General features: G+C 37.6%; 2 protein-coding genes and 1 long non-coding RNA gene across 3 annotated transcripts; 1 reads left to right on the forward strand and 2 right to left on the reverse strand.

Annotated features, from left to right (window-relative positions):
* The first annotated feature begins 4745 nt into the window (after window positions 1-4745).
* Window positions 4746-40817, forward strand: LOC584559. The gene is made up of 5 exons (XM_795198.5): window positions 4746-5808; window positions 37073-37233; window positions 38550-38651; window positions 39147-39332; window positions 39885-40817. Exons 1-5 carry the CDS (start codon window positions 5772-5774, stop codon window positions 40083-40085), a joined length of 687 nt encoding a protein of 228 aa, XP_800291.2. The 5' UTR covers window positions 4746-5771; the 3' UTR covers window positions 40086-40817.
* Window positions 40818-56670: 15853 nt separating this feature from the next.
* Window positions 56671-61348, reverse strand: LOC105437806. The gene is made up of 3 exons (XR_004064223.1): window positions 61309-61348; window positions 57559-57684; window positions 56671-57038 (listed from the first exon to the last, which is right to left on the reverse strand). It is a non-coding gene; the product is annotated as an uncharacterized LOC105437806 (long non-coding RNA).
* Window positions 61349-66788: 5440 nt separating this feature from the next.
* LOC115924224 (small integral membrane protein 19-like) lies at window positions 66789-70872 on the reverse strand. Its single transcript, XM_030986150.1, has 3 exons — window positions 70682-70872; window positions 67888-68021; window positions 66789-67426 (listed from the first exon to the last, which is right to left on the reverse strand). The coding sequence occupies exons 1-3, from the start codon at window positions 70798-70800 to the stop codon at window positions 67362-67364; spliced, it is 318 nt and encodes a 105-aa protein (XP_030842010.1). The 5' UTR covers window positions 70801-70872; the 3' UTR covers window positions 66789-67361.
* Between the last annotated feature and the right edge of the window lie 1217 nt (window positions 70873-72089).

Below are 72089 nucleotides of genomic sequence, written 5' to 3' on the forward strand. Positions count from 1 at the left end.
CTGGATAGGGGTTCGTTTCTGCCTTGCAATTTGTTTTCTCTCCTGAATGTGTGGTCTATTAACTGAAACACGTAGTAAACTTCCGTTCACTCTGAGAGCGGTTCTGTTTATAAAGGTTGCTTAAACTCGAGATATGTACAGGTGCTGTCGAACATGTGTTGCGATTACTTCCTATTGAGTCACTTGTCAGTACTATCCGTTTCCTTCGAAATGATGTGTGAAGAACATAAGCACCAGCGTTTTGCCCATTACAAAACGGTACCCGCAGAAACCAAACAGAGCTTTGCTCAACCCTTGAAATTTGCTGGAAGTTCCAGTCAATGGGTGTATGAGATGGGTCGTCCTTTCCCTATTATGGACTTTCCGATGAAATAAACAAGGATGTGGAGTTGAAAACCTGAACACAAGAGGAAAATGAAAGAAAGAATTCGTGGATGAAATTTACAAAGAATTGTACAAATCAGAATCATGTTAAGATGCTGTTATATGCCATATTTAGAATATTAAGGCGATTGAAGAGCCATTCTTTTCAGGGAACATTTTATTTCTGGTGTTCTGTCACACTCGCATAATAACAATGATACCGCTCACAAGTTATTGTTTACATTTTCCCAGAACTCAACCTTCTCTTTAAATATATCTGCAAACGGTAAAAGAAATATTTCAGTAATAATTTTTTTTTAAAGGGCAAAGATATATTTGCAATAAACCGTTTAAAAAAGGTTCGACTGACGCCCCCCCGCACACACATACGCACACACAAAAACAGACCATATCGCACGGTGTTCATGAAAAGGCATTTTGATAACTACTTGATTCAAAAATACTTCCTAGTATACACTCATTATAGGCCTGTAATAGTTAGAAACATCGATTTTTTTAAATTTCCTTCTTCAGTCTGGTGACGGGGACCCACAAAAATGTGATGTTTTACAAGGGGAAGAACGAATGGCTTGAAAAAACCACAGCAATCACGTCCGGCATTTTGATACCCCGACCCTCTTGTTAACTGGCATATTATGAATAATTTTTAAATGGTTTTGTAAATATGTTCATATATACCTTGTTATAACTTGACTGGCTTTTTACTGCATTCCACAATAGTTGTGGTGCATGCGAAAACTTTAACTGCTCAATCTGAAATTAAATGCGATTGGTATTACTAAATGGTTTTAGGTTCAAACGAATCACTTTTCATCATTGCACGTATTCGACAAACCTGATTCAGACATAAGGCCATAAACCTCCCCCCCCCCCCCAAACATAATTTTAAAAATTATTAGATGATTTTCTTACTATCATTGCCATTCATTTAAGGCTCGTTCAAATATATGTTTAAACATGTGCATGTGTAGCAACTCTATGTGTCGTTTAAGTGACGACTAAAGGTGAAATGGAAAAAGACGATATCCACACTTTGCTAGTAACTAAACTGATATTCCCTTACAATTATTTTTTAAATCTATGCAGGCGCTGAAAATGTAAATTGTATTCGGTTAAACTTTGTGAAAAGGGCAAAACCCTTTCCATTGATGAGATCCGTATACATCTAGAGTAGACTTTCGCACGAAAGAATAGATGCAGTCAGTAGAGATCGGTATCTCGAACAATACTGACTGTTTGCGAGCTCCATTGCAGTCTTTTTCTGATCTGATACCTCTACATGTCCAGCGATGCTGATTGGTTAAGAGTGTCTGCGTAGTCGTTTTTCTAATACTCTATCTTAAAGGGATATATATATATATATATATGTCGTTGATCTATCAGATAGTTTTTTGCTACATACAATCAAAAGTTGGCCTGTTATGTCACACTTGGAGGGCTCTGAGGCATAATACATTGTAGTTCATGGACACCAAGATGGCAGATTAATACATATCTTTAGCAAATTACATATTCAGAGTTACAATTTGTAGACAATTATTTCCCTTTTGTACGAGCGTGTATTTGACGATACGACGTAGAGAAGAAAAAAGTGTGTAAGACATAACTAGACTTACCATTTATCATTACATGAAACTTTGCAATATTCTTCTTCTTTTTGTAATCTTCCAGGGCTATACAGCCGATCAAGAAGATGAACTAAATCGGTGACCATTGGTCCCCCATGATCCTCGTTTTCTTATGTCAATTGAGAGCTGAGCTGATGAGATAGCCACCTGTCAGTGACCACTCTGGGTGGTCTATTCCCTTCTTCCCAAACTGGTACAGACGGCCTTTAAGTTCTCTGGACTGTCAGCGTGCACTACATTTGTTGGAAGGCTGTTCGATTAGGGTATACATCGCTGGGTAAATGCCAACTTGTCTATGGCGCTTCCGGCTTGGTGCATCTGGAAGGTCATGTCATGGTTCTTCCATGTTAGCGGTTTATTGAAGGAAAATAATGCTTCCAAGGGAATGGCAGATAGACCATTAGCTATCTTGTGCATCACTGTAATGGCCACTGTAATGTGTAGATTAGCTCGGTCGCACTACTGGTTCTCTTGTAGTCTAAAATTCGCTAAAGGACTGCAGAAGATGCCTGGCATTTCTCAACAATTCCTAATCGTTGGTTGGCCTTCTTAGAAGTGGCTGAGATGTGGGAAGACCACTTGAAGTCATCTGAGGTCAGGACACCAAGTGTGAGATCTACTTTGATGTAGGGTGGTGGTGTGGAAGGTGTATTCTGAGTCACTCCCGGTAAGGGTAGAGCTAAATGCTGAAAGACATCAGCCATGGTAGTGCCCTCCTATGGTAGATCTTTGCACAATTCAAAGTTGAGTACTGAAGCAATTTGGGAAGGGTGCTTATGATAGTACATGGGAAATTATGTATACTGTGAGGTTTTCGAATCATCAAATTGAAATGACTTTGACAAAGTCATGATGAAAGCACATGAAAGCACAATAACTTGGTATAGACGTATGCTGAGAACCTTAAGAAAATGAGTAAAGTGCTTATTAAACCCTCACTAGTGTGATGAATAGATTAAACGCAATTTTGATACCCTCTCCGAAACCCACTCATATATATTTTTAACGTTGTTTGTATACTTACCACCAGTGATGATATCGAGGGACATTTTACATGCTGACCTAACGACTCTTCTGGAGCAAAATAGGCAACAAATTTACATAAAATTGTTCAGATATTCATTACGAAAATGTATGATTGGGCCGACTAATTTATACTTTTTGATAAATTAAGTCGTAGCACCAGATAAATGGCGAAGGGGAAATCGAGAGAAAACCGAGATCAGTCAGGTTCCCGATTTACGGCTAGTTTGATCGCCCACCGGGCTGGCTATGACTATATGGCAAGCCAGCTATCGTGCATAACTTGCAGGCAGGTTATATAGTACCGCAAAATTGGTAAAATCTGCTAGTTCTACTTCTAGGTCAAGATCTCCCAAATCTCCATTGTCGTTGTTATTGTCCGAGGTACTTCCTTCTTCTATCTCCTCAAAACTCAAATCAAGAAATTTTCGTCCATATCCATATTTCCTGGGGATTTTAATGAAGGTAAACTACGTCGGCTATGAATGAGTACAGCACTCAATGCAATACAAGTGATTTGCATACACACGAGCGGCCCATTGTTCATTCATTGACGTCACTGAAAATTCAGCTGTATACGATCGTTTTGGGGGTCTTGAGTGGGTTAATTTTCCGTAAATTTTAATCAACTTTTATAATGTTCGTGGTTTCTTGCCTGTCAATGACCATGCAGGGAGGTTTAATCCTTCCTGGCCAACTAGTGCACATGGGATTTAAGTAGATTAATTTTAATTTAAGGTGTTAAATACTACCTTTAAAACCAACTGTCATAGTTCTTTGACTGATTTACATGGCTAGGAAATTCGCAAGCAGCTGTGGACACGGATTACAAAAATCGCTCGAATTCACTCCGTAATGTTATTACTGTAATGTAATTTTGTTTAATTTAAATGGTAGGTATACAGTGGTGTTTTTAGAAATGGATATAGGCTACAGGAAGGGGGCAAAATGATGTTAATAGAGATGTAGCTCTAGGTAGTTTGGGAGTAAGCTCTCTATGTCGAAAAGAATTCCAGCAATTCCCCTCCCCCCCCCCCCGGGACAATTACCATCTGGAAAAGAAAAAAAAAGATTTACTTAACACCAACTTATTATCAGGGTGGACTTCCCCTTTAATGAACAGGGGTAATTTTTAGGAGGAAGGGGGGTAATTGTCCTACGGGGTAATTGTTCTTTGGGAGATATTTTTCCGGGGTTAATTGTCCGGGGGTAATAGTCCTGATACGAGAAAAACACAAACACACAAGAAATACTGATTCTTCGTGTAAGATCATTTTTTCTTGTAAGTGTATATATATATATATATATACATAATATAAACATACATATCAGGGTTAGGGTAAGGGTTAGGGTTAGGGTTTTTATGATGTCCACTTAATGTACCATGTAGGGTTATATATATATGTTTATGTATATATAAATATATATGGAAGTGTCGTGGTCCAGTGGATTCACCATCGGATTTGGGACTTTAGGAAATAATTTGATTCCTAACTTATCTTGTACATAGTGATATGTACATATGTACTTATGTACACTAAATGTGTGTAATGGGAACCTGGTTAATGCGTTGACACTACGTGAAGAACATCTGAAGAGTGACAGCAGGATGTATATAAGATCACTTTTGACACCATGCGCTGTTTCCATTTTCGAGCCCCGTATATAAGGTCTGCTTTGCTTCATAATTTTTTCATATTGTTCATAGAATACCCGATTCGTTGATCCGTGCCCCCATCTACTTTCTGCGTCCTCTATGCTCGCTGGGTTATATTTTTAGAGTCAATTGTGCGATGTATCTTTTATCCGTGCTACGCGCGACTGACTCGACCGCACAGGATCGTCATCATATTTAAAGTAGAAGTGGTTCATTTGGCAGATCATACCCATGGGTTAAGTCCAGTCCCAAGGTTTTTCTTTACACATTAGGTGAGGTACAAAATGGATCGTTGCGACAGAAAGGAACATCTTCACGCATGTTTCATGTTCGTCCGTGTTTTAGAGTGATGAAGTGGTGATGCTTTGCGACAAATCTTCGAGCGAATTTTCCTGAAACTTACCGGTGGTTTATAAGACGATGTCTCGAATGTCGAGAAGAAGGCGTGGATACGACTAGTCCACTGACTTGACTGTTCTCTAGTTGTACGTCTTAGCGACACAATAATTGTACTAAAGCATTACGCACGTTTATGGACCTTGGGAGCTTCTAAGGGTAGAAGTAGGAGTTCACTGATAACACCATCTTCGGCGGCTTGAGGCAAGAGTAGAGAAAATTAAACAGACGAAATATTTAAGAACATGACAGATTCTGGACTACGCTCACACCAGCGCAGTCCGTTATTCAGCAACACTGTCCGTGCCTTTTACACGACATTGAATTTTTATTTTCACAAATTCATCATTATTAAAATTGGCACCGTTAAATCAGCCTCTTTCGTAAACCGAGATTTTACGTGATTCCGGCCGGGATCGACACACGGGTGTTATCTCATGGACCTCACGGAAAGAGATGCGTCAGTGTATTCACTTTCATGTGACAGGAAACATATATTACGGAATAATACCAGATTGACTGTGTCTCTCGTAAGATGAATCCCGAGTGGTGTAATATTGGTGCTTGTTATTTAGAAGGAAGAATATGATTTGATCCAGATCGTGAAATATGTAGACTATATCCCCCTGGAGCAACAGTCTACCTTGGCTGACGTTCGTGCATTCCAACAATTTTAGGATGTGATGAAGAGTTTGACCCTCATTATTGGAATAATCAGAGGTAAGCTTATAATTGGGGGCAGTCTAGAATTTAATGCCTCTTTTGTGTCTCATGTTTTTTTTTACCGTCGGGGAGATATATCTGTGAATGAATTGTCTATATTAAAAGCACATGAACATCATTTTCCAAATATTATTTTCCTTAAACCCTTTTTAATCGTTTTCAGTGATTATTAAATCAACCACTGAAAGCATTTCATATTGATAAGGTTTGCACGGGGATAATGGTACCCAAACAATGAGAAACAATGCCAATGTTTGAATTATAACTCTACCTGGTCTGTGATTAATTTCATCTCACTAAAAAAAGTATCGGTTCGCTCGTTTCATTCGCTTGCGGACCTTCCTCTTGATCAGTCAATTGCCCATAATATATAGACATGTATTTGTGTGCATCCCACTGCAAAGTGTGTGTTGTAAACCTAACAGTCAGACTTACCAGCCGATGTCTTGCAAAGGGCTCTCACACCAGATTGAGAAAAAAACATCCTGCCAAGTACCAGTCTCTCACCGCGTACTCCATCAAAGACATATACTCAAACTCCTTCGTGCTAACAACAGTAAGGCTTCGGAAAGCACTCACTGCAGGCGCCAGCACGCTCGATCAGTGGGCGTCTTCTTGCATAAAAGTCAAGTTGCGATGAAAACGCAAATATCATACCAACTTGCAATCAAACGCAACTGCGCATTGCCAAAAGAGAGTTGCGATCGAAATCGATTATATCTATCATAAAGTTGCGTTTGATCTGGAAAAGTTGGGCTTGAAAGTTGCGTTTGATTTTTATGACTTGCATTTGATTTTCAGAGTTGCATTTAAGGCCTTGGGTACACATCTTTGCTCTCTAGTTCCATGCTGGAGGCAGTTTTTACTTGGATTTTGTTCATACTTTGCACAAACGCCCACCAGCTTTACACGCACATGTTTCTTCACCTCAGCGTCATATCCAGAAGTAGACTTTGCTGAGTACCAGAGTAGATGTAGATGTAGATCATATATTTGGGGATAAGGCCCTTCATAAATGGCACAAGTTTGCTGACGGTCTCGAACACATGTTATACCGCTGTCAGTCCCTTCGCTCTAAACCACTGTGATATTGCATATTCCCTTACAATCCAAAACCCAAATGACCAGACACCATTGTGTTCCGGCAACCCATTATTCGAAACAGCGCAATGTTCAGAAGCACAATGTTCAGAAAAACCTACGTTCCGTCTCCTGTATGTCCCGACACCCCTCTGTTTACCTATGGTCGACACCCATGTGCTCTCCACCTGTTCCGATATCCCTATATGTGTTCTAACACCCGACTTCAGACACCTCTGTGCTCTCACTCTCCGAAGATCCGACTCAGTATGTTCCAGTACCTATATGTTGTCCAATACCCAACATCATTGCAGGCATGCATCATTGTGTTCTAACGAACATCCCTCTTCTTGGTTAATCCCTCTACTGAACATAGGCTACATGAGGGCGAAGATAAGACTGCCAACAAGGAAAATTCCTCTCTAGGGCCATGCATTATGGTTCAAGGCATGCCCACATAGAAGATTTCTTTATTTTGGGGGTCGGGGAAAAATGCAATGAATTATTGAAAAATTATTGCATTTTCTTTGCTTTTTTGTTTTTGTGGGGGCGTCGACGTACCCTATCGCCCGCTGCGTACAGTCATGATTCATTGGCTAAACAGTGGCCTCGTTACTGTGAGCCACCAGGATCAAAACCGTGTCGATGTGCTATATTAGTGCCCTTTTATGACGTATTAATCCCCATTACTGTCAGTTATGACTTAAGGACGTAGGTTCCCTAGTTGATTAGCATTGTAGCACACATATGCTTTAGCAGTCACGCAAAACAAACACTCCCCAAATGTCATTCAATAAAATCTGAGAATATATACTATTATCTAGATCTATAAGAAATAAATCGTTGTCAAAATCATTCAATAATTGGGGGTAAAAATAATTTTCCACCATTATGACCAACAGTGTAGAATCCTCTAATGATTCTAATGGTCCTTAGGCAATAAAAGGTTGTGTTAACGCTCCTACTTCGGATTAAAAAAAATCTAAAACTAAAATTATGGTCCAATGATACAGTGGATAAGACTGAATTGGAATTATATAACAAAAAACAGTTAGAGAGAGAAGTGATAGTACGACGTACCAAACGAATATCAAGGATTGCCTATAAATTATGACAAACATATTAATTATTATTCAAAGGGCTTCAGCTAAACATCTTGACCATGTGATAATGCTGTCTTTCAATGAGCCCTTGTCATTTTATATACGTCTTAGAGTTGTCTCTTAGCTCTGTTGCACATATGATAAAGAAATTATATTTTCTTTCTCGTGAATACACTAATGAAGTTAACGTAAGGTCACCTCGTGATGAAGTAAATAGGCTAACTGCACAAAAGAGATTTCTTCGGTTGTTCTTTTTCCAGCGATTTCTGAATATTATCATTAATTAGAAACAGAACATCGAATTAATACACAATGATAGGGAATATACCATCACGTAGAAATTAGATGTGGGGAAACGACGCTAGATCGTTATAGTTCATTCTACGATGTTGTTAACCATTATCTATATGTCTGTGGACCGATAAAACCCATAAATATATTAAAGTAAATAAGTTTAATGATCTGAAAATCGACTTCATTGCTCTCCGCGTGGCTGGTATTGATTATTTTGCATATTATTCAAATATTCTTGTTTGTCACATTTTTTAAATGAGAGTGCCATTTTCATCCATTGCCATTTTTTCGAATGCGAATTCTTTTACTGTGATTTACATTAATTTCTCCCACTACCTATAACGATTTTTCTTAAATTTTACCACCCTGTGGGGCCTATAACTCATGCACAATTACAAATTTCACAGTAGGCTCCTCTATAGTTATTTCACTCTTCTTTTATTCTTTTCAAATTACTCTATACAAACAAATTGATAATATATAATTACTCTCTGTTCTAGTCTCTGTCAATAAAATTGGGTTTGTTCGTACTATGCTGTGAACTCATTGTAAAATCAAACTGAATATAAACGATCGACTACTGACCAGAACAATGACGTGAATATACTGGCCGGGGGGAAGTAACAGGAATACCCAGTCAAGCCATTAGAGAGTAGTTCCACTGGGCCGCCAAAGCATGACAATAGCTAGTGTAATGGTTTACCTTGTGCTTTTGTCCTGGTCTATTCAACTGAAAATAGCTATCCTGGCCATCACGAAAATCATTATTACTGTAAAGCCGGATTACGTCCCTGTATCGAATTTGTAGTTTTGCTTTTGTATCTTTCGAGAGGCTATATATCTTTCAAACGAAACGATGCTCTACTACACTCATACAATTTGTCGGCCCATGTCGCGGTATCTGGTGATTAATAACGATAGTAATAATGGATTAGAAACTGAATCGCATGGGATACTAAGAATTTCATAAAAAGGGTCAGATGGATCTTTATTACCATCGCGATTGTAGTAAGCACGATCAGACAAAGGTTAATTGTAGCATAAAATTCAACGAGTTTTAAAATTCCTGGGCGTTCGTAGGAGCTATTAACCATGTGTCAGACTTTATACCCGAAATACTTGATACTCCAGTCACATCGATGAGGCAGACATGGACCGCCATCGCACGGAACAAGAGTGATTTACATTCCGAGATCACGAACAATTTAGTTTTGTAGCATTTTTTATTGCATTCATTCAGTACAAATGAGAAATCATACATCTTCATTTTAATTGATATACATAACATACCAATGGCGAATTATGGGTCGGTTTGGTGTCGATCTGTCGGTGTGGCTGAGCATGGACCTATTACGGGCTGAGGTATAATCATGATGATAAGTCATCGTCACTTACTATATAAAGAAAATCAAACGTAACTTTAACTACCACCTACCAGAGTTGACATTGGGGGGGGGGGGTCGTGTGTAATTGTAACTTCACATGCAAGAGCATTGAAGAAACGTAACATGCAAATTGGTCTATTAGTAGGGTCATTATGAAACTGCCAATCACATTGTGTGATATTGGTTAATCTCCCTTGATTCGATACTCTCTCGGGGCGAATATCCTTAGACAAGTTGTTTCGCCTAATTCTGTCCCTCTGATAATGAGGCTGCCGAGGGTAAAATATGATATTAGTATTAGTATTAGTAGTAGTAGTAGTTGTTGTAGTTGTAGTAGGAGTAGTAGTAGAAGTAGAAGTAGTAGTAGTAGTAGTAGTAGTAAAAGTAGTAGAAGTAAAAGTAGTATCGTAGTAGTAGAAGAAGAAGTAGTAGTAGTAGCTGTATATTTGTTATTATTATTTGTTATTATCATTAGTATAATTATCATTAGTATAATTATCATTATTATTATATTATTATTTCATTACCATTATAATCTTTATTTATTATTACTACTTTTATTATTATTATCATATTGTTATTGATATTATTATTATCATCATTGTTGTTGTTGTCAATTGTAGGGCCTATTGTTATTATTATAATCCTTATAATTATGACAATATAATCGCTTTATTATGAAATAAAGGATCAAGGAAGAAAGATGTATATCATATTATACCTGGTCATGTCCTTTAATACGGTCCTGATTGTTTTATTTGTTTATTATATGATTTTTTTTTTTTAGAAATCTCTTTTCCAGAGAATTCTTGAAAAAGAAGACACATTCACTCAGAGTGAATCATCAAATGACCGGTCTTATCTCAATTGTAACGATAAAGATAGCTATAAGTATAATTGTAACGACGATTTAATACAGGCACTGGATACCGTCCGGTGATGCTCACCGATTTATTGGGGTGAGGCTCCAGTATGAAGCGCAATCAAATACATTTCGGTTACATACCGCTGTGATAAACCCTTTAGCCGTGTAGTGTCCTCAATGAAACAGATTATACAAAGTCAAAGAACAACGGGACATGGTAGAGGGTTGCTGTGCTTGTGAAGAAGACGCAATGCCGAAAAACTAGTAAAATACTGGTTAAAATGCATTATCCTAGTCTTGGACTATCATTGTCGTCTTCCCCTGGCCAAATGCGTGGATTCTATACATGTTCGCAATTACAACGAGTAAGTATAAATGTTTAGATCGTTTGAATAAGGCTTTCACAAATTAGTGGCCTTTTCGGTGTTACCGATGGGGTTAATTCCACGAGTCGTCAGCAAGTTAAAGGGCCCATGACATCTCATTTTTGATATGTAAACTTCTGAATTTGTTTCATAGATTTTCAATATATTTTAAAGGTACTATGTCCTTTTTGCAGCCAACCTCAAATTCTGTAGAACTTTGCAGGAATTATGAATATGTCATGTATGTCCTATCTGTGAAATTTAAACGTTAGCAGTGTCCTCATATTCAAATTATGCAAGGAAACCTGTTTACTTGCTAGACTTCACTGTCAGACACTATTGAGTGACTGACTGGCTTTTTTCTTCTTTGGTAGTAACATACATGCAAAGAGTTGTAAAGGGTACATGAGCATTTGTCTACATCAATAACCCACTTCTTGTGATGGCCAAGATTAAACTGATTGAATCTTTGCGCAGCATAAAACCATAGACGTCTATGATAAAACGTATGACCATTCGGTACAATTGTCTGAAAATCAAGACTATTACTTTTGGGCTCTATAGCCCTAAAGTCGATTTGACAACTAATAGTCGTTATTTTCCCACTTGAAGACATTTTCAAGCCCCACCTTTTTTAGGGAAGTTCTAAATTAGTATTATCTTTCAAATGCAGTTGGAATTTAACTTTTTCATTTTTTTGGCCTGCAAATGGGACATAGTACCTTTAAATATTTGTTTTTCAAATTTGCTAAGCTCCACCCAAAAACCTCCAGACGTATGACCATTCGGTACAATTGTCTGAAAATCAAGACTATTACTTTTGGGCTCTATAGCCCTAAAGTCGATTTGACAACTAATAGTCGTTATTTTCCCACTTGAAGACATTTTCAAGCCCCACCTTTTTTAGGGAAGTTCTAAATTAGTATTATCTTTCAAATGCAGTTGGAATTTAACTTTTTCATTTTTTGGCCTGCAAATGGGACATAGTACCTTTAAATATTTGTTTTTCAAATTTGCTAAGCTCCACCCAAAAACCTCCAGACGTATGACCATTCGGTACAATTGTCTGAAAATCAAGACTATTACTTTTGGGCTCTATAGCCCTAAAGTCGATTAGACAACTAATAGTCGTTATTTTCCCACTTGAAGACATTTTCAAGCCCCACCTTTTTTAGGGAAGTTCTAAATTAGTATTATCTTTCAAATGCAGTTGGAATTTAACTTTTTCATTTTTTTGGCCTGCAAATGGGACATAGTACCTTTAAATATTTGTCCTTCAAATTTGCTAAGCTCCACCCAAAAACCTCCAGATCTCGTTCCCCTTGTGACATCATCTGTCAGTCATCAATGAGCTAACTTGAGAAAGTGGTACGATGTTTGCCGAAGTGGACCACCTGTTACAATAAATAATACAAAAATCTATGAAACAAATTCAGAAGTTTACGTATCAAAATATGAGATGTATGCAGGACTGCACACCAACAGGAATACACTTGTATTTCGATGTCATGGGCCCTTTAAAGTTGTCATTGCTGTGCACGGAGATCCACCGGGATGCCGGCTGTCTTTTGAAGTTAGTTAATTGATGCCATGGCATGTCTATGCATTTTGAGAAACACTGTTCACACTGGGATGACAGAACAGTTTACGTCAAATTCCAATAACGAGGAGGACCATGATGAATCGGATACAGCAAGAATATAAACGCAATGGACAGACCTGGGAGCATTGATCAATTTATTTTGGGATTGGGAGGGAGGACATCCTATGTCATCGGATGTACATAATTGGGTGTGAAAATCGACGCTTTACGCTTAAAGACCATATCCGAACTGAAACGTGAAATAGATGAATTATATATCAACGGAAAGCTTATGAGCCATAGATTATTATAATATAAATTGCATTCCATTTTAGTGTCTGTCAGAGGAGTATCAGCTATCTGAAAACTCAAAATATAAAGCTTTGAAAATAGGAAGTTGCGAACTAAAAAAATTGCTTTCGACTTGATGACATCATCTTATTTGGAGTACGCATATTCACGACGACTTTGCATTAATTAAGCACGGCTCATCGCCTCAGGTATATAGGTAAACCGGTCAGGTCCACATGTTATGTCGTCACTGTAACTTCGGCAAGTTTGACCCCTGTTGACCCGTAATTTGAAGGGGTGCGGAAAATGAGGTTTTAATTTGCTTTTGTGCGATAATGAAAGGGTAAATACTTGTTATTCCTTTATATTTGTATTCTAAATTCATTCATTCCATTTATATCAAGTTTTATTTTTAAAGAAAACCTAACCTCAAAAAATAAGTTTATTATTCTGACAAATTTATATGTTCTTACCCATTAATCTACAAGATTCCCCACCAAAGTGTATGAAAGAGGCATACAGCAAGAATAATGTACAGTTCCTCGGCACGACATGGGCATCGCAATTTCTTGATAACGTGACGTACTATTTGAAGTCGTTTATCAAGTTAATGTTCATGGCCCTGGGAAGCGGGGGTGCTGGGGGTGCTGCAGCATCCCCGGAATTTTTTTTGGTATGATATATTTACTGTATATCGTTATATGCCTCGCTTACAAAATTATCACACAGCCGACAGCCAAAAATGAAGATTAAAAAGTACAAAATTATAACGTTTCTTTCACAAAATCATATAACATTACCCCTCGAAGCGTTTTTTTAATTTTTTTTATATAATAATAAAAAAAAAAAAAATTGTGATAATTGGTGACCAAAAATGACAGACCTTACCCCACCCCAATACCGATCGATCAAATTTTCAAATTATGAAATACACAAAAAAAGTGTCCTCTAACCCCCCCCCCCCCCCCCCCGCTTATTCAACGGCTGGCTGAGTCGTTGCGAAATTTTTGGGACAAAAAAAAAAAAAAATGTCCTCTTACCCCCCCCCCCCCCCCCCCCCCCCCCCCCCCCCCCCCGCTTTTTCAACGGCTGGCTGAGTCGTTGCAAAAATTTCGCAATATATATATATCTCAGCGGCTCCGGTGAAAAAATCGTTCCCCGGACCCTGTTAATGTTTGTAAATGTATGGATGCTTCCTTTCCAGGTGTGTGTGGTGATGAATCATTGCATTCACCTGCTTCTGTCGTTTTTACTACAATTACCAGAACGTAAATTGCATATATAAGTTGGCGCTTTTCTGGGGTGCAGGTTTTTCATAAAAGGAATAGAGTTTTCAACTACTATATTTCAGTATGTTAAAATGAATTACATTTATCTTGTACATTTCTCGTAAGGAATTTTGTACATCAAAGGGCAGGAATACATCTTGTTTATCATACCGCCAACACGCATTCATAGGGGTGAGGTTTCCTATAAAACGTTTTTCATACAGAGGAAGGTAATACAATAGACAGGGGAAGATTTATTGCAATCTATTACATAACTTTAGATTTCTGGATAAATCAAATGTGCAAAGACCACCCACTTTCCATCTTGATAAAAAAAAATCGGGATTAGTTCCGCCTCAAATGCCATGATATCGATGCCATTTAATTGTAAGATTATTCTTTTTATTCCTCAAGGAAGTTTAGAACGAGTTGAAAGGCAGTCTTCTATTCTGGTAATAACGTAAGAAATTATACCCGACTTGCTATCGTAGCATTTGAAGGCCTTATCGTTTCCTACATTGTCAAAGAAAGGTATTTCTTCAAATCAGAACATCCTGCAGTGAAAGAGACGTGGACAATCGTTGAAGATATCGTACATAGAATTAACAAATAAACGACCTAGTTGGGGAGGTAAGGTTATACAATTCATGTTGTATGTAAGCTTAGATCATAGGCATTGCTGATAATCATCAGCGCACGTTTATATACCCTGTTTAATGAAAATGGTCTTCGTAACATCGGGTCAGAGACGTTGTCTCTGATCGGATGTTCCCATGGGCTCTAGCTGTGCCCCGATTCTTTACCAATCTCCAGTTCGAAGAGAAGCTGAAACCTTCCACCTCGCTAGATTACGTTCCGATATAATTATGACTTGTGTATGTAGAACCCTACGGTTTTCGTATAAAAAAAATTGACATTGATTGTCTCCGATTTAATCAGGACAGTTGTTGCGTTGCGATCCGCAAACGACCCCGGAAATCTGGGCTATTCCTGATTTTCCTCTTCGTGGATGACAATGCACAGGTCTATTGATCAAGTTAATCACAGTGATATGGTCTTGAACAGTCTTATTTTCTCAAGAAATGTATGAGGTGTGGGAGATACAAGTTTACCACGAGATCAAGGAGTAAAACGTCTTTTCCCAAACATGAAAATCGTCGGATATTGTTGCAAGTTTGATGCCATGTTTAATGAACGGACCATTAAAAGACAGGCTTGCGACCAAAACCGTTCACTCTTTTTAAATGCAGAAATTGGCAACCCAATTCTTTCAATATCTCTTTTTCATTTACCAACATTTTGACATTCTAAATAGAAGATTTAGAAATAAAGAGCCTTTGGAATACTGAGCCTTGCATCTCAGTTTCTGTTACGTTGTTTCGCATTAGCCGAGTGGTAATCAAATTGTTACGGTTATCATCGTCAGGGGTGTTGTAGATCATAACTTTTTAGGATTCTAGGAAAACTACCCCTGGGGGTGTTTCACAAGTTGGACTTAACAATTATGGAAAGTCGTTAGCATCTATACAAATATTTTGCAAAAGTTATTTTAAAAGGCATATAATGTTGATTCAAATCATTCATATTTTCTATTATCAAGGAGATTTCATGTTCCCGATGTGGACTTTATAAAAAGTCTAAAATACTTTGTTTTCGCTTTTGAATATATCTTTTTTTAGGCTACAAATGGCTCTCCATAAATTATAAGTCCAACTAAGACTTAGGATATTTGTGAAACGCCCCCCTGAACTACTACTCCGGGCAGCTACCCCCTAGAACTTTTTTTTTACTCATGGGAGACGTTTGTGGTGTATTAGTGAAGGTTCTTTAATCTCCTTCAAGAGTCTGGGCTCAAACCTTGGCAACGTGTTTTGCCTAAATTTTTCCTTCTCGACCCGGGTATTATAGGTTCCTTGTAAGGCTTGGGTAATAATAATTGCAGGGCCCACATAAGCAATATGTATTACTAATGATGTGGCAACCCTGTTTAAATAAGACCAAACTTATTAATTATCTATCAATACCATAATTTTTAAACGTCTCCAGACATATACCCTGGACGATTACCCATTGGGACATTCCATGGGACAATTACCATTTGCTAACTGCCCCCTGGTTTCCTTGCGATAATTTAGCCGGGTGTGCTTGGCTTGAGATAATTGACCTACTTTTTAATTATCACAGAGTAGAGTGATCAGGGGATAATTATCCTGACGAGCTACTTTGAATAATTTCAATCGTAATTTCTTTTCTTCTTATCATGTTTAGTTTCATGCGACCAGTTTTCTCACAGGTCTGAATATGGCCAGGGGAAGACGACAATGATAGTCCAAGACTAGGATAATGCATTTTAACCAGTATTTTACTAGTTTTTCGGCACTGCGTCTTCTTCACAAGCTCTCGTATACATGCATATATATTGGCCAATAAGCCTAAATGAATTGAATTAAACTGCCTCGTATATTATAGAAAAACACTGATTTTTAGATTATGTCACTGATTCACCTTCATGTATACTCGTATGCCGATGTGATTTAGATTCTATTTTTGTTTTGGAACGTCTCACCAGATGTTCTCTTATATTGAAAGTGACAGTTGCTTAGATGTTGACACACAAGTCCTGATTTAGAGTTCATGAGTCAAGCACCCGTGAGACTATAGGCTATTGTGTCATGTACGTGGGTCACCTAGATGGTAGTTTCTGACATCAAATTTCATTTCGATATGAAAATGGAATAAGCTGAAGACAGTTATTCAATGTAGGTGCTTCCGTTGTTAGAGCAGGTGTTGTGAGGGAAAATATTTATCTTCCGCAAATAATTAAAGGTAATACAAAGTGTTCGCATGGGGTCATGAATTCGGTTCAAATGAACATATTGGAAGCATATGCGATCCTGCAATATACAATGATCGTTGTCGCGGTTAAAATCGAGTCTTAAGTGATAAAATAGTGAAAATAAACTCTTTATGTTGTATAACTCCCTCTCAAGATTGTTAATACTTTAGCTTCGAAGCAATTTTCTTGACTAAAATCGATCGATATTCTATTCCCGTTTGGAAATTATGTATCAGAACTGCATATTCCGAAATTGTCATGGTCGCAGTTACCATTGTATGGCCATAGGCGCTATTTGAAATTTATCTAGAGCACCGATTAATTAGATATTTTCATTTCTCGAAATCCTAAGCGTTTTAGAGCTCAATATTTTCAGAGTTGCTTATTCTAACACTAGGTTACACAATAGTAATGCGAATTTTAAATCTCATAATTCAATTCTGTTGAAATATTACCCAAACTTTGTATTACCTTTAACCCTTACTGTACTGGGGGGGGGGCCTGGGAGGCCCCCCCCCCCTCAACATTTTCGGAGATCGCGCCGCAACCGCTTGGAATTTTGAATTGTCGTTTCATGACTTTTTCCCCTCAAGTCTTGCGCACATTTTGATACCATTTTCGTCAAAATCGGATATACCTGTAAGGTGTTACATAACAATTAGTATGCGCATGTCATCAGAAAAGTGCTATAATTGCATATATTCATATACAAGCAGAAATGTGAAGATATGAATTGATATCAAATTGCTTTTATACGTTTCTCAGAGTTACATTATGTGTTCCAGAACAAAAGAATACATTAGAAATAAAACAATAGATATAATAAGAAATAAAAACAATAAAATACATAAGAAAATAAATAATTGAACATCGCATCAAATTTGCATAAATTATCATTATTAATTACATCAAATAACTATTTTGTGTTAGAAAAGATGTTTCATATGAATCATGAGTTTCAACATTCAAAAAGTGGAGTCTGACAATTTTTGTAATGATTCTAGTTCCCTAAATATAGTTCCAGATTTGATATTCATGAATGCGTAATTTGCGTATTCATAATTTATGCAAATTAACCTATGCATTGTCAAATATCATAAAAATAATGAAACCTCATGAATTTGAGATGAAGGAAACATTTATTCAATTCATTTTCGAGATTCTTCACAAGTCCACGGACAAATATGTAGAATTTTCTGTAAAATGCATAAAATTAGCATTTTGCATAATTAATTAGGCTATAACGACAAAAATATGCATATTAGGAAAAAACTAATTATACCATCTTGTTCCTTACGTAAATGTCTACAAATATGCGAATTTTCGCGTTCATCGGACATTCGACGGCCGAGATCATAGGGGGGGGGGCCTCTCAGCCCCCCCCCCCCCAGTCAGAGGGTGCTCAAAATAGCCCAGTACAGTAAGGGTTAAGTCCATGGTAACATATTTGTTAATAATTTACGGGGGGGGGGCCGTGTGTATTCTTCAGTGCTTCAGAATACAGGGAAATTCAACAGACATAATGTGACATTTAAGTAGGTTTATTTACCATATTTATAGGGCCTATGACATAATCTTCGTGGTTTTTTAACAGCTTTTAGTGACATTAATGGTGTATTGTAAGTGCTATATAAAACCAGAAAAATAATATCAATACTACCCCGTGTGGTTTCTAGAAATAATCAGACCCACACCGCAAAAGAACAATTATATCGATTATTTAGTGCATGTTTATATGCCCTTTTCGGTTGTTAAATATTCAAACACACATGATTAAGTGTAGATTATGCGAATTCTTGATTACACATCCGTGCTAAATTGATCACAGCTTTCTATATTTTACATGAATAGTTCAGATGAAAATATTATCACGAATCATGTACATATTATAGTAATAAATTTTGTAAGGGAGCATATAATTATGTATACCATATGTATCACCAGTGAACCAGTGTGGATGCAATCTTTTGTACATTAATTAAAGGACGTTCTCCGCATGGCCAGATAAAGGTAATTTATACCAAAATGGTAAAACCCGCCAAGACGAATACTGGATACTTGCTCATGAAATGATCTAATTCATTTATGCACCGACGGTACATTCTATACAACATAGTGCGAAGTATTCTTCGTAAGAATAAAACCAGATTTAGGGTCATTAACACGTGCTTAAGCTTGTGACAAAGTTTTTGCCTGCTTGAACGCAACATCACTTTTCTATCTGTCTTTTAGTCACGGTGGAAGTCATGCGGTTTCCGATAATCTCCTATACTATACCCATGTTGTCGATAAAGTAACTGGGGCATACGGTAGCGGTGAATCTAGTGGGGGGGACTATAAGACGCCCATTTGTTTTGTGTTGCTTTGTTCGTTTGTTCTTCATTCTTTAATTAAACGGTTTGGCGCTCATGCATGGGGCTGGTTACTAGGTTCACTTAAAACACTGAATAAAAATAAACAAAACAAATATTGGTTTGTATACTACCATAACAATAACGAAACAAAACAGTCCGTTCTAAAACACATACACCCTGAATTCAATGACCCACAGAATATTAGCAAGGTAAAAAGTTGTTTCGCGATGTTTACGATTGTGATATGGTATTATTCATTATACACTTCATTTATTATAACAAGCATGCTTCGTGTATCGTGTAAACGCAACGTTGAAATATCGATGAAGAGTCACACGCATAATAAGGTTAATGGACAGCCACCCGTTGGGTGATTGTCCATTTTGCAGGTTGTCTGGATCTATACTAAGAGACGGGTACAGGATTGACAGGAGGGGGAGGGGGGCTTTATTACCCCACCCCCCCCTTAGATGGCCATATTATTTCACCTGCTCGCCGTTGCGCAATAAGCTTGTATGAGATTTTTAAATTATTTTGTTACTATCATAAGATCATAATCATCGAATAAGTACAATGAATAGGGCATATAATTATATTGTGATTCCGAGGAGGGTGGAACAATTCGCAACTGGGTTGTGTGTGTTATAGAATGGGCTTCGACCCGCGCTTATACATTCTGAGAGGGCTGGGATGGAGTGGCGAAATGAGCCCGATGTAATTTTTTGGCTGTTCGTATCTTTTTCTCTCATCCCTCCCGAACTGTCATATGACGATCTTGTCAGATTAGAATCTGAGGCATCTTCGCCTGATACGATGGCATTGTAATGTTATGCCTCAGTCATACCTTTGCGTATTTCGCTTGCGTATTGCTGCGTATTTAGGGCAACCGTTTTAACATTTATTCATTTTTCTTGATATCAAGAATTGTTTTTTTTGTGTGTGTGTGTGTGTGCGTGTGTGTGTAAAGCAATAGTAATTCTTGATATCAAGAACTCAATTTCTTGATATCAAGCATTCATTTCTTGATTTCAAGAATTCAATTCTTGATATCAAGAAATAGGAATAAATGTTAAAACGGCTTGCCATAAATACGCAACAATACGCAAAGGTGTGGGCTACCACATAATGGTTTTTTAACCGAATGCATTTCAAAATGATTAATAGCCTTTGATTTAAGAACACGATATTCTCGTTGGCAAAGTGCAAGAAAAAACGAATTTGAGGATAGTGTGCAGAACTATTTTACCATATTTGATAATGCTATATGGATAAATGACTTCCAGATGTCATGGAAGGAGGGATTCCGCCCCGCACTTCCCGGTTCGAAATGTAGCACTATTTAATATGTCGGCGCTTTCTGTTTAAATTGTAGAATTGCGTAATCAAATTCCATGATGTACACTTTGAAAGTGTGTGGAAATCAAAGATAAACTGAATAGAAGTGCTATATAAATGAAATTTGTCAGTGTCTTTTTTGTCTTGCTACCACCCGTGACTGTGCCTCCCGCACACTACCACCACCACCCCCCCCCTCTCTCTCTCTCTCTCCTCCTCCCATCCTCCCTCCTTTCCCTTTATCGTTTGTCTCTCTTTCTTTCTCAATATATCTCTTTATAATATCTCTCCGTAATATCTCTCTAAATGTCTCTCTCTCTCTCTCTCTGATAAAAGATGTAAAGTTTTTGTTGTTCTACACATTAAGAGAAATTCAGGTTCCGCCCTTGAAATCGAGTTTTGTGGTTTTTAGAGGTTAAGTGACAAATCATGCAAATAAAAGAACAAACTTAAACGCCTAGTAGGCGCCATTACAAAGCCTAAAACCTCTGATTATCCAAAGCGTGTTAAGTACTATACCCGATTAAAATCATTGGTGTGTAAGATGAAGCTTAAGATGTGTACTACGAGGACTTCCTCGAACCGCCGCGATGTTCCGCTAGCTCATGGGATTTAAAACAGTGAGACAGTTGTGTTTCTTTATTTAGGATTAAGATGAACGAAGCAATTGAGTCGTGTTATTGAACTCTCCCTGTGTTACGCCGATTGAAATGAGGCAAGCCGAATCCAAAATGCGTATCAAAGATATAAACTTATTTAATGAAAGTACATTTATTTGCTTAGTATATGAAGGAGGAGCACCAACGTATGTCACAATACCGCGCATGGAAGCACCTCGAAGGAACACCCTTTTCGGCGAAGTTACAAGGGATAATGTGCTCTTTTTACAATTCTATTGATTGCAGTATTCTTACAGGTGAGAAACTTTAGTGCGATGTACGGATGTGTTGTTTTTTGGAGTTAAAGCTGATTTTGTTTGAATATTTGAATGGTATTTTGGGGAGAGAAGTTAATTATGTGGTTACTTAGGAGAACTTATTTTGATTCAACGTGACTTTGGATGTGAGTGTGTGCGACTAGCAAGAATTCTGTCTTTATCGTTTGAGAAGCATGACCCGGCAACATTTTTTCCTGCGACGTTTGCTCCGGGCTTTATTTCTTCAAAGGTGTAGGGTTATGTATAGGGTTTTAATTGGGTTTTGAGTCAAGGTTGGGGTTAGGATTAGGGATAGGTATAGGGTTAGGTATACAGTTGGGTCAAGGGTTGAAGTTTAAAATTCGGTTAGTGTAGAAAACTGACGCGGGGTAATTGTCACAGCCTCACAGGAGTAAGTGTATTACAACCCTACTTATGTCATCATCAGGCATGTAGCCATGGGAGGGGGGGGGGGGGGCACGAGGGGCACGTGCCCCCTAAAATTTCGAGATCGGTTTAACTTTTTTAGACCACTTTTTTTACCTCGATTGATTACATGTATGTGCCCCCCCCCCCAAAAAAAAATAAAATAAAAAATAAAAAATAAAAAATTTAAAAAAAATCGAACTCTGGCTACTTGCCTGGTCATCATCGCTCTTTCTCCCCCTTACGTCTTTCTCTCTCTCTCTCTCTCTCTCTCTCTCGCTCTCTCTATTGCTATCTCTGTTTATCTCTCTCTCTTTCTCTCTCTTATGTAGTATAATATACATTTTTAAATACATATTCCACTCACGTTCTTTTATTTTCATTTGTCGTTCATCCTTTTACTTATGTCCATTCGAGTATAATGATGAATGATTTGGCAAGTCAAATTTGCACATATCCATAAATCGAGGAATAAATCCCTCCCGGTTCAGAGGCAGCTGTAGATTAAAAAAATATATTAAAAAATATTGTTTAAGGGCATACTCACCAGGCAGATATTTGAATCGTCAACCTTTGGAATGAGAGTCCAGTGAACGACCAACTCTACCACGATGCTTTCACATCATTGTAAGTTCTTGCCCTGTGCACTCTGTTTATCTCTGTATGTCAGTGATTTCATGTAAACTTCTTTCGAATCAAATCTGCTGATCCCCTAGCGTGATATATCTCTGCGTGCAGCAAGATGACACCCAATAACCATGCGTGCTCAGCGAAACGACACAGGCTATGTATGTGTCGGCATACAAATATCGCACTTCATTACATTAGCAAGGGCAAGGGTCTGACGTCCCAGTCCAAATTTCACATCTCCAATTCTAAATCGAGCGAACAAGCGGAAGAAGACGCTTTATTACGGTTTTTGGAAAATGTTATTCGTTATCAAAACAAAGTGGATAAGATATAGAAATTTCATTATTCAATTCAATTTCAATTTCAATTTATTCATGTTTCCAACAAAACATGACAAATCAATTATAAGCATTTAAAACAAATGTAAGAAATACATGTTAGAAACAGAGGGATCTACTAAAAAGCAATGCTTGTACAAGTGTGAACACCTCAAATGATAGAATGATAGGAATAATGGGTAATTAAATTAACTAATCCGTAACTACAAAATAGGGGAAAGAAAAAGGGGGAATACCAGCAGAGACGAGAAAGGGACAAGACAATGCTTTACACGACAAAGATAGAAGAACACGGTCATAATACAAAGAGTAGACAATTACAAAAAGAAGTGAGAGATCGGGGTTACAGAAAATAATACAAAATGATGAGCTGCATGCGTGGGGTTCAGAAGAAGATAAGGAAAGAGAAATGCGCATTAGAAAGGAAGCATGAGAAGGCACAATATAATATATCAAATTACATTTTGAGTCAGCGAGCGGTGAATGATCTTGTATTCAACAAAAACAACAACTACATATATTTTCAATGAGATTTGTATGATTGTAATGAAAACAATTTCAATTTTGTTTTCCTTAAAAGTATTAAAGGGGAAGTCCACCCTGAAATTAAGTTAGTTTTAATAGGAGTAGAAAAATGAGAGAAACAAGTCAGTGAAAGTTTGAGCAAATTCCGATTAAAAATAAGGAAGTTAGGATTTTTGAAGTTGTGATCAATCAAACACAAATTGGCAACTCTATGACGTATCATGCGAGCTCAACTTCCATTTGCTCAGTACTAAAAAAATCTAAAATTTTCATTTTCCCTCAAGAAAAATTTCAACCATACATGCACCCTAAATATAATAATTGCAAATATGTTTCTATACTCCCCCTGCAAGGAACAAATATATATTCCGTCATCAATAACGAAGAAAACATGATTTTATGGAATATTATGCATATTAAGCAAATGAAAGAGAGCTCGTATAATAAGTCACAGAGTTGCCAATTTGTATTTGATTGATCACAACTTCAATAATTCATAACTTTCTTATTTTCATTCAGAATTTGCTCAAACTTTTACTCACCTGATTTTCTTATTATTCTGCCTCTATCGAAACAAACTTATTTTGGGGTGAACTTTCCCTTTAAGTAGACAACTCACTTCCTGCAGAGGACGATTTATGGGCATCTCGCTGTCTGTGATGGTTCACCGGATAGTGATATTTCAAAATTTATCGGGAATGGACTATGAACTATACTCGTTTTCTCGAAGCGAACGGACAAATCTTAATGTTACAGTACAGTATTTATGATTTGAAGTAATAACTTTCGTTTCAATATGAAGATGTTCAAACACGTATAAGGTACATATATTAATGACAACAATGACATAAAACAATGTAATAAGATTTTACAAAAGACCAAGTAGAATTATTGAAGAACTGAAAATGATAACGGAGCATGGTTGACTTAAATGTATACAATGAAACGGGGGAGGGGGTTGATGGGCATGCTATAGAAGTAATGCCTGTATGGCGCAAACCCCTTAACCCGTTGAATACTGAATTATCTAATTCCCATAGACTTAACACAGGGACCACCAGGTTCCAGTAAGCAATGTGTTAAACTTTGCTCCTAAAATATAGATAGAGAGTTTTGGGTCAAAATGGTTATAACAATAACATTACAATAAGCGACAGTTATAAATTAACGGTATGGCTAAGTGAATTCGTAACAAGAGATAGTGAGAGGGGGAGGGTGAGGGAGAGAGAGAGATAAAGAGAGATGCAGAAGAGAGATAGGGTAAGAAAGAGAAAGAGAGAGAGAGAGAAGTGCTGAATGAGAGACAGTGACGTGAAGATGGGGGACAAAAGCAAATATTGTTTGTTAGGCACGTGTTCAAAATACAAAAAAGTGTAGATTTAATTATTGATTTTATTTACAAAAAAAATAAAACAAAACATATAGAATATAGTATGAATGACTGCTTTTCGAGACATAGTTGTTTTTATACGCTCAAGGGAAGGTTACAATCGAGCTATTGCCCGAGGCCCTCGGGCAATAGCTCGATTGTATTACCTTTCTGAGAGCGTATAAAAACAACTATGTCTCGGAAATTAAAGCAGTCATTAGTGCTTTTATATACCGAAAAGGGTCATAGAATACATGTGCGACTTACCAATCATGATAATCAAGTTTGTTTACGCTATCGAGACAGCAGACTAACTGACTAAGCAGTGTAAGGCACAAGGTACATACAAATATGTGTGTGGGACTATGAACGGGCTGGATTTTTTGTGTTACTGATATGTGCTCAGAATTCAAGTAATTCATCTATTAACAGACAAGAAACAAGTCAAAGGTAAGGACAAGAATCAGTGCTTAACAATATAACATAAATTTTTCATGAAATACCATCAGGAAAGCTATTTAAATTTGTCGGAAATTAGCGACAAACACACCAAATTCAGCGCAGCAATGACGCACAAAATGGCGTAGAATTCAACTTTTCATCCATCAAATGAATTCAAACACTTGCATTATACAATCTCCAATACCTGTATCACCGTTATCGCAAGCAATAACATCACAATCTATATCTAGGGCCTACCCTTTTGGTGTTCTTGCTGTCTAGCGACCAATTCTTCGCACACGTACACGTATGGTATCTGCGATCGCTCAAACCAGTTTTTAAGCAAGACTGAACTATTCCCGGTAACTTGACTTTTACCCTCGAACTATTACATGGGCGTGGCATTTTTCGTTTACTTACGGGAATGGCTAAAACCATGACTGCAATTTCGACCAATCAGATGGCTGGATTTCTTAAGTTAGGTATATAAATAATATGATAATATGATAATAAGACCCTCTCCCCCCCCCCCCCCTCCCTCAAAATTTTCTTTAAAAAATCGCCAGGATCACCCTGCTCATTACTGTCCGTTACTGAGCCTGCTTTACCGATGACTCCTATTGTACAGTGGGCTCTACATCACTAGATCTCCAATCGATTGAATTATAGTGAAGTGCTGTAAATTTATCGTTCATATCTAATTGATTATATAGAGTGAGCATTGATATTTCCTCTCTAATTTCATCTTTGAAATAAAGGTTTGGTAGTTGCGTCATCTCTGGTCAAAATAAGAAAAAACTGCGAAAAAAAAACAATAGATCGACAACGAGGATTACTTGGAAACGACAGCAATTGGTTTCCCTTTACTTGCAGCCTGCTATAAACAATTAAAAACCAACGTCGCAATTTATGCGTATTAAGAGAAATATTCAGGATATTAAAGGTTGTGTACATTTGTATCCCTTTGGCGGCCAACATCAAATTCTGTAGAACTTACTTGCAGCCTGTCATAGACAATTAAATACCAACGTCTCAATTTATGCGTATTAGGAGAAATATTCAGGATCAGGTCTCAAATTAATTTTTTGTCCACGGGGGCTCTTCCAAAAAAAAAAGCGCCCCCGTGAGCCTTCTCACAGGGGTTCTTTTAGTGCTGACGGGGGCTCTTATTTTAATACAAATTTCCATTGAATTGGTACCCATGAAACTCCTAAATTCCTTGGTAATTCATCATTATCATTTAAAGTCGGCATTTTCCCTCTTAGAAATGTACTTGTTACTTAGCTCTTATTGACTTTTATCCCCGTGATGACATTCTATCCATTTCTTCCCGTTCTGCACATAATGTCCTCCTCATTATTCGGAGCAACCTTATTTACATTCTTTCTTTATTTTTAGTCTTTATCATATCCTTCCAAAACACAGGGGCGGATTTAGCTTTTTGCTAAGGGTGGGGGGGGGGGGGTAACCCTAATACGATATTGGGCATCGTCCATGAGCCGCATAGCGGCGAGGCAATTTTTGTTGCTGCTATTTTGAACCCCCGTTCGTGACGTTTTCCTGGCATCTAATACTGTGTAGGTCTGGATACATGATAGCATTTTTCTATGCACATCACATTTTCACTTGGCAGCCCAAGGTAGGGGGGGGGGTTTAACCCCCTAAACCGCCTAGATCCGCCCCTGCAACATCTTTGGTGATCTTCTTCTCAATATCAATATCAATACTGGTTGAGTTACATTATTTGCTGGTCTTTTAGAATAACCAGATTTTAGAGGATTCACACTTTTCACAACGAAAAACTTCTCCATGTTTCAGTCCTTGCGCGATCGTCTCCAGCTCCAGCAGATATTGGGCGTCAGCGTGCACACTGGTACTACCGGCGCAGTATATCCTCTCTACTGACGGCCGCACTAGCTGCCGCTGCGATCTTCCGTTGTTTGTATCGTAATACTCATAGAGATGGGAGAGAAAGCGCCATTTAAGTTCCATTTCATTGGTTTAAGATTTGCAAAGTGATACACAATATTGTGTTAAAGTTATATCAGAAAAGAAAATCTTTATTTTATAATTCCACGGGGGCGATTTTTAATTTTGCAATCGCCCCCGTGAGCAACCTGACGGGGGCGATTATGGAGCTTACGGGGACGAATCGCCCACCGTCGCCGTGTATTTTGAGCGCTGTTCAGGATATTAAAGGTTGTGTATCCCTTTTGCGGCCAACATCAAATTCTGTAGAACTTTACAGGAATAAGCCAGTTCACGGTTGCAGTCTGAGCATGAGCAGATAAAGGTCATTGCAGAACAAATTTTGAAATACACGGAGAGGAAATACTGGATACGTGCTCATGAAAGTTATGTTTTCATTTATGCACAAACAGTGTACAAAGTACAAAATGTACAAAGTGGGACCTCTTTATGTTCTAAAGATCTGTGGATATTCGGGGTCATTGCAGTAATGTGCTAACCGTGAACTGGTCTATTATGAATATGTCACGCATATCCTATCTGTGAAATTTAAACGTTACTTAGCAGTGTCCTAGTATACAGTTATATGCAAGGAAACCCGTTTATTTTATATTTCACTGTCAGACATTGTTGAGCGACTGACTAGCTTCTTTTCTTTTTTGGTATAACATACATAAAATGAGCTGCAACAGGTACATGAGCCTTTGTCTACATCAATAACCCGCTACTTGTAATGATGGCCAAAATTAAACTGATTGAATCTTTGTGCAGCACAAAACGTCCGACCATTCGATAAAAGGGTCTAAAAAAATCAGACTATTACTTAGGTGATTGCAATCACGTATTACGTCGATTCGACAACTAATGGTCGTTATTTACCCACTATATGCCATTTTCCAGCCCTTTCGTTTTGAGGGAAGTTCTAAATTAGTATTGTCTTTCATCATGATGTTGGAATTTAACCTTTTCATTTTTTGGCCTGTAAATGGGACCTACCATAATATAGGATTTCTCGGTCACTTTCGTAAGTTGGCCACACAAATTCATTTTATGTTCATTCAATTTCGCCGATTCTGTCACCGCAGCTGTTATTTTTCGTTCAAATTCGTTTTTTAGCATTTAATTTCCTAAAACGATCATTCAAAAACATTTCATTTTCATTCGAATTAAAACGTGTTTCTTTTTCGTAAAATTTTCATTCAATTTAAAGCGAGACATTTCGCGATTACGTAATAGCGTCTTCCGTGAATTCAAATTCGTTTCTTTGCATACAGTTTCACACGTTTTGCAGACAAATTAAACATGTAAATCTTACCCAGTATGATCATAGAACCCCGCAAGCTTAGTTCCATGCTAAATCCATTTCAAATTGTATGGCTTGGTAAGCAACAAACATGTTATTTGTCCTCACTATGGGTGTACATGTATACCCACTAAATCATCACTATTTAGGAACTGAACGATCATGTGTTAAGTAGATAAAACATAGCCACATCAATATAGAATTAGCATGGAACTAAGCAAAAGTGTCTTTTTATGAATATGCAATGATATAAGTGCATGCAAAGTGTATGTTTACAAACTACGGTTGTATTTATTTGAGTGGCGTACCGTAATGGTGGGGGGGGGGGGCGGGGTATCAATACTTTATACACTGATTTATTTTAAATGTTTTGTTTTGTTTTGTTTTCGATAATTTATTCGATGTTCGTAATCTCTTTGAAGCCATTTATATTTGTGTAAATTATATTTAGTCTGTATTGAACATGTTAAGAACAATCTATGACTATCAGTTCAATCACAATCATAATCACATAAAAATCTGAATCACCATCACACTGAATCACAATCACGATCGTGATCACAGTCACAACTACCATCTCAGTCACAATCGTAATCACCATCTCAATTACAATCACGATCACGGTACACAATCATTAATGAGTTTGATACATTGTTTTCTCACTGTGCGCACATCTCAATAACTCATGTCATGTGGACATAAACTAAAGAATACACGTATACAATCTGATATCTTGTTTTGGTTATATATATTTTAATGATCATAATTACATCATGCATGACATTATCATGTTCGTCTACGTAATATATATATATCACTTCCAAAAGACGACCGAGTACGATAAAGTCAGTGATGAGAACATCAGTAAGATGATGTCCAATCTTATATCTACAGTTGTTTAATCCTCTACATGTTGACGGGCAAGACATCTAGGCATGTTATATAACTCATTTGTTTAATTTAGATGAGAAACATGTGCATATACCATGTATACCATAGGTTTGTAAAGATAGGCGAATATGAATGAAAACTTTGTTATTTAGAATGACCCAAAGTGAAATTGAATGGTACGGACGTCCGATTTACCATTGTTGACGAAAATGAATGCAAACTGCACATTTGTAAGCGGTTGTTAAATTGAATGAAACAAGTGCTAAATCCATTGACCGAATAAGTAAATCAAATAAAAAAAAGGGTTATTTTGAATGAAATTTACACACCGGCAGCTTTATGTCGCGAATTTGAATGAACTTTGTATCAAAACGAATGAAAAGCTTACGAAAGTGACCGAGAAATCCTATATATAAACTCACATATCCCTGATATAACTGTGTGTGTGTGTGTGTGTGTTGGGGGGGGGGGGGTGATGCGTGTGTCTATTAGACCATGGACCTACTACTAACTCTTTTAGACACTTGCGATGTACACACAAATGGTGGAGTCCTCACATTAAGGCATGGTAGTTTGGTCGAAACTTTTCAGCCATTTCTCGTCATATTTCGAATATGAGGGTTACAATACTGAAGAGCAATCCTTTACAGAAGACATTTCTTGTATGAAAGTCTGCGAAAGTGACATACAAAGAATGAAAAAGAAAATGACTTTTACTCAAACATTTCTTTTAAGTTGATATGATTATTGGGCCAAATGTCATCGAGAAGGCCATACTAACTTTGATCGGAGGTAAATCGCATTTGATGTTGAAATTGGCGATATCTTACAGAAGTTCCACCAAAGTGAGCAGGAGAACACGACCCATGTATACACACAAGCCGTGTTTGAAAGAATATTTATTAGACGACTATATATTTACTTTTTTTCCTGTTTTTGTTTTTTCGTTCGAAATTTATACCAATGAAAAAAAATGCGTTTCTGAATCATACTTATTTTCAATTTAAATTTCATTTTCTTGAAAACGTTTTGTCATTTCTAAATACAATATCTGGATTAGTCATATCTGCTTTCTTTTTTGTTCATCATTAGGGACTAACTAGGACCAATATTATGGACTTTTAGATTTCCACGAAGACAATGTGGATTGCTACGGTCAACGTCCTTTACATGCACTGCCCTGAATGGACGTCACACGTACCAGTCCACGCAAATCTAAAAGTCCTTCTGTTAGGATACGGGAGACATCCGTAATTTGATATGTGCTATATGAGATTACGTGAGAAATTTCAACATCATGATCCTGGTTATTCATTAAAATGAGCTTTCTTCATTTCAGAAACTTTGCCCTATTTTTTAAAAATTTCTTATCTCATTGTTTTACTAGTTTTCATGCTCGTTGTCGGTTTAAAGAGGTAAGTCCTGCCCCAAATAGGATGAATTGAGTAGGAATAGAAAAACGGAGAAACGTCTTTTTTTTAAAGACATTCGCCATGAAATTTGGAAATATAAAAATTGGAAATTTTGTCTCATCTTATTACCCGAACTTATCCTACTACTAATTGAAAGAGCGTCCCATTGGGAGCATTATTACTGTACTTATATAACTCTACTTAGGTTTATTATTACGTAAAAATAATTATGATATTGATAGGATATTTGAAATGACACAGTAATGGGATTTATCCATCCATGGAAAGGGAATGTAAAATTCAACAAGGTGGCGAAGTACACCTCAAACAACCGCGGCAGTAGATTTAAATGACATTATTGTATATTGTGCAATTAATATACACACAAAATGGTCTGTCTTTTGCCTGTTTTTTACTTTGTGTGCTGTAAACTCCTCCTCCTCCTTTTATTCTTCCTCTTCTTCTTATCACTCTCGATATTCTCTATCTATTCATCCTCCTCCTCCTCCTCAGCTTCGCCCTCTTCTTCTTCTTCTTCTCCCTTAAAGGCCCACTACACTACTTGTAGCTACTTGCGCCCTCTATATAACAAACCATGCCTAATTGGTGACCATTGGTCCCCCATGATCCTCTTTTTCTTATGTTAACTGAGAGCTGAGTTGATGAGAAAACCACCTGTCAAATGACCTTGCAGGGCAGTCTAATCCCTCCTGTAAACTATGGCAGATACGCTTTAAACAAATGTGTTTTAGTGTTTATAGTCCCCTATCTGAATGACAAAAGGAAATATCTTTTTTTGACGATAATGATAATAACATTAGATTTTTTTCTAGTAAACAAACTATAGGCTACCGATTCCGGTGCTCATATCAATCAATGAAGTCCTTCCTACCGGTACCCATTAAACCCCTTGTTGTAGAATGGTCAATGTAGATCAATATCTTGCCAAAGAACATAAGTTACTTGGTACTGGTAGGAAGGAATTTATTGATTGAAGTGAGCACTGGGATGGGTAGCCTAGATAGAGCGAGGTCGATATGTTTGCTATAAGAAATAGGGAAATAATTCAATTTCGAAAAAAAGGTATAACAGGTTTCCCATATTATCCTAATCTGTTTACTTGACTGCTAAAAATCTTGCTTGTTTTTCTTTCAAAGGTTTCATATCCTTCAAATCATTTTTATCCTATCTTATTTTTTCGTACGCAAGGGAGCCCAGGTTGAAACAGAAAAATGCCTTTATCTTTAAAAAAAATACCTTACAATTTTGAGGCGCTGGGCTAGGGTGCAATTAAAAGCGTAAAAGCTTTTGAATTTGTAACGGCTATCGAGGCCCTGTTTGAAGAAAGGGGCAACATTCGTCCAAAATTCAGCTTCGCGTATCTCCCTTATTGTGGCTTCAAAGCTCATGAAAATTTCACAGCACATACAAAACGAAAATATGATTCTTCAAATAATTTTCATTCAAAACTGTTTATTTTTAAATATAGGCATTTTTCTGTTTCAGAGGTCGGTGAATTTGGGTTCGCTTGCGTACGAAAAAATAAAAAGCGTCCGGTATAGTGCGAAGAGTTATAACAGACGTGACCACTCCAATGACAAATAACATAAATCCATATAAAATAATGAAGTAATGCATGTATTTTAATCTCTCTCTCTCTCTCTCTCTCTCTCTCTCTTTTCCATTTGTAGAGTATGTGGAATGTATCTGTCATTCATACGGGTGGCAAAAAAAAACGGACAAGCATGCAGGGCAAATTTTACTAGGCGAGAAAACATTTTTTGAAGAAAAATGATACCCAAATTGCCCGAAATTGGTTAAATTGTTATGTGAACAAATGTTGAAAACATCCACTGTCAGTTTCTGGACAAATTTAAACCCAGTCCTTGTGTCACAAAATGCTCCCTAAAACTAAACAAACAAAAATTGGTAATTTTTGTATCATTTTTCATGTGAAAATATGCTTCTCCTGCTCCTTCGTCGTTTAAAAGTATGATGGGGAAAAAAGAAATCTGGTTGCAGAAAACGTTATACAAGAATTTGTTTCTTCACTTTCCATTTTTTCTTTTCTTTTCTTTTGGGAAATACATTCTGTTATACCCCATTTATATTTGTTTAGGTCAAATGATCAAAAACTTCCTTTTTCTGAAGGACTTGGCGGAGGCGATGTAGGAAGTCGAAGTACTTGAGATCGTTATAAAGAAAGAAGAGAGAAACCATGTTATGTGGGTGAATACAGTAAATCATAAAATGGAGTAGTATAGTAGGAGTCTTGTACATTCTGAGAACATTATGTTTAATAGTCATCATTTATTGTTCATTCATTTATGAATCATTCATTTATGAATCATTCATTTATGAATCATTCATTTATTTATTCGTTCATGTATTTAAATATATTCATATAGGATACACAAGATATGCATGTTACTTTATTCTATTTGTTGGTCCTGATATTATAAACGTAAAAATATGAACAATTCTGAAAAAGTAAAACCAAAATTACAGTCAACTGATTAGGAAAAGTAGAAAGGGATAGGGGAAGTGCTTAACCTTCTTAGAACAATTTTGTCGATTCGAAGGCTAAGAAAAACATTGGGGGCAATGCAGTCCCGTAAGGACATAACTCATATTGGATTGTTTGTGAGTTCTAATGTTCTAGGCTCAAATCAAAATTAACATGATCAATGTTCCAGATCAACAAGAAAAAATGAAAAACGAAGACAAAAATTAAAACTGATTAACAAATAAACCAATGAAATAGTTCTTCTATCTACGATCAAATATATCAATTATATAGATTTTCGTTACGATGTTAAAAGGATGGGAAATGGTTACAACGAGTGTTAGTGACATTTTTGTAAATGTTTTGAAGAAGCGAATGAATCAACAAACAGTTATGACACCTATACGAGGTGTCCTTTGCATTGCAAAACATTTCGAGGAAATCAGAAGATTTTTATGTATTGGTCACTCACTCAATCCTTCAATGGTTGATAGAGACACTGCTTACGGAAGGAATACAGGGGTGGTCGAACAAATAAACCAATGAAATAGTTCTTCTATCTACCATCAAATATATCAATTATATAGATTTGCGTTATGATGTTATTAGGATAGGAAATGATTACGAGTGTTACTGACATTTTGTAAATGTTTTTATAAATGTTTTGAAGAAGCGAATGGATCAACAATGCAAAACATTTCGAGGAAATCAGAACATTTGTATGTATTTGTCACACACTCAATCCTTCAATGGTTGATAGAGACAATGCTTACGGAAGGAATACAGGGGTGGTCGAACATTAATAGAGTGGGAGGTACTGCTAGGCACGGACCTAGATCAGAAGATTCTCAGAATCAATTGATCTATAAGCGAACAAACCAGACATCAACACATTCGTCAAGGCCATGTCTGGTACATAGTTGCGATTGATCCAAATCAATTGCAAGTCCTTTAAGCAATCGCAAGTTTGCAGTCCCCTATCTCTTAGGTACATAGTTGAGAATGATATCAACTCTTTATAAGACGGGGCCATGATGTTTGCAATGGTACTAATAATAACAAATATGATCTCGCCTGAGTAAAATATGTGTCAGAAAGGAAATTTTCTTCGTAAGAAAAAGCATACATAAATCACACTGTATAATATTTCGAAAAAGAGGGTCCGATATAAAAAGCAATGTTGCAAACCACCAAAGAAAAAAAAACAATGCGAAGAAATTCCATGCCTTTTTTCCCCTTTTTAAGTAATGATTTGGTGTTTTTGATGTATGTTAATGGTCTGCAAATAATCTATTTACTACACAAGTGACCATGCACAATAACTTCTGTCATTTTATTCTGCCCTTGCAATATAACAGAACTAAATTTTATGAGATACCATTTCACATATGATTGAAAAACCCGTCTTCATCCATATAAATAATCATATCATAAATATATTCATTTATGGTGTACTATGTATGTACTGTTTCTTCAGTACCATATACTTATATACACGTATCATCCGAAGAGAACGACACTTAAGGATTGTCTTCAATATGCAACGGTAAACCGCCGATGTTTACCCCGATATGTACGAACTAGCCTTTAGAAGTGTCTACACTCTATCGGCTCAGAGAAGACTATGGTCGATCTTCTTTAAAACATGAAAGTAAATAAACCCATGTTATTTCATAGAACAGGAATGATCAGTCATTGGTACCCCCCCCCCCCCAAAAAAAAAAAAAAAAAAAAAAATCGCTGATGTGACGCAAGGATACCTCCATTACCCCTATTGCTTTTTTTTTTTTATTATTATTCATAATGAGAAACATCCGGAAATTAGTGAGTGGAATACAGATTGATAAACATCTTTAGGGCGTTTATATTATGTGCAGATAAAAACCAATGGAAATTGTTTTTGAGAAATTTAGAATCATAAAAACCAAATATTATATGGATGTAGGCATGCAGTCACCAAGGGTACATATGGACATCAACCCTATACATATGAGTTGCCGGAGCTACAGGTTAGGTAATAAGAAATGACCTATCTTGAAACGTTATCCGGATGCCTCATCATCTTCTATGACCACTTGCCTGTCCTTTGTATGCCTGGTCCATCCCTTCCGGTTCCGCCGCCTGTGGTTACAGGGGTATTTTTCAGGTTTCAGGGATACATGCAATAACAGTATTTATTGAAATTACGAACTTTGAAACCATCTCTCGTGTTACTGGCATCCATGTTTGCCAATCTTCGTCCCAAGATCAAGACCAGGATGAGAAATACAGAGATAGAAAGAAAGAAAGGGGACAAAGAAAGAGAGAGAGGGAAAGAGAAGGGGAGAGAGAGACAACAAGAAAACATGTGGGGAGAGAGAGAGAAGAGAGAGGAGAATAGAGGGGCGAGAGACATTCAGAGAGGAACAGAGCGAGAGAGAGGCGAGAAAAAAGTAAGATCGACAGAGGAAGGAGAACTGTTAAAGTGGTAGAGTAAGAGGCAGATGGTGATGTGCTTCTATCTTGTAAAAATGAAAAAATGACATTAGGAAGTTCCGCTTTGGCCGTTGAGCGTGTTGAGCAATAATATTTATAAAATTTAATTTACAATTCTACTCCTATATAATGATATCCGTATCCATAAATAAAAACAGCGTTCTACTCCGAAAGAAGTGAAAAATATGACGCAAATTTTCCGTGGGTGTGCCAATCTACCAGGCATGTTCCGAACTAGACGATTATATAAAGAGCAAAGCTTTGTTGTAAAAATTAGTTTATTCAAAATCCACAATGTTTCTCTTCGTTGGTAAGGATTTCTTTATAATCTCAATCTGTGTAATATCTGGAAATGTGTAGGGGTCTCCAAAACGAATTCTGATAAGGCTGTGGTTCTTAGTGTCTTTTTTTCCCGTTCTGATTTTTTGCTAACAGATTAAAATTGTATGTTGCATCTTAAGGAGACATTTGTATTGCGCCATGCTACGCAAACATGAGGGCAACTTAGAATTCAAAATATTGTAAAGAAATGATTTCTTATCATTTCCTTCATATTCTTTTTTAGTCTGGCTGTAATATGCTACATTTTTCGCGTCGACTGAATTAATCGAGGTGGCAACGCATTTAGTTGGAGGATGCGATTACGATATACTGAATACAATTTTATATCGTTCAATCTGCAATTATTGAGGGGCAATTAGTCCCATTTTACCCAGACAGTTGTTTAGCGAGATTGAGAAAAGTTCGTTTCACACTCCTTGAAGTCATAGGTTCATCCTATTACTAATAATGACGTTGGTTGACTGGAGCATGTAATCTGAATGCACCATTTATTTGTTCATATTCTTTGACAAAACATGGGTTAACAGACTGATAATAGCGATTGGTTATGGTCACTCGAGCACATTGTCTCCAGATGTCCTTCAAATGGTCTTTCATATGGTTTCGTGAAACTAAACCTTCTCTTCTGCGCTCGACCATGCAGTCTTCTGCGTATGGTGCAGGTTACTATTCTTAAAATTAAAAAAAAAAACGATCGAATTTCATCGTCGGCCTAGTTACTGTTATCAGCTGACTTTCTTCGAACAATTAAATTGATTACATTCATAAACTCTTACAACCTTTGGTCTAGGGAAGTCATTACGGATACCGTCATTTTACTATTCAAGTTTCTCGTGGGTTCGACTAAAAGTCAACTGCCAGTAAAGTGATGAGTCTAACTCTCACATCCGTTCAGATTATACATACTCCGTTGTTGTTTAGAAGCTAATGTCCTGTTTTTATCTTGTTCTTATGTTTGCAGTTATCATGATTCTGTGCGTCGATCGCACCAAGCAAGTAATGGCATTCCCTGCAACTTCTACTACTACTACTACACCCGCTGCCACTTTACTCAGCCTGCAACAACTCCAAAACATTTCCTCACGGCTTGTAAGCGATTCGAGAAATATATGCCAAAGATTTGTAAGTATTTAAATCTCTTGTTAATTCGTAAAATTAATTTTACGTATTTTATGTTGTGTTTTTTTTTCTCCGTTGCGTCGAAAATTGCAATCAGTCTAATGTTGTTTTTGGTATATATATTTTGTTGTTGTTTGTAATGTATTACATGTATGTGTGCATGCATTGGTATTATTTTCATCAATATCAAATCAAAATGTGGTCAAAAAATGCACGCGTCTCTTTTGATATACTCATATGAAAATCAGGCAAGCAACAGTATCACTATGTTTTAGGCCCCATTCTTTTACATTTTCTCCCCCTTTAAAAAAAAAATCTAAAGGGACATATTTTGCCAACCGCTATGTGTATCGTATTCATACTCGTGACCCGTTGCAGTAAAATGGGTCGAATTTGATTATTGATTCGTTCATCTATGTCACATATATCCGAAACTTTCCTCTTTTTTAATGTAGACTACTTTTCTCTCCCTTCCTTAAAGAAAAAGAGAAGAAAAGATTTTGTTTGTTAATAAGAAGACAAATACACAGATGTAGAGTTCGTGATACGTTCAAACGGATACGAAAGTTAGCAAATAATAACGGGAAGTCGAACAGATCTGAAGTGATTTTCAAACAAATTTATATATTTCAAACAAAAGTATATCAAAAGTATATCAAACGGTTAAGGAATGTTAGACCATTATATATTAAGCACACAACATTATGTTTGCCAACGCTTACGTGAAGTGTTTTTACTCATGAAATAAAACCACCACTTCTTTGGATTCAGGGGTACAGCTAAGTGAATACACGTAGGACTTTTGTAGCGCGAAGTCGCATGTTCCGCATATTTGAACGAGTCCTTACCATTCATTACCAGTGACCGCCATGTGTGGGTGCGCGTGTGCGTGTTTATTTTTTGATTATTTTTCTTCTTCTTCTACGGTACACACGCAGGGTATTGAATGTGACGCAGTAATTATTCATATAGGAGGATTGGCCAATAAGGTCCACCTTTTACCAAAGCACTGAAAATTATCTGCATCCTGATTGGTTAAAAATTGTGTTTGATCTTGATTGGCCGCGTAGAAACAGGGTCGTGAAGGACTAGTTGATCAACACACCTCCACAAATCAAATGCAAATTCCTAGATACCAGATTCTGATTGGTCAATTTGTGTTGATATTTAGGAGTTTCATTGAACAGCATGATTTTATGCCATTATGGGACTTTTTTTGCCCTAAATGGTTGTGCAACACCAAGATACATGTAAAGGTGTAATACTTGACAAAAGGTAATGATTTATGATATATCAAATTTGGTGTGCTTTTCTTACAGGAGAGGGACAGATTAGAAGGGCTCGTGTCCAGAGGTCAACGTTGCCAAGATCCAGTCCAAACAGTGACTCCACTTTCACCCTTAACACTGCTATTTATGTCGGTAAGTTTTGATTGCCGTTCGTGAAATATGTTGAATAAATTTAAATGTGATAGTTTGTTGTTCATAAATTAGTAAAGGAAATTATTTCTTTGTTACATAATAAATTAATACGGACAGGAATATTGAATATATACAATGGTGCCTCTGTACTTCTTAGATTTTAACGTAGTTTAGCTCAGTGGAAGCCTTCGTAGCTTAACGTAGCCTAACTTGGCGCACCGTAGCCATTCGTATTACCATCCGTGACTATTATCTAACCTAGTTGAACTATCAAAGCAGCAGCCGCAGCAGCAGTAGCACAGGAAGAAGGAGAAGAAGAAGAAGAAATGAAGAAGAAGAAGAAGAAGAAGAGAAGAAGAAGAAGAAGAAAATGAAGAAGAAGGAGAAGAAGAAGAGATGATGGTAATGATGATGAAAAAAGGAGTGCTTGGAATCTGAAACTGCAGTTTTACACCGCTTAATCCTTTATATTTTCTTTCGCTTTTTGATTTGTAGAAACAATCTATTTTAGAAACACTGGAGGTGAATCTGCTGAGGTTTGTGGAACCGCTGCATGACATGACAGTGAGAGAGACGAGCTGGCCAGGCCTTCATATATTTTACATGCCTTACAACGGGCAAAGAGGGTTTGAAGACCTCGAAAACGACGTCACAGTACTTCTAAACGACGTGAAAGCAAGAGTAAGTTCATTTGTATTAGCTGTACAGGAAATTCTAAGGAGGACTTGGGTTATTTCGTGTCCAATACAATTCACGTGACGATTCCTTGCAACGTATCCTGAATTAAAAACGTATGACATGTATCGATGTATTTCATCCCAAAACGAAAATCTCTAGATACCAGTAAGCACCCCCACTAACAGAAAAACAATGTCGAGGGCATATTTGTTTGTCACAGCAAAAAGACAATATTTTGAGTTAATTGGTTTGATTTCGATGGGATATGTTTTCATTTGACGAGTTATACAGTATCTTCTTCTGACATGCCTGAATGAAGGCAAGATGGAAGAGCCATTTTGTTAATTTGCGGACAAAAATAAGGGAACGGAGTCATCCCAAAGCCCATGCCTATGGTGCATGAAATGATGATAAGGAATAACATTTATTTTGGGGAGTGGATTAAAAGTAAAACAGCCATTTTTATGCATTTACGAATTAAGAGTGCACACAAACGTTGAATTCATTGTATTGACACATTTGTATCTCCACCTCTTGTTTTTCCATTTTCTCCAGATAAGACTGCTAGAGCCATCGACTGTGCCAGTCATTCCCCGGACCATCATCAGCGAGGTCACCTACAACCCTGCAAGTACTGCAGCAGTGGACACTGACAGAGCCAACCACCTACTCTTAAGAACTCTTGTGACATTTTCGCGCCAAGTACGCTCGCTGACAATAACGTATGTGCGTAAGGAATTTGAAGCACCATCGTGACACATCGGATAGCGTACAGAATCGGTTGAGAGAGAGGGAGGATGGGAGCGGTACATGGACTGGACTCCTGGTTATTTATGCTGGACACCATAAAAGCCATGCGTACAATAGCAATAATTCCTTATTTATTTGAAGTGTGTATTTGAAAATTTCGACGGAGAAGCTGGTATTCGCACGTTTGTGTCTATGTCAAAATGAATATGAGTATCCGGAGATTTTGTGTAATCTCAAAAAGTTTATTTAATATGACTTTTGTGACGATGCTATGACTTTCATTGTGACGCTTTTACGGCGTTCGTGTCGGGATTTATAGACGTTCTTGTAGTTTGTATGCAGATTGTCAGTTCCGTCGACTGTTTTCATCCTGTATTATAGGAGCAGAAACCGATTGAGTCGGTTGTTTCACGTTATATCATCCTTTACATAATGCAGAAAAAACATTTTATTGACGGTAATGTCATACCTAATATGTCAGATTTATATAGTGATACACTGATAACGACTGAATCACTTCTTCAGTTTTAGAACGAAGAGGAACTACAAAATGAGTCTCATAAAATATCGGAAGAGCAGTGAAGTCTGCTTCCGATTAGTATGGTTCCTCTCTAGATCAAGTGGGTAATATTACCTTTCAGAGAGGGGATGTGGTCTGAAAGCGTTTATAGCAGCATTAAAAAAGGGAATATTTAAAATATTTGTTTTCCTTCATAAAGGGCCTTCTGATCGATTCTCTTTAAATCAAAATTCTTTGGAGTTTCCTAAGACAACTTCGAGAAGTGATACTTTGTAATAAATATCCAATATATATATATATATATATATATATATATATATATATATATATATATATATATATATATTACTGAATAGTTTATAGTCAGCATTTTAGCTATCTACAGTGGTTAATCCCTTTCTATAGAGAACAGAGAAGTCATTTGGTAGGATCTTCAAAGATATGTCATGTAACGTGCAGTAATTTTTGAAGAACCTAACAAAGCTTTTGAGTTCGATGAGGTGAACAATAAAGTAGTCGCGATTACGATAAGCAAAGGAAATCCCAATACCAATTCTAGCATTATCAGATTATGATCTTGTATTTGTACTTCGGTAAATAGCCAAACTATAAAAACAGGATTTATATGAAGGTTGACCTGCCTATTTCGAGATAATAGTTATAACAGAGATGCTTTATTTTGCATTTTCTTAAATAATTATGAATACTATTTATCGCGATATTATAGCAACAAAAGTATGCAAATATCTTATTCTTCCCCTGAATGATAAACGCCGAAGCTATGTATTCTAGGCTAATATGATTGCTTATTAATTTATGATATTAAGACAATTATCCTAAGAGACAGAGAGAGAGAGAGGAAGAGAGAGAGAGAGAGAGAGAGAGAGGGGACAATAATTCAGGTATTACGGTTAGTATTCATTAACCATTTTCTTTGATGATATTATCTTGTTTCGTACAGTCAGAGTCAACCGCAAGTGACAGTTAGAGTCAACCGCAAGTGATTGGAAACGCCCTGTGTTTTCTTTTAACCCGAGTTTTTAGTATGTAAATGATCTTAGACATTTCCATATAAAACTGCAGCACTTTTCTTATTTTGTATTAATTACGCCTGAAACTGATTGTACATTCAAACTGTTTTTTTTTTTTAATTTTTACCCTCAGTTTTTAGTATGTAGACCGATCTTTAAGAAATGTTTACATGTACAAGTCATCAATTTTCTTCTTCTTTTTTTGTAAATCTTAGTTCAGTCAAATATCTGTGTTGGATCATTTGAAATGCGTGTTCTATGATTGGTGATTTATTTAATCTGTATCGTGTTTTATGCCTACTTTGGTCATGTCAATTGAAAACCTTGCTGAAATTATTAATGCTGCCTTACTCTTGCCTTTTTACTTCATTGTCATGACGGGAAGGGAGAATTAAATACTGGGTACAATGTAGCTTTTTGCACATTCTGCTTTATGTTTTCATTTCAAACACAGAGTTTGATCCATTTAATATAGATATTTCGTCGTTACAATCATAGTATTCATATACTGCAAGTATAGTATGCAAGTTGTTGGAATGAATTACTCTACCAACTATGCGATGCTGACTAATTTATATGCTTTGGAAGTCAATATCGTCATACCTAGGACAGGTATTTAGTCTCGTGACCTTATATTTGATCAGTAATTCCAGCTTCTCGGATTAAAAAATATAATATATTGAGTACAACAACGTTCAAATAGCATCGATAGGCTGAAAGCATAAAACGAGCTCATCTGTATACTTTATTGGACTTAGCTCCTCCAGTTAGTCAGTGAAAAGTTACTTATCTTTCTTCGTCATATTTAATGTTACAAAATTTAATGTGCGTCTTGTGTTGCGCATTTCTCAAAATTCTTGGTTACAAGTATAATAAAATAAATGTCATAAAAATGCAACAGATGAAATAATCTTCAAAACTTAGTATTTAACTTACATAAATGCACTCAGGTAATAATTGAAAAAGAATTAGCTAGTTTTTCAAAACATTGAGTTCTTGATCCGAAATACTAGAAATGAAGAAACACCAAACTCGGGGGATCTAAATAATAATTTAAAATAAACTTTCTTAGAAGGTGTATGGTGAACTTCAAATTTAAATTCAAATAAGTCAATTGAAAACTGATCTCAACAGAGTATACATTAACGTTATCACTGTGTGCTTGACTTATTGGCCAAAGGGTATTTTTGTATGTAGTCAATGTATTCAGTGCGTATATCCCATGATGATAATTCCTGCCTTCGTAATTATGTACTACATGAATGTTATTCATATGAATCTGTGTTCCCAATGCGAGATAAATGATGTATATCATTTCCTGCTATTGTGACAAAAATATTTTTCTACTTTTTAATAAATGAGTATCAGAACACAAAGAATGTATATTAGAGTGTTTATTGTAAATCTGTTTAATTTGAAAGTTCAAAGGCCTACATGTACGATATGTGTTACATTTAAAGGAAATAGGATGTTTATGGTATTATTTTACTTAAACTAGACTACTGAAGGATTCATTCCAACGGAAATCCCCTGTGTCGATTAGACAGCACTTTATAAACATTAAAGGGTAATGCGAACTTTTAAAAAGCAATCGGGGAATTCGAAAATATATATGTTGCTTAGGGCCCCGTATTACAAAGAGTTGCGATTGATCCAAATCAATCGCAAGTGTCAGTCTCCTAATTATGTACATAGTTGCGATTGACATGAAGTCTTTGTAAGACGGGGCTCCGATGTCAAATAAAACATAGTAAAGCGGTTGTTGGTTGTGTTCGGACACATGTTATGCTCTCAACCAAATTCATCTCATGTCAAATACACTAAGCCCAATTAAAGTGTCGTCATTATTTCATTATCATTATCATTATCATTATCACGGATGGGACGTTTGAGAAATTTCCATGATTTCGCGGACTCGACCAAAGACCTACCTCGTGATATGAGAAGAACAAAACTGAAGCACGTGTGGGTAAACAAGTCTCATTTCCGGGAAAGAAAACAAAATTGACCTTGTCCCTGAGCTCGTAGACCTCTTGCATTAAACAAAACTGTTGGGAAAAGAGCAATAAATTATAAATAATTCATTGCATTTTGCCCCAAACCCTAACATTAAAAAAAATCCTCTTTGTGGGCATGCCTTCAACCATGATGCATTGCCCTACAATGGAGTTTTTCCTGTTGGGGACCGGGTGAAATGCAATGAATTATTGATAATTTATTGCATTTTTTTTTTTTTTTTTATATATCTGGGGGCGGCGACGTACCCTAGCCCCCGTTGCGTAGAGTATTGATTCAGTGGCTAAGCAATGGTCTCGTTACTGTGAGCCACCAGGATCAAAACCGTGTCGATTAGCTATATTAGTGCCCTTGTGTGAGGCATTAATCCTCATTACTGTCAGTTATGACTTAAGGGCGTAGGTCCCCTAGTCGATCAGCATAGTAGCACACACATGCTTTAGCAGTCACGCTAAACAAACACTCGCAAATTATTATTTAATAGAATCTGAGAATGTATACTATTATTTAGATATCATTGTCAAAATCATTCCATAAAATTGAGGTAAAAATAATTATTCCACCTTTATGGCCAACAGTTTAGTTTCTCTTATGAAAATTTTCAGCGATGCATACACCCTAAATATAATCATTGCAAATATGTTTTTATTACAACTCCTGTCTGTAACATTTCTATTCCGTCATCAATAACTATGAAAATCGGAGAGGAGCTCTCAAGATACGTCACCGCGTGTGCTTTCCTGTTATCGCAACACGTGTGGAATGAGGACACGGAACCTCACATCCGTACATGCTGCCAATGTTAAAGGTATACGAATTAAGTATTGACATCATTGTTGAAAATGGTGAAAAGAAAGAGAGAAAAAACTATCTATACATCATTAATTGGACAAAATTGTCCTTGGCCAGGGTATTGTTCTCAGCAGCGTAATAAAGATTGATGTTGAAAGTTCTTACAGTTCCTGGAGAAACGTACTAGGAAAAGGTCCCTGGAGTAGGGAAGTAGGTGGAAGCGCCGGAACAGCTGCCTCGTTGTTGTGCTGTAAATGCTATACCCAACAAATTTTGGTATTGTACTACATAATTATAGTCTTGAGAAATTCAAGAAATTCAAGAAAATGGTTTTTTACAAGCCTTCAAGAAATCAAGTCAAGGGCGATTAACATGTCCTATTGTGTTGGCCACAGAAATCATGTTCGGATGGCGATGCCCATGTGCTTAAAAATAGTAAATTTCAATATCTTGCTTAAATATACCTCTCATACACTTTGGTGTGGAATCTTTATTAATTAGATTAATGGGCAAGAATATAATAAATCTCTCAGAATAACTGAATTTATTTCTTTGGGTGAGTTTTCCTTTAACTCATTGGGACAGGCGCGGATCCAGGGGGGGGGGCGAGCGTGCCTTGCCCCCCCCCCCCCGCAAAAAAAAAAAAAAAAAAAAAAAAGAGAGAGAGAGAAGGAAAAGAAGGGAAAGAGGAGAGAAAAAGGAAAAAAGAAGAGGAAGAAGAAAAGAAAAGAGGGAAGAAGGAGATCGGGGGGAAGGACTTGTTCCCCCCCCCCCCCAATCAAAAAATAAAAGAGAAGAAAGGAAAGGGAAAGGAAAAAGATAAAGAGGAGATAAAGGGAAGGACAAAATAGGAAGAAGAAAAGAAAAGAAGGGGGATATCAGTTGCAATTTTCCCGCCAACAAGTTGTGGATCGAGGGGGGGCAAAAGACCCTAGCCTCCCCCCCCCCCCCCCCGTCCCCGCTAAAAAAAGAGAGAAGGAAGGAAAAGGAAAAGAGGAGAGCTAAAAGGGAACAAAAAGAGGAAGAAAAAAAGAAAAGGGAGAAAAGAAGCGGAGATCAGTTGCGGTTAATCCCGCCAACAATGTGTGGAGCGGTTGGGGACCAAAATGACCATGCCCCTCCCCCCCCCCCCCCCCCCCACAGCAAACCTAAAATAGAGATAAGTAAGGGAAGGGAAAGTGAAAGAGGAGAGAAAGGGAAAGGAAAAAAAGAGAATGAAGAAAGGTAGGGGATATCCGTTGCAATTTTCCCGCCAACAAGGTGTAGATCGGAGGGGGGGGGGGTTGAAGAAATAGAATTCAAACGTGGTTTATTTATAATTCCATAACGGTGGATAACAAATAATGCTGAAATGAGATAATTTTCCTCACTTCATGCGTTTGTTGGAAAACGACAAATTCCTAAATTTACAGCCAGGCAAGAAAATGCTTCTTGAGATGCCTACATATCAGGGCCCGCGGAACGGCGGGGATCGGGATCCTCGAGCCCCTGCCCCACACTTTCTTTGAAAAAGTATATTAAAGAGAAATAGAAAGAAAGAGAGCGAGAAAGAAAAAACAGTTAACTGCCAGTGTCACATTATAATGGGGTATCAAATTATGCTCATCTGACCATGATTAAAATGAATGCCTAAAATCCTAAGGGCTCTGCCCCCTGGATTCCACCTAGGGCCCTAAGGCGGGCCCTTAGATGCTCATATGACGGTCATTTAATGCCTAAAACCCCTGATTTCTGGGGGCTCTGCCCCCTGGACCCCATGCCAAATAGTGTCCTGCTAGTGTCACAAATAATAAGGTATCAAAAATGCTCATCTGACCGTAATTTTAAATGCCTAAAACCCCTGAGCTTCTGGGGGCTTTGCCCCCTGGACCCAACCAAGAGCCCTTAGGCGGGCCCATCGATACTCATCTGACCGTAATTGAGTGCCTAAAACCCTTGAGATTCCGGGGCTCCGCCCCCTGAACCCCAAGCCAATTAGTGACCTGCCATTGTAACAATTAGGTATCAAAATAATGCTCATCTGACCGTAATTAAATGCCTAAACTCCTGAACTTCCGGGCTCTGCCCCCTGGACCCCGTCTAGGGCGCTAAGGCGGACCCCTGAATGCTAATCTGACCGTAAATTAGAACCTTAAACCCCTGAGCTTCCGGGGCGGACAAGGTATCAACATATGTTCATCTGACAGCAGGCGCGTAGCCAGGGGGCGGTGGGGTGGTCCCCAATAAACGCCGGCCAAAAAGAGAGGAGTGTAAAGGAAGAGGACGTAGGAAGAAAAGGGAATAGACAAAGAACATATTTGAAATTCAGACAAGGACCAAAAGCTCAGGGGTTTTAGGCATTAAATTACGGCTAGATGAACATCCAGGGGTCCGCTTCAGGGTTCCTGGTAATGCCAAGGGGCCCCCTCATCAGTACGCCAGCGATCATTCGGGTCGTGCAATCACCTCAGAATGGAATTGTCTGGAACAGCTGGGGGAGGTTGATTTAAGGAATCCGTGTACTCTGTAAGCCTTTTAAAATATAAAAACTAAATAACATTTAATATTCAAGATTCAAGATTTTATTGTCCATAATACAGAAATTCGTTTCCATTGGTGTAACATGTAATACCTAAAACATAACACCAAAACATGGTGTCGTGTGCTGAAAGCCAGAAGGGCGTCAAGACTCTATTAGAAAAAGTTTATGAGCAGGTATGGTCCTCCGGCTTCCAGCACAAAACATGACAAGACCGTTATATGACTTATACATAGCAAGAATTTTAAATACAATTCTGAATCACATCATGAATAAATTCAGGTATGAATATAAATGTGAAATGGAAGTAGAATAGGAGCAGCATCACAATCGAAATATGAGCAGAAAGAGAAAGGAAAAGAGAGCTCAAGCTCGAAGGACTGATAGAAGAGAGAAATATAGGGAGAGTTGGTCAGGGTCCAAAGGGAAAGGGAAAAATAGAGAAGGAGAGATGGCATAATTTCCAATCAGATTATAATGCATGGCAGAAAATACATCGCCATAGTAATGTAGAAAAAAATCAGTAGCAGAGCAACGGATGTTTTAGACCCACAGAGGTGATAAGGTGGAAAACTTTCCAACCCAGTCCCTACAAATTTATTTTACTGGGTGGGTAGAGAAATGTTAACAAATAATCATATTCGCTATTATCGCTATTATTTCGCTTAAAGCTGAGAACTTCGTGTTACTTGTGCAGTATAGATGTGCATGGAATTTGGAATAAAAGAATTTATGTATCTGGGTCTACGGGTAATTGGTACACGCAGGATGTGATGGGTCTTTCATGATAGAAGTTATTTTAGTTTGTTTGTTTGTTTGATTGGTTTTGTTTCTGCGTTCAAATACAATCAATGAAATGATATAAAAGTAATTAAATAGAAAATCATGTACAATTATATCATACTTTAAACATGTACGAAGCATACAAATAAGATAAGAAATATATAGTAAATGTTTTTCAATACATTAGAGGGGCAATTTAGACCGCAGGAGACAACCATCGTGAGCGGTTAGGCTGGAGATGGATGGCGGTCTCATAAAAAAGGAATTGGCGACATAACTCTCTTGGGAAAACTGAGTGATCAAGTGGGTGCAGTGCAAGTGCAGGTGCAGACAGCCATAGGCGCCGGAAGTGGGGGGGGGGGGGCAGTTGCCCCCCCCCCCCCCAGTCAAAAAGTGGGGGGGGGCAAAACGCATTTTGTCCCCCCCCCCTAAACGCCACCCTCCCCTCCAAAAAAATAAAAAATAAAACAGTAAAGGAGTAAACATGGTTTGTATTTTTAATCCAAAAGAACGTAACAATAATAAAAACCTGAATTAAATCACATATACAATTCCATTCAAAGAAAGTCATACCTTTTTATGCGTTTGTTGGAAAATAACAAATTACCACATTACAGTCAGGCAAAATACGCTTATTTAGAAGCCTTTATGTCATGGTCTGCAAAGTGGCTGGGCTCAAGCCCCTCCCCCCCCCCCCCTCCTTTTTTAAAAAGTATGTTAAAGAGAAAAAGAAAGAAAGACGGAGAAAAAATAAGTGACCTGCCAAAGTCACAAATAAGGTATAAAAAATGCTCATCTGACCGTAATTAAATGCTTAAAACCCCAGAGCTTACGGAGGCTCCACCCCCGGACCCCACCAACGGACCTAAGGCGGGCCCCTGGATGCTCATCTGACCGTAATTAAATACCTAAAACCCCGAGCTTCCAGGGGCTCTGCCCCCTGGACCCCAACAAGGGCTCTAAGACGGGCCCCTGGATGCTCAACTGACCGTAATTAAATACCTAAAACCCCTGAGCTTCCGGGGGCTCTGTCCCCTGGACCCCACCAAGGGCCCTAAGGCGGGCCCCTGGATGCTCATCTGACCGTAATTAAATACCTAAAACCCCTGAGCTTCAGGAAGCTCTGCCCCCTGGAGCCCCCCCCCCCAAGGGCCCTAAGGCGGGCCCCTGGATGCTCATCTGACCGTTATTAAATGCCTCAAACCCCTGAGCTTCCGGGGCTTTGCCCCCTGGACCACACCAAGGGCCCTAAGACGGCCCCTGGATGCTCATCTGACCGTAGTTAAATATTAAAACCTCTGAGCTTCTGGGGGCTCTCCCCCCCCCCCCCTTGGAACACGTCAATTTCCTTATAGAGGGCCCCTGGAAGCTCATCTAACCTAAATAAATACCTAAAACCCCTGAGCTTCCGGGGGCTCATCCCGAGGCTCATGCCCTGGACCCCACGCCAATTTACGCTCTACCTGATCGATAATATTCCGAACTTTTTTTCTCATTACGTCACTGCCCCTGGAAAGTGAGCCCCCTGGAATGTTTGCCCCCCCCCCCCCCCAATCCCAAACTGCTTCCGGTGCGCCTGCAGACAGCAGTTGTATAGTAATATATACACACACAAGTGTCATTAAAGTGGGGTCCAAACGGTTTACCTATTTCTTGCCATATTTCGTATGAGGGCATTTAAAGAACATTATTTTTTATAGCGGACATTTCTAATATAATATCTAAAAAAAAAATGTCAAAAGAACGGGTTAGCTAACAACTTTTTTCCAACTCAACCTTCTATAAGAAACCGTCACTGAGAAAACATTTTTTTTTCGATTTCATGATAATTCAGAAACTCATCTATATGATCTTCATAATTATCTCTTTTTTTCTCTCTAAACTGACTATTCTTCATTAAGAGTGTCATGATGACGTGTCAACATGATATTGATCCATCGCGTGATGGAAAACGTGCATGATAGCCAAGAAAGACAGCCACTTTTAAAGTGCAATAATTCTCCTCAATATTTAATCTCGCTAGGCGGCGAATGCTTGCGCACGTAGCGATATTGGGGCTTCGATCGCCAGGGTTCATGAAAGGTTGCAAAAGGTTCATAAAAGGTTGCCAGAAAGTTCGCAAACAGTTTTCTTTGTCGCAAACAATTTTTCTTGTTGCAAAGAAATTTTAAACATTTTCAAAATTTCTCTGCGAAATTATTTTTCCGCAAAGGTAAACGTGAACGTTTCCAAAACAGTTGTAAGCCTTTGCAAACGGTTGTAAGACGGTGTCGTTGAAGTTCTTTTCGATTCGCCACTGCTTAAACAGGGGCGGATCTAGCTTTTTGCTAAGGGGGGGGGTTGACCAAAATAATGACGATGCGGAGCATCGTCCACGAGCCGCGAAGCGGCGAGCCGATTTTTGGGGGGTGTTTATTTGAACCCCGTAAGTGATGTTTTCCTGGCATCTATTAACACAATGGAGACCATAAAAAGCAGTGCATGATAACGTCTTTTTAAATCAAGTAACAGTTTAATACATAGTTATATCCAGAGTTATCATGTGTTTGGTTAAGTAACCAGATGAGTTGAATATCTTCTCACAATATTTGCACTTGAAAGGGTTTCTCTCCAGCGTGCGTTCTTTTTTCTTTCTTTTTTTCTTTCTTTTTTTTTTTTTTTTTCCCTTTTTTTTTTTTTTTTTTTTTTTTGGGCCGCCCAAGGGGGGGTTGCAACCCCCCCAACCCCCCCCCCCCCCTGGATCCGCCACTGTGCTAGCGACCACGTTACTATATGGTTCCTAATTCCTATATAAAATAGAACCAGAAGTTAATAGCAAAAGGTCCCAAACATTCACAAATAGTGGCAAAGGATCGGCAAATAGTTGCTAATCTTCCCCAAACTGTCGCTAACATTTGCTTACAATCACTAATAGTCGCCAACTGTCTTTCGCAAACACTATCGCAAACATTCGCTCAAATGTTGCCAATTGACGCTGAACATCACTAAAAGTCGCTATATATCGCAAAGGCGAACCTTAAGGTTCACTGAGCGGCGAATGCTTGCGAAAGTTGCTAATTTGGATTCGCCACTTTTCTGACGAATGTTGGCGAAAATCAGCAACTTTTAGTGACGTTTAGCGACAATTAGCCCCGCCCCCCCCCCCCCCCCCCCCCCCCCCCCACTCCGGGGTCGGAATGACCGCAAGCGTGTTACCAAAATGTCCGGTAAAGGGGTACTTTTCACGCACCAAAGTCCGGCTCGTACATACACAAAATTGACTTTACACACGGGACTTAAAGGGTGTTTTCAAAAGGAGGGAACACGCATATGCGTACCCTAAAAACACTGAGTGGGGGGCCGGGCAGTTAGCAACATTTGAGCGAATAGTTTCCGAAAGTGTTTGCGAAAGGCAGTTGGCGACTATTAGCGACTGTAACTGTAAGCAAATGTTAGCGACAGTTTTTGCGAAGATTATAGCAACCATTTGCAAATCCTTTGCCACTATTTGCGTACGTTTGAGACCTTTTGCTAACTCCTTGTACTCAATGGGTCGATTTTATAAAGGAACCATTATATGGTACTGTGGTAGCTAACTTTTGCGAAACAAAGAGAGCTGGCGATAACAAAGAGCGACACCGTCTTACAACCAGTTGCAAAGGCTTGCGACTGTTTTGTAAACGCTTACGACTGTTTTGCAAACGCCTGCAACTGCGGAAAAAATAATTTCGCAAAGAAAAACTGTTTGCGAACTTTCTTGCAACCTTTTGCAATTTTTTACGAAGCATTCGCCGCTCAGTGAGATAGGGCCTTTAACTTTGACAGAAAAGTTGGTGAATCCAAATTCGCAACGTTCGTAAGCATTCAACGAATGCGTTTATAATCAAATAACCCATTGAACATTTTTTGCGACAAGAAAAACTGTTTGCGCAATGAAAACTGTTTGCGAGCTAATTGCAACCTTTTACGAACCCTTGCGAAACCCCAAATTCGCTACGTACGTTCGCAAGCATTTGCCGCTCAGTGAGATATCCCCAGGGAGGTGAGACTTTAACTCACATGCCCTGATATCCCCAAGCATAAGGGGTGCTCATTGAGATACCCCATTTAGTAATGCGTGTATTATCAAATAACCCATTTTCTTTTCATGTAAATATTGCGCAATGCATTTCCAGAACCATATTATTTCCTTTTGCTCAGTTCCTGCTTCATCTGATAAAATCGTTGGCTGACCTCTTACGGTAGTCTTCTTGCAGACAGCTGACGAATTATTGTCAAAATTATTACCCATGGCGATACATAAGCAAATCGCTTTGTGAATATATATGAGTGACCTTTTCTTTTATAAACACGATATAGTATTTAATTGCGACATATATTCCTTAAGGCCTTTGTGGTCAGGATGTCAACGTGTCATACAGAGCAAGGGAATTCCCCTTTTTGAAATAGATATTGCAGGCTTCTTCAGGCCAAGCACAGCAAGCGGAGACAACAGGTTCATGCATGTCAGCTGTGCAAATTGAGCATGTGTTATGAGTCAAATAATGTAGCTTTTTTTTCTCGCACCATATTCTTAAAGGTAAAGACCAGTTTTGGAAACGGCTCCATTTCAAAAAATGAAATGGAAGCTTTTATTACCAATCATGTGAAAGAATATGTTTTGACTAATACATGATGATACCGCCTACTAATTGATATATTTGGTAAATTATTATATCTATCTCGACTGGATAGATATATCAATTAATGACCATATCAATTTCGATTTATTTATGTTTCCAACAAAACATTACAAATTAATTATAAGCATTTAAAACAAATGTAAGAAATACATGTTGGAAACAGAGGGGCCCACTAAAAAGCAATGCCTGTACAAGGGTAGTCCCAGGCGCGTACGCAGTGGGGTGTTTTAGGGGTCAACCCCCCCCCCCCCCCTCAATCTTTTTTTTGAAGAAAAAAATGTGTACTCCATAACCCCCCCCCCCCCCCAATTTGTTTAGGAGTTGCTATTGACAACAAACTCATATGGGGAAAACACATTGAGTTAATTTCCAAGAAGATTCGGTCTCAAGTCGGTGTTATGAGTAAGCTCAGAAGTTTTCTACCATCCTCTACCATGCTTTTTTTAATACTATACCCTCGTATATCCCTACCTAACGTATTGTAATTTAGTGTGGGCGAGAACGTTTGATAAATTATTAAAGCCCCTTATCATACTTCAAAAGCGGGCTGTTCGGTTGTGCTGCAACGCTTCCTTCAGGGCGCACACTTCATTGTTTAAATCCTTAAATTTACTAAAACTTCCAGATATTCTTTCTCAAGGGACTTCATTATTTATGTATAAACTCAAAAATGATTTTTTACCAGTAACGTTTTATGACAGTTTTCATTTGAACTCAGATGTCCACTCTTTTAAAACAAGAAAAAAGAATGACTTCCATCTACCGAAATTCACTAACTCATTTTTGCAAAATAAATCAATTAGATATCAAGGTCCTCACAAATGGAACTCCATGTTAAGTCATTTAAAGGGTGTTAAGAACCACAACGCGTTTAAACTTAATCTGAAAAGAACAATACTTGCCACCCAATGATTTATTGAAATACATAATTGATTAATATATTTTGGTAGTAGATTGTTGGTCATAATGGTGGAATAATGTTTTTTACCCCGATTTATGGAAAGATTTTAACAATGATTTATTTCTACTAGATCTAGATAATAGTATACATTCTCAGATTTTACTGAATAATAATTTGTGAATGTTTGTTTTGCGTGACTGCTAAAGCATGTGTATGCTACTATGCTAATCAACTAGGGGACCTACGTCCTTAAGTCATAACTGACAGTAATGAGGATTAATGCTTCATAAAAGGGCACTAATAAAGCATATCGACACGGTTTTGATCTTGGGGGCTCACAGTAACGAGGCCATTGCTTAGCCACTGAATCATGACTGTACGCAGCGGGGGCTAGGGTACGTCGCCGCCCCCACAAATACAAAAAAACAAAGAAAATGTAATACATTTTCAATAATTCATTGCATTTTGCCCCGACCCCTAAGATTTAAAAAAAATCCTCTATGTGGGCATGCCTTGACCCATAATGCATTGCCCTACAGAGAAATTTTTTATGTTGGGGACCGGGGGAAAATGAAAAAAATTATTGATAATTTTTTGCATTTTCTTTGTTTTTTTTGTATTTGTAGGGGCGGCGACGTACCCTAGCTCCCGCTGTGTACAGTCATGATTCAGTGGCTAAGTAATGGCCTCGTAACTGTGAGGCCCCAGAATAAGAACCGTGTCTATCAGCTATATTAGCGCCCTTTTGTGAGGCATTAATCCTCATTACTGTCAGTTATGACTTAAGGACGTAGGTCCCCTAGTTGATTAGCATAGTAGCACATACATGCTTTAGCAGTCACGCAAAATAAACACTCGCAAATTATTATTCAATAAAATCTGAGAATGGATACTATTATCTAGATCTATTAGGAATAAATCATTGTCAAAATCATCCTATAAATTGGGGTAAAAAAATTATTCCACCATTATGACCAACAGTGTATGTAACATTATTATTATTGTCAGTGATCTTGTTATGTAATATTTTGTCTTTTGTACTCCCATGTCTACTTCTGTACATATTCCTGTGCCCTTTACAGAGATACAAGTATTTATTGTTACTCCAACCCCTTTCCCCCCCCCCTTTTACATTGCTGTTAGTTATTTCCCATAGTCAAATAATTTTACATTACTTGTGTGCATATAATTTTTGTTTACAAATCACATTGCCACTGTGTAACATGAGCGATAACCTCGATTGGAATTGGGCAGGGGGGTTCAACTCCGCTTCTGCATCCGTCTAGCCATGGGGAAATTTTGGAGGGTCAAAAGTGCACACTGCTTCCACTTATCGTGTATTAGCCTATGAAGACGACAAATCTTTAGTGCACCAGCGAAATGGGGATTTTGGACTGCGCGCAGCGCGCAAAATATTTAAATTAAAATTTGGAATATTCATGAGCTCTTTTCCACTTATTAGCATATTATCGCAATAAAAAAAGACAATGCGCATGCGTTACTATATCGACAGAATCCTTAATTGGGCCGATAAATGTAGAATAAATTAAGGTCAGAGTTGGGGAGGGTGTGTGTGTGGGGGGCCGGGGGGGGGGGGGGGGGGGGGGCTAATAAACTTTTAAATGGTTGACTTCGTTGGGGCCACAAGTACATTTTAAAAAATTCAGTTCAGTTAAAAGGCAAAAATAATGACCCCATTTCACTGTGGTACCTCAATTCATTTTTTACCTCTTTTTTTTTTTGTTCGTTTATTAACTTTAACTTAATATTTTTTAAATCAGACAAATTGCACTACTCATTTAGCCCACTTAACAATTGATATTTTCATATCTTTAGTGTCTAAATAATGAATCATTCTCACCTTGACTTCAATGATCTTCATATTGTGCCCCATCCCCAATTAAATTTCAATTTTATCTCCTTCTTTTTGTTCTTGCATTCGTCGCCACTATTTTTTTTTTAATTTGCCCCCCCCCCCCCCAACAGTAACATTTTCAATACAGGGACCCCTTCTGATATTGACATTTCCATAGGCTCTATTACCCTCCCTCCCCCTTCCCCACCCCAATTACCTATGCTTTCATCATTTTGGCATTGACTTATTCTTTATTTAACCCCCCCCCCCTCATCTTTATTGTCAACCATTTTTCATACTGCATTTATATATTAGTCTTGCCCACTCTCTCTCTCATTAGGAAAGATCATGGTTAAATCTATCTCGCTGATGCCAGATATAAACAAACATCAAAAGGTCAAACACCATACTCAATTATACACAAGACTGTATCAGCCCCCATCTTACCTCAGTCATACAGCATTATCATTACAGAGTGCCTACATCATCATAATCACCAGCATCATCACATATATTTCACAAAATAAGAAAATGAAAAGAACAGAAGTAAGCAGTATTAACTAATTTATTAACATCTATGAACTCATTTATCAACATATTTTGTTTCTATCAAGATCTTTTTAAATCCAACATGACATCAAAAAAGGATGAGGGAGGGGGGTGTCTCTTGAATTCAAATTTTTCAGTTGTAAAAGTTTACTGTAGATTTTGAACAAAATATTCAATAATATCAACATGCTATTTTATTATGTAAAGCACAGGTATATACTGAGTTTTATGAGTACTTTATCTTACATTAGACATTATTGTTGTTGTTTTTACTACTACCTGTATTATCATTATTATTACTGCTATTATCATGATCATTGTCGTTATTGTTACTATTTTTAATATTGTTATTATTATTAATGTTATTAATTATATTACTACAGTATTACTATTGAACTACATCATTTTATACCCCCCCCCCCACCCCGTCAATTTACTATTCAGTTCAGCATCCCTAATATTTTTGTCAGAACTTGACTTAAGATTAAATATCAAAAACTATGTTACATGCATGTACACGCATTTAAAAGAACAAATGATTACTTTCATGATCCTCGATATATCTTCTTCTTCTTCTTCTGGTAATCTTCAAAAGGCGTTGTAGCCTATCACGAAGATGAACTATTACTAAAGATTACAAGTGGTGCGAGGAAGACAGAATGTTTCTAAGTGGGATAAAGAGAGTAGATGCGTCAGAAGTAGTCCCTGGCAGTTCTCTGGACTGTCAGCATGCACTATATTTGCTGGAAGTCAGTTCCATTAACTTTGGGACAGAGTGTTGGGCAAATACAAACTTGTCTATGTCGCTTCTGACTTAGTGCAACTGAATTAGGGTCATGTCATGGTACTTCCTGCTTGTGATTTGTTAAAGCCCGTCTGTACTAGTTTGGCCAGGGGGATTAGACCACCTGGCAAGGTCACTGAAAGGTGGTTATCTCATCAAATCAGCTCTCAATTAATATAAGAAAAAGAGGATCATGGGGGACCAACAGGCACCGATTAGGCATTGTTTGCTATATAGAGGGCGCAAGTAGCTATAAGTAGTGCAGTGGGAAAATTTTCAAGGGAAAGCGGAGAGACCATTGACTATCTTGTGCACCATTCCCAATCTTCTTGCAGAGTGCCTTGTAGTTGTAGATATAGTAGGCAACTAAAAGGTGCTGATCATCTCAGTCAAACTGCTGGTTCTCTTGTGGTCCCCATTGTGAAGTAGCGTCCTGGACATCTTAGATGTTGTAGGGATCCCAGACACCGGAACAGTTCTCAAGATGAGGGTGGACTAGGGACTTGTACAAAAGAAGCCTGGGTATCAAACCATGCAGATTGGGACAACCTGCATAATAAAAACAAAAAGAGAGGAGAAATCAAATAAGATTAAAACTGCTGCATTATATTGTATTTTCAAAAATAGTACCTCCCCACTTTTTGTAGGTCTTGCATTTTAATTTTATTAAAAAATGATAAACTTATGTCTCTCTGATAGGGCCCTTTTTGAAAAGAAGAGTAAAGGTTTAGAGTTCTAGATGTATTTCCAATTATTCTTAAAGTAATTTCCAATTTATTTTAAGTTATTATTTGCTAGACTTTTGTGAACAAAAGTTTATTAGATATAATGTAATATTGAGGAAAAAATGCCTTTGAGTACGTCTTTTAATATGCTGAGAGAATAAACTGTAGCAACACCATAGTTTGTCACCTAAATAAAAAGCTAGAGAATAAATGAGAATTACAAGATATAATGCAACACAAGATGACAGTTCCCCAAATCTTTGTATATAGTCCTAGTCGAGTGCGGTGTTCGCATGGGCTTAGATTATACAGCCTGAATATTTTCGAACTTCATACAAACATACCTTGCCAGAGTTCAACTTAGGTGTCCTGTTCTTGAATTAGATCTACACCATAACTTTTGATGATCAGGTCCTGGTGCTCTTTGTTGCACTTCTGTGATCATTATCTGCTTCTTTGTTCCATAGGATCTACAATTTAAAGAAAACATAAACTTAGTAAGGTTCCTGCTAATATCAAATGCATGCATTAGTTATCAGTTTATAACTTTGTTCATGTCCTTTAATAAAGAAAGAAATATCCATATCATATGTAGGGTTGGATCCAGAATTCTCACCAACATAAAACTAAAAGGGGTGGCATAAAATCCTGAAAATAAACTAATTATTTCAAACAAGGCACAATGACATGAGTAAGAGCAAAATCAGGGAAAGAGGGGTGGGGTGGGGGGGGGGGGGGAGGAGACACCTTTTTTCTTTTGTTTTTGTTGTTGATGGTAGATCTAGCCTAGTAGTAGATCTAGATCTACATTCAAACTAAGCTGAATCTGGACCTGGATCACAATAATGACACATGTGCACGACTAGTCTAGTCTACTAGTGTAGCAAAAACGAGACTAGACCCATGGCTATGGAATTCTTTGCTATGGCATAACACAAGCTATAGATCTAGATGTAGCCTAATTGCCTATTTTCAGTATTATTAGTAGGTGGCTCTAGACCTAGATCTAGACCCGTCCCTAGACCTATGCCACATCTGAAAAAGGGGGGCACAGAATGATTGTGCACCCCCCCCCCCCCTCTCCATAATTTCCACATCATTTATTTAATCCACCTACACCAGGCATTTATTTAGTCTTTCTTTATTAGAATGCATTAGACCTAGAATCTAGCCCTAGATCTAGGCCTATACTAGATGCGGGGTTAAATGCTGTTTATATTTAAGTGCTAGATCTAGACTAGACCTAGATCTAGGCCTAGCCCTAGGCCTAGGCTCTGCTTAGGCTTTGCTTAGCCCGAATGTTTCTGTCTCTTTCGTTCGTTAGCCTCTGATTTGGGTAGGGTCGGCTGAAGAGAGGAGCCGACCCTACCCAAATCAAGGGCTAACGAACAAAAGAGACAGAAAATTCAGGCCAGACTATGCTATGAATACTAGCCTAGCCCTAGGCTTTACAGTAACACACTGTAACTTTGTAAGTTATAGCCGCGCCAGCTCAGGAAACGCAGTCGCTTCTTGGTAGAGTGTTACAGCCGGCTAGAACCGGCGGATTGAAGATCATAAACCGCTCGACGAGATCTCATCGGCTTGGACTAGCAATGAGCCATTTGCGCAGTCTCCAACAGGTCCACATCTACGACCGATTACTATCGGAAATCAAGCTATGAACTGAACTTAAAATTATGAGATCACGTATCGGCACGGCCGGTATTAGATGGGCGCTGACATTTTGCGCACTAAATTTCACATTTCTGTGCGTGGATACGTTCTTTTTCTCTTCTCATCTCATGCATATTCATTCCCCCCTGAACAACTGTCGAATCGATAACCAGGATTTTTTATTGTACCTCTAGGTTCAGTTAATCAAGCTCGTTCCAAAACTATATTATTTGTCCATATTTGTTTTTGCCAAAATATTCTAAATGCGATCTGAAAATGACCTTATTTGTCACTTTACGACACTTAAAATTCAAGGGTTTTTTTAAGTTGTCATGGCAATAAAATACAATTTTTTTTAATGATCTCATGTATATATTTTGATTGCTCATCATTTTCTCCTCAAATTGATCATTTGGTTTTACAAGTCTCGTTGGGCAGATTTTAAGCTACGAGTCCTCAAAGATAAGGTAATTTTTTCCAATTTCTCCTAATTTCACACCTTTCATCCGAAATCGTAGTACATTATTGAATATGGAGCAAGATACGAGAATTGATAGTTATCATACAATTTATCATGATATTTCTGATGATTTAATTACCTAGTTTTGCAGATTTATAACGTGAAACAAATACTAAACTGAGTTTGAAAATACAACAAAAGCAGCTGATTTATATATTTAGCGTGTACGCGAACACGTGTAGCCCGCTTCGGTCAGTGTAGTGTAACGCCACCCTACCGTTGTGTGAACAATCCCACGTGCAGATAAAAGTGTCTTGCGCACATTTGGAAGCATAAACACAAGTTAAAAAAAATATTAAAAATCGCTCGAATTGAATTTTATCATGACATTTTTAGATTATGTTTCTTTAGAATGTTGTTTTTAGATATGCACATGTCACAAGATTTTTTTTCTATTAGATTAAAAGAAAATCAAATATTTCTTGAGCATGGTCAGGGGAAATTTTTTATCGCCTGATGAGTGATGTGTGTTATGTTATTAACTGAAGCTGAGCCAGGTGTAGACCGAAAGCTTCAGTCTCTATAATCGTCGGTTGTTCCACTGAGACTACGTCTGGCTCCACTATCTGACTATAGACCTATAACCGGAGGTCTAGTGGAGCCAGACGTAGTCTCAGTGGAACAACCGACGATAGAGACTGAAGCTTTCGGTCTACAGTACAGTACACCTGGCTCAGCTTCAGTTAATAACATAACACACATCACTCATCAGGCGATAAAAAATTTCCCCTGACCATGCCCAAGAAATATTTGATTTTCTTTTAATCTAATAGAAAAAAAATCTTTTGACATGTGCATATCTAAAAACAACATTCTAAAGAAACATAATCTAAAAATGTCATGATAAAATTCAATTCGAGCGATTTTTAATATTTTTTTAAACTTGTGTTTATGCTTCCAAATGTGCGCAAGACACATTTAGCTGCATGTGGGATTGTTCACACAACGGTAGGGTGGCGTTACACTACCCTGACCGAAGCGGGCTACACGTGTTCGCGTACTCGCTACATATATAAATCAGCTGCTTTTGTTGTATTTTCAAACTCAGTTTAGTATTTGTTTCACGTTATAAATCTGCAAAACTAGGTAATTAAATCATCAGAAATATCATGATAAATTGTATGATAACTATCAATTCTCGTATCTTGCTCCATATTCAATAATGTACTACGATTTCGGGTGAAAGGTGTGAAATTAGGAGAAATTGGAAAAATTTACCTTATCTTTGAGGACTCGTAGCTTAAAATCTGCCCAACGAGACTTGTAAAACCAAATGATCAATTTGAGGAGAAAATGATGAGCAATCAAAATATATACATGAGATCATTAAAAAAAATTGTATTTTATTGCCATGACAACTTAAAAAAACCCTTGAATTTTAAGTGTCGTAAAGTGACAAATAAGGTCATTTTCAGATCGCATTTAGAATATTTTGGCAAAAACAAATATGGACAAATAATATAGTTTTGGAACGAGCTTGATTAACTGAACCTAGAGGTACAATAAAAAAATCCTGGTTATCGATTCGACAGTTGTTCAGGGGGGAATGAATATGCATGAGATGAGAAGAGAAAAAGAACGTATCCATGCACAGAAATGTGAAATTTAGTGCGCAAAATGTCAGCGCCCTGGTAATGTCGAGACGCGCGTGCATACGGCGAGCCGTGCTGATACGTGAGATGTGCTCTAATGAAATAACCTACGGTAAAATCCTGATTGTTTCTGAAAATACTACCGTCGATGACTTAAAGTAGAGTTCATTCAATCAGTTAATATTCTCTGGTCAGAAGAAAGAAAAGAGGATGGGGTAAGGGTTAACCGGTTAATACGTTGTGACAATGCGGAGAGCCGCTCACTGCAATGACGAACACATCACAATCATTTCAGAGACCTTCACACAAAATGGATCTTTACTTACTTTTCTTGATATCATAGGGTATCACTTCGATGCCAATGTTCGCCTGAAGATTTTCTGCTTCACTGAGATGTACTTGACAAACTTCTATTATAATAGAATTCACTTAAAAGAAAAATGTTTCATTGTTCGTAATTGAATAACTTGAAAGTTGCAGTTCATACAACCACCATTTTCGTGCTCAAATCGTAGGGAATTCTGGGAATGCAAAAAATGTTTTATGCATGACCTAATACATAAAACATTTTGTCGATGGCCAATCAACAAACAGTAGTTGGCGTATTTTTTACGTCATTGCTCATGAATATTCATTGACCCTCCAAAACCGTCGTTCAAATCGGACAAAACCCCCATAATGCATCCAATGCAAAACCTATGAAATGTCAAAGGTCACGATTTTAGTTGGCCCTCTAGTCCTCCTACGGAGGACATACTGTGTATGATCGAATCTCTTTGGAATTGGGTCAGTTTACGCGTGTTTCCTTATTGCCTATTCAGGAAACAGGAATGCGTTGTATTTTTATCACTTCAGTTGATTTCCCCACGCTCTGTCTGCACAATTCGCCGACTGGGTGTCTGGAGTGGGCGGGGTCGGGGTGTGAGGCGATCTGTCTTACCCGCATGTTGCGTGTGGATTGTGTGTGTTGGGGGGGGGGGGGGGGGGGGGGGGGGGGGGGGAGAGGATGGGGGAGGGGCGGTTGTGTGTTTGAGTGTTAGTATTAGAGTGTTGAGGGTGTGTGTGTGAGGGGGGGGGGGGGGAGGTAGAGCGGATTGTCTCATTCCTCGACTTTGCTCATCCAACCTGTTGGTGGTCTGGAGTTTCCATTGTACCTGTCGATGGCTTATTTTTACTCCTTTTTCTTCATTTTGGGCCCAACAAAATTTTCTGTTTCTGATGCAATGCTATCTCGAGGTTCTTGCTTTTGTACTTGTAATTGTTATAATTCTGATTAGTTCTATTACGTGTACTCTGCCTTTTTTTTTTCTTCTTCTTTTTTTCCCAGATCATCTCAATCGTTTGTAAATATCTTAATTTGTCATTAATTTCTTTTGTAGCACAGCATTTGTATTTTGGGGAAAGTTTGTATATGTTATGATTTGATTTCTTAATAAAAACATAAATAAAAAAAATTAAAAAAACATTATTATTATTGTATTGTATTTAATTGTATTGTATCAAATTTCATCGTATTGTATTGTATTGTATATGTTTGTTTTTTATGTTTGGGATTGCTTCTTTACAAGTTTTTAACTTATTTTAGCAATCCCGGTATTTATAATGATTTCATTTGTAATGATTTCATTTTGATTTTTTTATCTTTTGCCGAATAAATGTGAATTTGAATTGAATTGAATCAACTTTTTGGGGGAAATAATATTTTCTGACGTAGATGGCAGAATTACATTAATGCCAATATGCCTAATAGAGTAGTTTGAAATCCTTCACAATATAATGTGGTATGGTACGGAAGCTTAAACGTGCAGCGAGAATGCGACTTGTTTAAGACGAAAAGGCGAGAAGGCGAGTTGTTAAAACTCGCCAAGGCGTCTTGTTTAAAGCCCCACTGTACTACTTATAGCTCTTTGCTCCCTCTACATAGAAAACATTGCCTAATCGGTGACCATTGGTCCCCCATGATCCTCTTTTTCTTATGTTAATTGAGAGCCGAGTTGATGAGTTAGTCACCTGTCAGTGACCACCCTGGGTGGTCTAACTTCTCCTGGCCAAACAAGTACAGAAGGGCTTTAAGACGAAAAGGGCCTATAGACTAGTGGTGAAGGTGAATTTTTAGAAGTCACCTTCTTGTCTCTTGATATCTAGGATCTCTCGATCTGCTTACTTGTCCACTATACCATTCCACATGCATAAGGTCCGTGAAATGCATAAGGTATTTGCCTCGAAAAGCATATGAAAGGTTAGATTTAGTAAATGAAGGAAGAAAGACATGATGATAATTACCAAAGATATTGACAGTAGACTTTCATTTAAAAGAAACAGAATATCCCTAGATCTAGTACACTTTGTCCATTTCGAATGACTTAATGAAACGGATCATTATGGATAACATTTAACGAGGGATGCGAAAGAACCCAAATTGTGTCACACCACAGTTAATATCACAAATTTTGCTTGTTAATCAGATGTTTCTGGAGTCTGAGTTGATATTGTTAACATTTCTATTCAAGGGCACAAAGTCAATGCAATTAAGTCAGCAATTGTTTTCGGACCGAAATAACGACGTATAATTGGGCTTTTCCTCCAAATTCATTGCTTCTGACCAAACTTGGTACAGTTGTGTACTAGAGGATTTTGACCAGATTTTGTTTTAAAGTTGCTGCTCCATCATCCATGACAGCAAAGGATAAATAAATAATGACCATCAGACAGAATATTTGTTACTCTTTAAAATTATATATAATTTAAGGTCGCACAGGTTATAACCTTTAAATGGGAATATACCAAAGCTGGGTATACCTTTTATTTAAACCAGCATTATTTTTTTCTATATAAGGATGAAAAGGAGATAAATAAAGTGTGCAAAGGAGATGAATAATGGTTGAAAGATTCATGATTGACTTGAAATCATAAACAAATAAGTGCCCACATTCACAAAAGTAAACACAAAATCAATTTTTGTCTAAATGTTTCGTTTGTTCCTTTATTGCTAACATTTATATAATAAATGAATTTAAGGTATTTGTACAAAATGTGCATGATGTAGGTTTTAAATAATATCTTCAGGCTGTTCAAACGTCTTAATGAATACATTTACAATATACTGTATATCCACAATGTGCAAAAACATACTGGTATAATGGTATAATTACATTAGTCTAATCTGTTATTACATTAGTCTAATCTGTCAAAATCATGAAGCCACGTACATGTAAATGTATAAGAAAGGTTTGGGCTCTTTAAAGCCACACTGTGCTCGAAGCACTACCACAAAAGCTGTAGCAATATCGTCCCGTAATTCAGAAATTATGTATTGGGTTACACACTTTTGGCAAGTCGACCATGAGATGGCACTGTGTAATACTGACAGTACGAAAGGTCAGAAAGTTCACAAGTCAGTATCGCTTTAAGGTCAAAGATAGACATCTACTGTCCCTGTCATAAATAAAATGATTCCAATATGAAATCTAAAGGGAGGTCGAACCTGATATTTATTTGGTTTTAATAAAAGCAGAAAAAATAGTGAAAGTTTGAGTAAAAATCCGATAAAAAATAAGGAAGTCCAATTTTTTAAAGTTGCAATCGATGAAACCAAATTGGCAACTATGTTACATATCTTGTGAGGTTCCCTCCCATGTATTAATCAAACTTGAGAGTTTGATCATTACTTGATGAGCCATAGACTTACGCTCAATATTAACCTTACGATCAATCAAAAGGTGTTATAATACATTGCTCTGCAGTACAAAGAAAATCATTTTCTCTAAAGAATTTTGTTTAATCATACCTGCACCATACATACATGTGTGTACCTTGTATAATAATTGCAAATGTGTTTTTACATACACCTGTACATGTATATGTAACCCCTGCATGAAATGAATCTACTCCTTCATAAATTAAATTTTGAACAATTAAAACAAAAAGTAAAAATACATCGCTTTAAAATTGCACATTGGTACGTCCTTACATCATTGGCTGTTAAGTGTACGAAGCACATCTTAGATATGTGCATACATTAAATGACATACATGTACATTAAATTTTCTATGGATCTACTAAGAAGTAAGAACCAAGTGACAGAGGGCAGAATGTCTCATACTTTACCTTTTATACACTGTACATCAAAGTTTTGTGAAGAACTTGATGATGAATGAAATAGATGGCCCTACAATAGCTTGGATCTGACTGATTGTGAAGGAAAATAATATATTCGGTATTCATTAACATGAAAATTCCACTATATGGTGACCAAATACGTTGTCCTTTTTCCTGAACATGGAACACAATCGAAAAGGCCTTAATATCTTGAGTGGGTTTTCTTGTAATGATATCTGAAATATACATAATATTCAAACAAATTATTTTACTATGTGGCATCAATGTGACCATACCATAACATATGGAATGCATTTACTTTGGGGGGGGGGGGGGGGGGGGTTCCAGATAAAAATATACATTAACTTTGGGGTAAATTTTTAGTACTTGAGCTGAGAAAGTGACCAAGAATGGGCAAATGGGATGCCACTTTCCTTGTTCTCAGTGTCAGTGTATCAACATAAAGGTAATCCAAATTTAGAGGGCTGTAATTCCTCAGCTTTCCATTGATAGCTCACTTGCATCACCGATGTACCACATGACTGAATACATTGTTGATGAAGAAAACAGGTATGAACTATGAATTCCATATTTTGTAAGTTTGAGTAAATGGATGAAAGGCTGAGATGAATTCTTTCATCGATGTCACAACTGATTCATTTCTTTGTCGTTGAACATGGCCACTATGTATTAGGTCATGTGTGTCATCAGTGCTGCAAGTAAAGTATCAATGAAAAGCGGAGGAATTCCTCTTTCATTTTAAGCTACATGTACATATACAAGTGTCAAAGTAAATTAGCTTGGAATATTAAACCTCTGAATTATGATTACCTTTAGTTTGATACACACTGTACATGTACATGTGTGAAGGATAGTTAAAATGTACACATGTACAGCACACATACAAATATTTCAGGAGCATTGACATTTTTCCAAAACAACATTTCTTGTAAAATAAAAGAAATTGTCCTATTTCTATCTAGCTTGATTGGTTTTGGAAATTACTGCAAAAACACAGTACTTCTATCAACATGAGCGTTAGAAATAAAGTGACAAAGTGAAATTTGTTTTTGCCTCTTAAAATATTTACTATGAGATATATTTCAAAAATGTACAAGCTGTATAGTAGGTTAGGTCTTTCCTTATCTCTTCCTCTCTCTCTCTCTCTCTCTCTCTCTCTCTTTGTCTCTCTCTCTCTCTCTCTCTCTCTCTTTGTCTCTCTCTATCTCGCTCGCTCTCTCTTTCTCTATCTTCACCTCTCTCTCTCTCTCTCTTTATGAAGGTAATGACAAAAATTTGATCAGGAATGGTATTCTTAAAACTGTGTTGTCTTTTATGTTTGAGAGATGTACATTACATATCCTGATAAATCCAAATTAGAACACGTCATCTCCTGATTTCTGCACATACATTGTACATCATCATGTACATTGTTTATTGCAAAAAACAGAGAGATTCAATTTGTTATGACATTCAACATACCTACATGTAACTTTAATAGCTTTCAGAACACCACCCCTGGAGGTAGTTTCACAAAGACCAAGAACGACTTTAAGTTGGACATTACTATGGCAGGCCGTTCATGCCACCGTTTACTCTCACCATTTTACTGGCATTGGTCTCTCGATGGACGTACAAATCATGTTAACAAATCTACAGAATTTACATTTTTTGATAATTCATTATTGAAGGAAAAAATATTATCTAAAGATCAGAATGGTGAGAGCAACCAGTGGCATGATTGTCCTGCTATATTTAAGTCCAACTTAAAGTCAATCTTATTCTTTGTGAAACACCCCCCTGGTCTGTATTTAAAGCACTTTTATGGGTAACCTTTGGAACATTAGACTACAGTACATGCACATCAAGCAGCTTACAGGTATGTCTCTGCGTATGGCTGGTCAAGGAGCATTTCTCAGTCATTCAAACCATCTCAGGAGACTCGGCTAGTCACAAAATATTACCGCTCCGAATGATAAACCCTGGCACATCAAGGATTGAAGCCAGTCTAGCCAGACGTCTCTCATTCCACACATGCCTGTCTCTCAGAACTTTCTTTGACACATAACCTATAGCAGGCAGCTGAATCAGCATTGGAGATGGAGCATGGTGTTCAACAAAAGCCAAAACACCTGTCATTCGTTCCATCGACCGTACGGTCCAAACCAGCACCAGGCCGTTATGTAGATCATTCTCTTCCACCATAATGTGGTTCCAAGATGCAAAAGTGTTCTGACACCAGCAGAACTGTTTGGTCCTCCACGTGTCAATCATGTGTCACTCACATGCCGTTCAAGTTGACGTGATGATCTTGGCTGACTGGTTTACCTTGATCCCATTTTCGAGCTGTACATGTAAGACAATTACAACAATAATAGTAATAATAATAATAAGTATTATTACTGATAAATAAAAATGCTAATCATAGTAGTAATAATAATAATAATTATATAAATAATAATTGTAATAATAATACAATAATAACAATAACAATATTAAATATTCCATTTAGGGCTCATAGCCAGGATGCAAGGTGCTCAAATATTACCCTAGCTCTAGCTGTTCTACTGATTTTAGTGCTCACAAAATTTAATGAACACCAAAGTAAAGAGTGGCATGCAGATTTACATGTATATCTTGTCAATGTCCTCATGTCTTGCCAAAGGACAGTAGTGCCATGCAAGGGATCCAACCCATGAGGGAAAATTTCTAGCCAACTCTTATCACCACTAGACTATGAAACTTCTACATTTCATTAAAAATCATGATCATGTATGTTACAAATTACCATGATTGTTAGAACTTACAGACGTAGTATGATTCTAGTTGTTGTCTCAATCTGACCTGCTGAAGTTCTTCTTTATATCTGCTGTTCATTAAATCTGTCTGATCTCTTGTTGTCTTCTTCATAGTTAGCATTCTCACAATCCTTCCCTTGTTCCTAAAAACACAAGTAAAAAAAAAAGACAGAGGAAAAGAAGCTTTAAAAATGATGGCTTAAAATATGGATATAAATTATTCTTTGTTGCTCAATTAAAAAAAATACTCGCAATTGTAAGTGACCCTCCTCCTCACTTTCCCGACATAATGCATATAATGAGAAGGGGAAAAAATCTGATATATCATTTAGGGCCAAATTTCTTTCAAACAACCTACACCGTCAAGACTAAAACCAACAAGAACAGCTCCTCAATCTCTTTCTTTAGTAGGCTCATACTAACAGAAATCAATGAAACTTATGGTATTTATTATCTATGCACTTCAGTCTGAGGAAAGAGTGGGAGGAGTACTGGTACCAAATTGAAAGAGTTTTTTAGAAAACACGAGCCAGGAAGCACTGACATCAAAGCTGTTTTTAATAGTGAGAGAGAATTGTAGGAGAGCCACTGGAACATGTTCATTATCGCTAATCGTCCTTAAAAACAGTATTTCTTATTGCAGCCGTATTTTAAACTGTTACTGCGCATGAAGGAAGATGATTATGAAGGAAAAACTGTGCGCCATCTACACGTTCGTAATGGCGTTATCACAGTTTTTCCTTCATAATCATTTTTGCCTTCGGCGTAGACTAGAAGGGATGAGATTGATTTAGATGACTCCGGCAGCGAGAGTTTAACACGGCTTGCAAGATTTTCAACATGGATGTCGATTTTGACCCATAATTTCCTTAAAAGGGACCATTAAACGGATTATTTCAATCAAGTTAGTAAGTGGAACCGATGTATTATAGCCTAGGCCTAATTTACATTTGGATATACACGAGGTAAAATGACATTTTGGGGGATTTTGGGGGCAAAACGCTACGACCTGAAATGGCCGTGGCGTTATCAAGGGAATGTGTATAGACGGTTTCCGTCTCTAAAGAGAGAGCCGGCCGACCCTACCCCAATAAGAGGCTAACGAACGAAAGAGACGGAAAATTCGGTCTATATCTTTCTATGCTCATTACTCAGCTAGTATATACATTTCTTCCAAAATTGTTTGGCACATGACATTTATTTGTAATCTTGAACATTCAGTGTAAGTTTCGTTAGATTTTGTGAGAATTCATTTTCTTTTTTACCAGAACTCAAGTTTATCTTTAAGCCTAGAATCTATACCTAGTCTAGTCTAGTCTACTTGTCAAAATAAGATGCACCGGATATGCATCCTGTGAAATATGGAATTTTTGGCTGGTAGTTTTGCCAAGTTTGGTGTAAAGAAACGTTACACTGAACGTGAACACTAAAGCGTATGGGCCTGTTCTGTCTCTAAAGAGAGAGCCGACCCTACCCAAATCAGAGGCTAACGAACGAAAGAGACAGAACAATTTTGTCTACTCTAGGGCCTACAGACAGTAGGCTAGGTATAGACCTAGGTAGATCTAGTAGGTCTAGGTTTCTCCAGTAGTAGACCGAAAGCTTCAGTCTCTATACCATCGGTTGTTCCACTGAGACTACGTCTGGCTCCACTAGACCTCCGGTTATAGAGACTGAACGATCGCCTATGCCAGCCTATGTTGAAGATATCACGGCTAGATTTTAGCCGTTAAGCCCCTCCCACAAACATGAACAAACTTGCCACGGCCGTATTGCTATGCCCCCAAAATCCCCCAAAATGTCATTTTACCTCGTGCATATCCAATTTTACATTAGGCCTAGGCTATAATACATCGGTTCCACTTACTAACTTGATTGAAATAATCTGTTTAATGGTCCCTTTTAAGGAAATTATGGGTCAAAATCGACATCCATGTTGAAAATCTTGCAAGCCGTGTTAAACTCTCGCTGCCGTCAATCTCATCCCTTCTAGTCTACGCCGAAGGCAAAAATGATTATGAAGGAAAAACTGTGATAACGCCATTACGAACGTGTAGATGGCGCACAGTTTTTCCTTCATAATCATTTTGCCTTCGGCGTAGACTAGAAGGGATGAGATTGACGGCAGCGAGAGTTTAACACGGCTTGCAAGATTTTCAACATGGATGTCGATTTTGACCCATAATTTCCTTAAAAGGGACCATTAAACAGATTATTTCAATCAAGTTAGTAAGTGGAACCGATGTATTATAGCCTAGGCCTAATGTAAAATTGGATATGCACGAGGTAAATGACATTTTGGGGGATTTTGGGGGCATAACAATACGGCCGTGGCAAGTTTGTTCATGTTTGTGGGAGGGGCCTAACGGCTAAAATCTAGCCGTGATATCTTCAACATAGGCTGGCATAGGCGATCGTTCAGTCTCTATAACCGGAGGTCTAGTGGAGCCAGACGTAGTCTCAGTGGAACAACAGACGGTATAGAGACTGAAGCTTTCGGTCTACTCCAGTAGGTACAGTACAGGTCAAATTTTTGATACGTTTCTGAACAAGCGCCCCAACAATTGTATATTACAGCTATTTAGGTGTCATTTATTGTCACTAAAGTACTGATTTTGAGTGAAATCATATCAGTTGAGTTTTGTTCAGTGGCGTTTGAAATGTTGAAAATCAATAGCACAGCTTTTAATTCCTGGCCAGGATACTAAATGCAGCTAGAGTCTACGTGTGCATATTGCATGGGCCCGATCTCTGACCGACAACCAACAACTGGACAATTACAAAGAGCTAAAAATAAACTTACTTGCGAACGTAGAAAAAGAACCATAGCGACACAACAATGACAACCATATAAATGTTAGTTGCTTCATTCCAATGATCAATGTGTTCCTCTGGAGGAAGTCCGTGATTTTCATGCGCCATTTTATGAGCCTAAATGAAGTTCTCTTTTCTTCGCATTGATGTTTTGTTATTGAATTAGAGTGAATTGTAGGGTATTCTGAAGAGACAAAAGAAAAAGGAAAACAATCCATCAGTTTTTCAAGCACGGTCTAGCGCCATCTCTTTAATTCAAAGCATCGCAGCAAAGCAAAGTTGGTAGGACTTTTATAGAGGCGTGCATAAATAAATGGGCCTAAATATGCGGAAGGCCTATTTCGTTCATCCTGATAAGTCAACTTTAAGGTCGGGTGACATCCAAATATAAGTTGATTCCTGTTGATCAATGTGCAGGGCTGCATACAAAATTACTCATTTAAAAATATTTGTTTTAATAATTTTCTCTTACCTGCTAAGCCCCACCCTAAATAAAAGCTCCAATCTCATTCATTTTGTGGCATCATCAGTCAATCATTAGTGAGCTAACTAGAGACAGTGGTATGTTACTTCCCCCAGCTCAGCACATGCTCACAAAAGAATTGCATTATTTCATACAATACCTCCACATTACCTTTCTTTTCCTGGTGATGCTACATCACGTCTGACATAGCAACTCCTATGCTGGTATTGCATGGTCTATTGTAGACAGGTCGTCAGCTTCAGAATAATATCTCAGCAATAATCTCGCTAAAGTGAAAATTCCAAATGCAAAATCCCGCAAAAACTATTGAATCATTTCGCTTTTTCATCCAAAGTCCTCGCAAGAGTAAGTGAGCACTTTTGAGATGTGCTGCTCCATGGAGCTGCTCAGTCTGTTTCTTAGTGGATTTTTCCCACAGGTTATTTTCCAATTGCTACAATATTGTTACAAACTGATGGGTTTAAAAAAAATAAAGGTCAGTTATGTACAATAAAGCGCGCAACGTTTAATAGAAACTAGAGGGAAAACGAACAGCTGAAACTGGGAAAGCTGTTACTAAGTAAATTGGGATTAAGGTATGTGGACATGGGCGTAAATCCTTACGCAATACCTATTTTTCAGGGGGATGAATGAATAGATAGATAGAATACGGAAACCATTAAAGGGACTTGTTAACATTGTTTGATCAGATGAGAGAAATGACTTCAATGCTAAATGTTCAAACATGTTAAAGATAAAGTTGACTTCTGGTCATGCGATTGTAGTGTGAAAGAAACCTTGTGGAATCGATCAGAAAAGGTTGATCATCTAACATTCAAGTATTGGTGTGTACTGCATGGTTCTAGAATCATCAAAACGATAAGCAATTTGGCCCTGTCTTGGTAGTTACAAGCATTGTACACAGAAAGATGAA

Source organism: Strongylocentrotus purpuratus, unplaced genomic scaffold, assembly GCF_000002235.5.
Source record: "Strongylocentrotus purpuratus isolate Spur 01 unplaced genomic scaffold, Spur_5.0 spur5_scaffold_15, whole genome shotgun sequence".
Classification (NCBI taxonomy): Eukaryota; Metazoa; Echinodermata; class Echinoidea; order Camarodonta; family Strongylocentrotidae; genus Strongylocentrotus; species Strongylocentrotus purpuratus.

Coding starts and splice junctions, on each gene's coding strand:
- LOC584559 (XM_795198.5), top strand. CDS start 5,772: ATGAAGAGTTTGACCCTCATTATTGGAATAATCAGAG. Junction 37,234..38,549: donor GAAATATATGCCAAAGATTT/GTAAGTATTTAA, acceptor CTTTTCTTACAG/GAGAGGGACAGATTAGAAGG. Junction 39,333..39,884: donor TAAACGACGTGAAAGCAAGA/GTAAGTTCATTT, acceptor CATTTTCTCCAG/ATAAGACTGCTAGAGCCATC.
- LOC115924224 (XM_030986150.1), bottom strand. CDS start 70,800: ATGGCGCATGAAAATCACGGACTTCCTCCAGAGGAACACATTGATCAT. Junction 68,022..70,681: donor TTCTTTTTCTACGTTCGCAA/GTAAGTTTATTT, acceptor TTGTGTTTTTAG/GAACAAGGGAAGGATTGTGA. Junction 67,427..67,887: donor ACTAGAATCATACTACGTCT/GTAAGTTCTAAC, acceptor TTACATGTACAG/CTCGAAAATGGGATCAAGGT.